Source organism: Chinchilla lanigera, unplaced genomic scaffold (assembly GCF_000276665.1).
Source record: "Chinchilla lanigera isolate Chin_1 unplaced genomic scaffold, ChiLan1.0 scaffold00034, whole genome shotgun sequence".
NCBI classification, from domain to species: Eukaryota; Metazoa; Chordata; class Mammalia; order Rodentia; family Chinchillidae; genus Chinchilla; species Chinchilla lanigera.
The window spans coordinates 18,422,750-18,494,838 of record NW_004955435.1 but is presented as its reverse complement, the minus strand read 5'-3'; the positions used below and the strand labels follow the sequence as shown (position 1 = coordinate 18,494,838).

General features: G+C 41.8%; 1 long non-coding RNA gene across 1 annotated transcript; it reads left to right on the top strand.

Moving 5' to 3' along the window:
- The first annotated feature begins 30,415 nt into the window (after positions 1–30,415).
- On the top strand, positions 30,416–59,689 carry LOC106148995. The gene is made up of 3 exons (XR_001234849.1): positions 30,416–31,014; positions 31,489–31,583; positions 59,596–59,689. It is a non-coding gene; the product is annotated as an uncharacterized LOC106148995 (long non-coding RNA).
- Positions 59,690–72,089: the final 12,400 nt, after the last annotated feature.

Sequence of the window (72,089 nt, the reverse complement as noted above, 5' to 3'; positions counted from 1 at the left end):
TCTCTGGTTGCATTAAATCAATTATCATTAGCACGTCAAATTCAATCTAAAACCACTTCTCTATACAACTTGCCCTCCCCCCAACCCAGGGCTCCCAGAATAAAAGGAATCATGTAATTGTATTTCCCTTCTTTTCTGCTCTTGGAAAATAGACATTCCCCATAGTATTAGAGTGAGTTTGGAGTACCTCCATTGTCCTGATTCTTTCTTTAACTATACTGCAAGAGCTTCATTTGACCCTCACCTACTATCTCAGATTTTTTTTTCTATTTTACACCCTGTGTCTTAGTTACATTTCTCATTGCTGAGACAAAATACCCAATGCCCAAAATTAAGGAAGGAAAGGTTTATTTAGCTCACAGTTTGTGGAGGTTTCAGTCCATAATCAGCTGGTTACAAGGCAGCATGACACATGGAAGAGGGGCAACCATTCATGCAAAAGCAACAAAGGGGAGACCAAGACAAGCTTCTTTCTTTTTCTTATCTTGTATCCAGTCTACCGGGATTAGGGCAGTGCCAAATGAATCAGTGGACTGACCCAGCAATCACCCCTGCTTAATCCCAGCATTGTACTGCAAATCAACTGCACACTCTTGGATTTAACCACTTCTGAAAAAAGCCCTATGACTATATGAGGCTTTGAAGGGACATCTAGACAAAAACCATAACACACTCATAATCTATTAAATTTCGGTATGAAAGAAAGATCAAAAATAGATTGATATCAAGTATGTCAAAAAGATGTCTACACTCCCATGTTCATTGCAGCACTATTTCTAATAGCCTAGAGATAGAATCAACCTAGGTTGTGTTAGTTACTTTTCCGTCGCTGCTGAGACAAAGTACCCAACACCCAAAGTTGAAAGGGGAAAGGTTTATGTAGCTCACAGTTTGTAGAGGTTCCAGTCCGTAGTCAGCTGGCTCCAAGGCAGAGTGGCACATGGCAGAGGGGCATCGCAGAGAACAGTTCATGGTGCCCACAGGGTAACAAAATCACCAATAGGGGAAGAGAAACCTCTTTCTGTGCCTATATTGTATCCAGGCTACCAGGATTAGGGCAGTGCCGATTCAATCAGTGGACTCATTTAGTAATCACCCCCCATAATCCTAGCACCCCTAATCCTAGCATTGCATCAGTCATACTCTCTAGATTCAACCAGCTCAGAAAAAGCTCCACATATGACTTCATGAGGCTTTGAGGGAACATCTAGGCACAAACCATAGTATAGGTGCTCAGATGAATAAAGAAAATACACACAATGAACTACTATTCAGAAATAAAAAATAAAGTTCTGTCTATTGAAACAAAATAGATGGAAATAAACATGTAAAGTGAAATAAACTAAACACAAAAAACACTACATGTGGAAATTCTTACATGTGGAAGCGCAAAAGTTGACCTCAGAGGGGAAGAGGTAGAATAGTGGTCACCAGAGCCTAAGAAGGACTCAGGAGATATGCCAGTTGCCCTGCTCTGATCGATATGCATTGTGTAGATATATTGAAATGTCCTACTGTATCCCATAAATATGTCCAATTACTACTTGTCAATTAAAATTATATGTCTACATAAAACCATATATATATAGAGAGAGAGACAGCGAGAGAAAAAGAAAACCAAAAAATGTACATGTATATCTGCTTCAGGAAAAGAAAAATCATAGGATATTTTTTCAAGAGATGGTGTTCTGTGGGGACCCTAGAGGATGCCATATACTGCAGAAAGCCCAGCACACTGCTGGCCCTTAGAGAAGAAATTGAAAATGCATGTTCAGCAATCTCAGTGCCCAACTTCACCCAATAATAAATGCAGTGTGCCGTCATAATAAATGTCTAGAAGTTAATGGCCACCACTTTGAGCAGTTCTTGTAATTGTAAAGGTCAAAGGTAATTTGTATTAATCTCATGTCTCAATAAATTTAGTATTAAACTATTTGTACAAGTTTTTCTTCCCTAAACTGTGTATACCTTTTTGGCATTATCTATCTATCTTTATCTATCTGTCATCTATCTGTCATCTATCTATCTATTTTCAAGAGAAGATGAGAAAGATGCCCCTAGGGAAAATAAGGATGCATGTTACTGAAGATTTGTGCTGTGATGTTCCTCCTGCCCTACGGGCCCCTGTGATTTGGGAAGGACTGTATTCATCAAGGACCTAAAAAATATAATCAGCAGAACCCAAACCAAAAGTACTCAGCCAAGGAGATTTCACAGAACCCAAACTGACAAATTGTTGTGTACATTTCCAACAAGTCCAAGCTCACAGACTCGCCTGGAAGAGAGGAGAGCGCACCCCTCGAGTCTGTACTGTAGGGAAGATGAATGTGCTTTTCCCAGCTGTAGGCTCCAGGTGAAACCTATTTTCTGCCTTGAGGCACAAGGCTGGTTCGGCTGGCTTCCCACAAATCTGGTTCTGAAGGAAGCGCATAGGCTCGCTGAAAATGCATTTATCCTCTTCTCTCGTTTGATCTTTCTTCCACTTGCCTTTTAGATTAATGCTGGCATTTTGTTTCCATCTGTTTTCCACTCTTGGCGACAAATGTTTAAGTCCAGCTCTGGCCCTCCGCAGGGCAGGGGGCTTCACTGCAGCTTGCTGCTGCACAGCAGGGGGCAGCCAGGAGACCCAGGGAAGATCGGCTGCCTGTCTTATTTCAAATCAACAGACATTGCGTGAGGACCTGCTACATACTGGGCATCATGCCCTCCCTGGAAACTAAGTCATGATGCTGCCTGAAACACAGTACAAGCTCCCGTGTCAGTAGGGAGAAAATAGCAGACCTTACAAGACCTATAAGACCTGAAATGCCCCCTCCCCTACCTCTCTGACTCATCTCCTACAAAGCCACTCTGTACTCGGTCAGGCCTTGGCCTTTGCACAGCCCCACCCCCTCCACCCCACCCAGAAGGCACGTTCTCCAAACTGGCTAGTTCCTTCTTCAGGCCTTTGTTCAAATGTCACCTTCTCAGAAAGGCTCCAACTGACCGTGCAGCTAAAAATCAGTCTTCCCATGTCACTTTCTGTCTTCCTTCCAACCCTGTTTGCTTTTCCTTGTTCTTCACTTCACCTCACCACCTACTCTCTGGGCCCAGCTCCCTAGAAGATGCAGCAGGGATGGGTGCAGTTCCGGAAAGGCAGAAATGAGGAGCACCGAAGTAAGGAAAGGATGGATGCCGAGCCAATGTGAAGGAGTTGTTTCCAAATGACCACAGCTTTGAAACAAGCCAGCAACTTCACTGCACAAGGTATCTTTAAAAAAACATATGAAGCTAAAGCATCTCCAAACAGTCTGCCTGGGGGAGAAAGGAGAAGCAATGAATCCTTCAGTATCAGCCTCGTATAGCTCAAAGTTTGCCCCAGGAATTAGCACATCACACTTGCAGGTGATGAGAATGGGGACTGGCTCACCATGGCTCGCCTCAAGGGCCACAAGAAAGCCCCAGGGCAGAAGGTGGGAGTTGAGAGACCTGAAGCAGCAGCCAGAGGACCCCGGGACACGCCTATGGAGTGCCCACGGGAGCAGCTGGCGGAGGCACTGGCAGCTCCAGGACTACAGAGAAGTGAGCTGCTGCCAGGGGCTGCTCCAGCCATACGAGGTGAGTATGCGGCAGAGGCTCTACATAAAGCAAAACCCAGGCAATCCTCCAATAGGGAGTCTGTCTCCCTCAGCTAGAATAAGTATCTTTGATCTGTTTGTGCTTCCTGGTATGTCTCAAGAGTCTAGAGTAGCACCTGGCGTGTGTAAGTCTTCAGTACACTGCAAGAACAAAAGACTATGATAAGGAAGAAGCAGACCCTGCCTCAAGGAGCATACGTGCCTACAAAGACACAGACCAACAAGCCAATCATCAGAGTACTGAACAGGGAGGCTGTACGAAGGGCAGGCCAGGCGGCCACAGGCGCACATGGCAGAACTGGGAGCAGCTGACCTCTGAGGCCCAGTACTTCCAACTGGTGTGACAAGTTGTACCCAGCTTGGCTTCTCTGAGGAAACAAGAACAGCAGAGCAGAAAATGACAGTCTGGACTCTAAACCCAACTTCAGTCGCTAATTGTTTGTAGGACCTGGTAAGAATTAAGTAATAATAATAATAGTAGCAGCTATTTATGTTACTCCTGTGAGGTCATAGTGTGAGTGATTTCCATTTATTTTCTTGTTCCATTCTCAGGACAATTTGATGAGAGAGCTGTCACGGTCTTTATTTAATAGAAAGCAAAAATGAGGGTAGAAAAGTTCAGCGGACCTACCCAAGTTCTGTTGGCCGAGAAGTAGCAAATTTGGGATTTGAACTCGAAACTGACAGACTCTAAGCTTATAATCACCTCCCTCTAGCACTGTAACTCTGGGTCTTGGTGCTCTGTTTTTTTAAAATGAAAAGATAATATGAGTAGATCTTTAAGCCCCTTTTCCACTATGCTACATCCTAAAACTGTCAAGGTCAAAGAAGTGACCAGCACAAACTTGGAAGAAAATGACTAGAAAGTGTCTGGGACAAAGGCACCTATCGTGTGCTGTGGGCCACCAAGCAGGTTTCCCCTCCAGCACCCTATTTTTTGCCCCCAGGTCATGGACATCTGTCTCTTTTCTGTCCCCAGCCTGCTTGGGGTAGAGGTGCCAATCGAGGAAAGCTAGGTGGGATCCTGAAGATACACAGAGTGTCTCCTGCAATTCTAAGACATGAAGTGTTACGTATGGGAGTCTAACCACTCCCTCCCTCCACAGCCCAGAGATTGGAGGTCAGTAGGACAAGTACGTCAAAGCCTGTGACTCAGCAGCAAGTGTGATTTATGGCCTCCATTGCTGATCTACATCAACACTGTCAAATGGAAATAAAGATTAAGGACAAAATTTCACGTTTTCTAGTAGTCTCACCTTAAACTATAAAAGGAGAGAGGGGAATCAATATTAATAAAATATTTTTAAACCAATACATTCAAAGTATTATCATTTCAACATTTAGTCAGTATAAAAACTTACTGAAAACTTATTTCTCACACTAAGTGTTTGAAATCTGGTGTGTGTTTTACACTTATAGCTCTTCTCAGTTCAATCACATGTTAAGTGCCCAATAGCCACCTGTGGCTTGTGGTTGCCCTGGTAGAATAGCTCAGGTCTAACATCTGCTGGTGCTGATGGAGGGCACACACACGCGCACACACACACACACACACACACACACACACTCCTATCAGAGCAGCACAAATAACAGAAATTTTGTCAAATCCCTGCTGTTTCAGCACCAGCAAATCAAGCAAGTGAAAGTCTCACATCCGGGAATCTGAGCACAGTGCTGGGAAGAGCCTGAGGCCCGGGGACATGGATACTTGAATTCACACACAACGTGCAGACAAAGAAGAGGAAGCCAGTCCTTCACGGGGAAGGAAGACATCTGGATTGCTGCCCTTTGAAGTTCAGGGCACTTTCTAATCTGTAGACTAGAGGGCCAAGGGAAAGAATTGGAGGTCTTTAAGCAATCGCAAGAGGTCAGAGGAGCTTGGTCAGTTACTTGGAAAATGAATTTCATATGAGCTTTGGGAGAGAGAAAATCATTAAAAAATCGTAAAGTTAACAATTTTGCATTTAAACAGTGTCAAACCACAAGATCCGGAAGTCCTAACATATTAATGAAAGCCTCATTTACACAGAAATTAATTACTACTCAAAACAGACCCACAGAAACAAGGGGTAGCAGGGAAGCTGTGTGCTTTTAAAACTGAAAGACTTAGAGACTGCTGGGGGGAGATTGTGGTTTTTCCAGGAATAGGATGGATTTAAATGAATTTTAAAAAAAGAAAGAAAGAAAAGCAAACAATTCCAAGCCTCCTTTGTAAGCGCCAGCGTGCATGCAATGAAGAGTGACTTCTCTGCCACTCCCCCCGCCCCAGCTGAGCTACAGTGTCCGAGCCCAGGCTCCCAGCCCCTCCTCCCCAAGACCTCACCATATGGGCGACACTGCAGAATTACTGGGGGAGTGTTTACTCGCCACATTGGTGAGGTGGAGACCGGAGCCACCTGGAAGGCACATGTAGGAAATGCACTGTAATAATCTTATGTTTATAATTCTGAGAGGATGGCAGAGTCCAGGATGGGACTGATCACGTTCCAAATCTATTTCCTGGAGTCAAATTTAAAAGAGATGTAAGGACAAAATCTGTAATGCTGCGGATACGTCACAACAACGACAAGTTTATTTCTTTTGCTGTTTGTACAGATTTCTAAAGTCTGTTGCATTCTTCTCACACGGACTAATGCATCCGTGGTAGGCTGTACGAAACTCTTGAACTGCTTCCTATAATACATTCTTATGAAGTTTAGAAAATCTGATTCTGCAAGAGTTCATTTGCAGGACAACAAGCCCCTTTTGCTGTAATGACTTTATCATTTTTTACAGTTGTCATTGAGCTCTTAAGCACTGCCATCTGCAAATTTTGTCTATTGTCACTGATGTTAACCAGCCACCCAATCATAAGCCACCTTTTAAATTTCTCTTTGAAACAAACCAAAGCTTACAATGAGTGTGCTCCAATTCCCCGGCACACCCATCTAAGAAGACACTGTGAGACCTGAGGAGTCTCTTCAAGCCTTTTGTCTGAGCTGGCCACTCCCTTCGGGCTACTTTGAGTCACTGGTTCCCATTGTCTCTCTCACTTTAGATGTGAGGTTTTCTAACTTGCTGGGAAGTAGGTTTCTTGAGCTGCCCAGCATAGCATTTACACTGCAGTCACATGATTCAGGCAGAAAAGCTGTGAGGGAATTTGGAAAAGCAGACGAGCTTGAAAACTCACTGCAAAGCTGATGAAATGTCTTTCCTACCACATGCACAGCACTTTACAGTTTACAAAAAGACGCTACACATAATATCTCCTTTAACCTCAATCAGCCAATGGGATGGGGATTTAACCCTCCTATTAGAATAAAGAGGCTGAAACATACTTTACTGAAACATTTCAACTGAGTCACACACACTCGTAATTTATGGTAGAGCCCAGAAATGGACAAGTTCTTCAGACAACACAGCCTGGCCAGTTCTGTCGAAGTATCATCTCCTTGGGCAGCAGCATGTTATTCCAGATGCCAGGGATGGTTGCATTTAACTTTACTTAATCAAAGTAAGAGTAAATAATGCGTGTTTAATTACAAATTAGCAGGCCTGATTCCCTACCCTATTTTCTTTCTCTTTATCAGTGCATGTTTGTAGTATACAGTGTCTCTGTTTTTGTGCCATTGGTGTATGTACGTAAGACATCTTAATTACTTTTTTCATCCCCTCCATCTCTTGATCCCTTTCTCATTTGAAGAAGATCTAGCTCCCTACTCCCTACTATCTATCTTTTATTTTGATCTTTATTTATATTTTGGGTTTCTCATATAAGATAAACCATACAGTATTTAAGCTTGTGTGTCTGACTTATTTCACTTAGCATTGTAGTCTCAGGTGCATCTATTTTCCCATATTTCTCTTTCTTATGCAGAGTAGTACTCCACTGTGTGTGAATACCACATCTTCTTTATTGATTCATCTGTTGATGGACGTATAGGTCACTGCCAAGATTTAGCTATCATGAATTGTGCTGCTATGAACATGGATAGGCAGGTTCACTGTAATATGATGTCTTTAACTCTTTGGGGAAGGTTCCAAGAAGAGGAATACCTGGGTCAAGCGGAACTTTACTTTCGTGAGGAATACTAAGGCTTCATGACTTTTTTTTCCCAGTTGCTACTGTGGATTCTACCCAAAGTCTTCATACTGAGTTATGTCTATCTTTCTTTCTTTCTTTCTTTCTTTCTTTCTTTCTTTCTTTCTTTCTTTCCTTTCTTTCTTTCCTTCTTTCTTTCTTTCTTTCCTTCTTTCTTTCTTTCTCTCTCTCTCTCTCTCTTTCTTTTCTGCTTTCCTTCTCTCTCTCTCTCTTTTAAGACAGGGTCTTTTTAAGTCACCCATGCTGGACTCAAACTTTCAGTCTTCCTACCTCAGCTTCTGAACACTGAGATTCACACTCCTGGCAGCCCTCCTGACACTTCTGGCCTTTCAAAGGCACTCAGGTGAGACAATTTCAATGTATACCCACAGGGAACATAATAAGAGGAATAAAGTAAAATTTCAATCAAATATCCATTGTGTATCTCCAATGGGATAAAAACACAAGAAACAACAATAACAAAAATAAAACTATAACCATGCCTACTATCAACAAGTTTCTATTACTTGGACAGAAAATCTGCAGGTTGCCAAGATTCAGGGATTAACATAGGTAACAGAACAAGAGCCGTCACTATCGCCAAGGACATGAGATACATTCAGGACAAGGGGAAAACTTGGAGGTTGTGTGGGAGGGAGAAACATGAGCATGCTCTGGCTAGTGACTCCTAGACTTCCCTGAAAATAAGTCACTAGCTTTGCCTGCTAAAAATATGGACTCCTGCACTTTGGTCCCAGCCTTCTGACTCAAAATTTCCAGGACAGAGTCCTGGTAAACCCTGTCTTTAACCTGTTTTCCAGGTGAGCCTTCTCCTAGCGAAGGCTGGAAATGGGGGAACATGAGTAAGCACTGGGGACTAAGATGGTTCAGTTGTTGGGGGGGCAGGGGCAAGGAAATGTGGTGAAGGAGATATAGGTCAGTCTAAATTAAGGTCAGTCTAAATTAAGACAAGTACCAAAAGAAGACTTAATTCCAAAATAACATTGGGTATATCAAGAAGTCCGAAGGCTGCAGGACAGATGGAGGAAGGGAAGGCTCCAGAAAAGAGCATTCCGGCTCACTCAGGCTGGAAGAGCATGCGCATGCAGGCACTAGGCAGGGCCCTAACTGGTTGGGGGGGGTATCACCTGCTGGGGCAGGACCCACTCCGACCTGCCGGGCTGTCCTGGGAACCACAGCCAGTCCTGTCTTCTTGTCTTCAACTAGAGTATCAGAGTGACACATGAACATAAAACTTTGCTCAATAACTAAACTCCTTTTTTCTCTTTCATCCAGCTGCTCTGGGAGACTCCAGGAGAAATATGTTCCAAAGGAAGGCTTTAGTGACCATGACAAAGATGGAAAAGTCCTTGGTCCAGGGCAAATCTGGTTGAAAAACCCAATTTCACAAGAACCTCACAGTGAAAAATCATTTCTTGGGTACCTGGGGGTTTTTTTCCAGTTAAAGGACAATATTATATAATAAAGTACTTACATAGTGTTGCATATGCACCCAGCATGGCTCTGTGTGTTTTTACAAGTCTTAACCCATTTAAATCTCACAACCACCAAGTAAGGAAGGTTCTGTTGTTGCCACTACTTTACAAATGAAAAAACTGAGGCACAGAGAGGGCAAATCATCCACTTGATCAGTAATTGACAGAGTGAGATCTGTACCTAGGCTATCTGACTCCAGACCCTGCACTCTCAGGCACTATCTCTCATCACTAAGAGCAACAGTGACCATCAAGGCAAAAAGAACAGGTGTGGATGTACATATGAGGCAGGATCTAGCTCAGTAGGGTGAGAGATTTGTTGGTGAACACTACAACAGCAGACTCTAAGAGGGAAGATGGGTCCGTGCTGCAGTGGGTTAGGACATCTTCATGAAGGAGGTCTGCTCATTCTAATGAAGGAAGCGCAGAGAAGTGAGCGAGATCTGGTATGGATGGCATTTGGAAAAGACAGATTTGGGATGGAAATGCACAGCATCAGCAGGTTCATTCATCTAGCTCTGCGGGTGTTTCCCGAACACCTGCTGGGTGCAGGTCCGTTCAGACCCGGAGATCCCGTGCTGAGTAACAGAGGCCTCCACTTTTGCAGAGCTCACAGTGTGGCTGGGAGATGGGCCGAGAAGAAAGTCAGCAGGTAAGTAAAGTGATTTAAAAAGCAATGTGATGAAGAAAGGAAGGAGCTAAGGGTCACAGTGATGATCCTATTTACCTAGGGTGTAGGAAGGCGGGGTAGGGAAGATGTCAGGGGAAGGGACTGAGTGTGAGGAGACACTGGAACACCGTGTAGCTGGAGTGCACCAGACAGAGAAGGGGCCATGGGGTGTGAAAGCCAAGCAGGGCTCTCTGGAGGGCCCTGGACCACTGGGAGTTTAGACTTTATTCTACACGCAGTGGGTGATGCTGGAGGACTTTAAGCAGGAAAAAGATATAATCCAATTTATGTTTTATGGAAAATCTCTGAAAGAGATTGAAAAGAAGCAGCCTGCAGAGCTGCACTTGGAGAGACGATGTGACTGTCATCCAGGCTGGGGAGGTTTACGGTACAGCCCAAAGCTGGTCGCAGAGGTAGAGAACAGTGAAAGGTTTCAGGGCATATTTTAGAGGTAAAATCAATAGCTGCTCATAACTTTGTCCCCACCACTATCACAGAACAAGTTTCATACATGGCAGTGGCATTTAGACCTCTAAGGACTGATTTTCCAAGCATAAATCCAAAGGAAAAGGGCAAGAAAGGCCACACGCTCCCACAGCCTGCACCAGTGGGAAGGACAGATGGGCACAAAGAGATGTTCTGTCTTCCTGGAAGCAGTGGTCCCTGCAGTGCTCTCCAGATACTCCCAACTCTGCAGGATGACCGTGACAGCCAGATTCTCTTAGGCATTTCTTCATGAACCTGAACGCCAGGCGGTGATCCAAACAAGAACAATGCATGTTCTGTGCACAGCTGAGAATAAACCCCACACAGGATGCTTGCAGACAGACACCCTACGTGACCGAGGATGACCTCTGTGAGAGATTCGTCAGTGAACACTGCAACAGTAGACTGTAAGAGGGAAGGCCAGTCTGTGCTGCGGTGGGTTAGGACATCTCTGAGAAGGAGGTCCACTCACATGAGGGAGGAAACCCAAGGGAGTGAGGAAGACCAGGTGAGGACATGGCCCCTAAGGAAGACAATGCATCTCAAACAGGCCCACAGAGCTGGGGAAAGGACACCGGCCACAGCCACAGCCAGTAAGCACAAGGGAAGAGGATCAGAGGAGGGAAGGCACAAGTTAGGGAAGTCATTGTCTGTGGCCATGGAATCACAGCCAGCAACAGGATCTGCTGGGCCTGTGATTCTTAGCACTCTATGGCCTTTTTAGTACATTTTGTTCTTATAAGTAAAACCAGCAGAATCCTAGTAAATTATTCCACTAGCTTCCTCCTCTTACACCTGTGTTTATTTGTTTGGTACATGATGTATTTGGTACACAATATCCAAGACCAGAACTTCTCAAACTTTAACGTGCACATCAGCCAGTCAGTGTCCAGTTAAAATGTTGATCCAGGTTCTAGAAGTCTAAGGGGCAACCTGAGATTCGCATTTTTCTCTCGTAATGCTGGTGCTGTTGGTCCTTGAACCACGCTGTGGTAGGGAGGCTCTTGCCCAAATGTTTTTTTCATGTGTCCTTCGGCACTCCACTTTGGTTTTAAGGAAAATGAGTTCTTTCACTATTTGAGTAACTGCCACACATAAGGCAATGGGTTAAGCGTGGAGACAGAAGAGAGAGAAAAACAAATTAACAAGATATAATGTCAGCTTTAAGGAATGACAGGAACTCGGCTGTAATCCCAGCACTCTGGGAGGCTGAGGTAGGAGGGTCATAAATTCAAGCCAAGTCTGGGTAACGTGGGTCTCCAGATGACTTAACTTGGGTCACCCTGTGACTTTAGAGACCCTGTGTCAAAATAAAAAATAAAAATAGTTTGGGATATACCTCAGTGCAAAGGCCCTGGGTTCAATCCCCAGTACTGGGAAAAATACAAGACAGTCTGGTTGGAGTGGGAAAGAGATGGACACTAACATAGAGTTCTAAGGCCTACCTCTGCCAGGCCGCTTGCCATACTGGGATGAGATACATTGTCTCTCTTAATTTTCACTACAATATGAAACAAGATCTTGATGTACAGAGAAGGAAAATCAGACTAGGAAAAGTTAGGTGGATTTACAAGTTCACACACTCTCAAAAAAATTTGATTTTGACTTAAATTTGGTTATGCCTTGCTCTAAATTCAAACTCTTTATCAGGCCATTCTGAGGACGTAGCTATACATCTAAATATCCAGATCACTAGCTGCTGTGTACAAACAGCGCGCTGGAGGAGTTCGAGGAGGTGGGGGAGAGGGCTGACTTCGCTGCAGACCCACTGTGGAAGTGTAGAACTCCATCATTTTTACTAAATTTGCCTTGTTTACCAGAAAGCTGCAACAGCGAGGACTTCATGTTGGAGATGCATTTTTCAATGCTGCAGAAGAGACAGGTCTCCTTGCTTGTTCATAAACTCTCCTTTTATGGCCTGCAATTCCTCAGTCCACAAAGCCACTCGCCCAGCCAAGAGACATTGGCATCTCTGGCTCACAGCTCCAGATGCTAGCAGACACTTGGTCTGCAGATGCCCAGAATGAGGGCTGCTTGTCATGGGAGCAGTCTTCTACTACGTGTCCGCCTCAGTCTGCACAGGGAGCAGAGCCCAGCCTGCGAGCCCAGGATGGGAGCAGACTCATCCATTGCCCTGCAGGACACAGCTGAGAGTCTGCACGTGTGGGTACCCACTCACCCCGAGGAGAGAGCGTCTCCGTCGGAGGCCAGCGCTCTCAGTCTTGCCCACACTCTTAGCCACCCAAAAGGCTCCCTCCCCCTCCTGCCAGCTACTGCCTGGTTTGATCACTAACCAGGAGCAGAAGCCCCTGCGGCAGCATGTCTGGGTTTCACAAATGACTCCACTTTCTCTGTCGCTGAGTCATTGTTATTGGGCTCTGGAGGGAAGACCAAAAGCCAGGACAGTGATCCAGTCTCCACCCCCAGGGTCACTCCCTGCGGCACCACACGCGGGGGTCTACCTGAGGCTCAAGGGTGCGTGGGTGGTGGCAAAATGTTCCACTTCACATTTGGAACAGAAAGAACAAGGAGAACCGAGGTAGTCTGTCATTAAGCTCCAAAATACCTGGGGGCAGGCCTTCCCCGCGGCTTCTCAGCAGGCTTTGGTCACACTCAGTGACACACTCCCTGCTTCCTAGTCCCTGCGTAGCACACAGTAAACTGAAACACATGAATGAGGGCGAGGGCCCCCACCCCCCTGCACAGCCAGGGAAGCATTTCCCAATGTTCGAGGCGCTTCATCTCTAGACCTGTCGCCATCCTAAGTCCATCCACTTCTGGGGGCAGAGACTATAAAGGCCACAGATGCAAATTACGGTGTGTAAGTGGGGGCTCCTACATTCACAACCACTCCTGTCCCAGCCACCAGGGGACTTTTCCTCATTCAGTATATATGAGGGGGACCTGAAGGCACAGCATTTCTTTTGCCAAACATGGTGGAGACATTTCTGGGACCAGCACAATTCCACTTCTTTCCACCAGCTACTGACTACGGGGCAGCATTCAGTGTCCAAAGATGACACTTTCATACAAATTGAGCCACTGCCATATTGAAATGAGTTGGGTTTTAGGGGTGATTTGTTTAAAAGCCACACCATAAATCCGCTGTCAGTTTTTCTTTCTTCCAGGTCTGGCAGGCTCACCTTTACACTGAATTAATCGCATCTGAAACTTGACCTCCCAGCCCCAGAGCCTGCTGGAAACAACATGTGTTCAACGACTTCCAGTCACAGCAGTAAGAACTTAAGTTGTTCCACATTTTTAATAAATGAGCCAGGAACGTGTGGGGCGACTCCCATTGACCTGGGTGCTCAACATATTGATCAGATGAAGAGGACGGAGTTGAGTTTGCAACGGCGAGATTTGGGAGAACAGTTACTGAGAGTGGCAGGTCCAAGCCCAGACACCACTGATTCATGCTCTTAAGTGCAACCAGAGCTAGTCTCAGCCCTAAGAAAAGCCCAGAAACATTAATTGCCAATAGCAGCTCATCTGGGTAGGGGCGGGGGTGGGATACATGGAAGCAAAGAAAGGAAGGGGAAAAGGCACGCAGGCCCACCTGCCAGTGAGGGTGTCCAATGCTTTCTGTGACGAGCTGGGTATCTGGGATTCCTTCCAGCTTCTTGCTTCTCTGATTCTAAAAAAAGAAATATGATTGCTTAAAAAAATGTAATTTTGGAGCTCATTGTGACAGGGCCTAGGAGTTCATGCTGTAAGCTGGCCTCGGTGAGAAGCGCCAGGCCCTTTGCTAACCACTGGGGACATGATGATAATGAAAATCAGCTCCTTCTCACAGAGCTGGCCCTCTTTGGTGGGAGACAAACATGAAAGTCGATTTGATTTTTTAACATGATGAATAGCTACCACAGGCCTGTGCTAAGGCTGGAGATGCATTAGGAGCGAGGTGTCTGGGCCCTTTCCTAACATGCTGGCAGTCCAGCAGGGGCAGCGAATACCACAGCAGGAAGTGTGATGGGACCTCGGAGAAGGTGCCACAGAAACTCACAGGAGGACCAGCCAGACTCGGAAGTGCAGGGACACCTCCTCGGGAGAGGGCATGTGCATCTGACCCCAAGCATGAGCAGCAGTTCCTGGGGCTGGGACCAAGGGAACCAGGCACAGAGGGGTGGGCCACAGTGTTTCTGCAAAGGGATCAGGACTGTGACAGCATGGAAGCCAGAGAAGCTGTGGCACACTGGAGAAACTAAGGGGAGGCCAGGAAGTGCAGGTACGAAACACAGGGGGAGGCAGAGAAGAGGCAAAGCTGCCAGCCGGCCGCAGGGCTGCCCGCCTCACATGAGAGGAGTGTGAACAGAGGCGTGAGAAGGCTGCGCCGCGGCGTGTGTCGGAGAACGGAGCAACGGAATTTCCAAATTCTCAAAGGGTGCCTGGAGAAGGCTTTGCAGGAAAAACAAGAATTGAAAACGCCTTAAAGGATAACCAAGTAATGAGAAGACCATCAAGGGAGAGGAAGCAGTATCAGCAAAGGTACTTTGGCACTTTGAAGATCAAGCAAACTCTCTTCCCAAACCCAGGTGGGGTCCAAGATGAACAACGCATGCTACTCCAAATTCTGTAGGGTCAAGGCTCAAGATTATGAAGTCCCATGCTCCAGAGAGTTGGAGGGGACACTTACTTCTGTAGAGTAGGACCGTTCCCTCCAGGCACCCTCCTGCTAAAGACAACCTCTATTTCCCAAATCAGAAGCATAGCCCAACCAATTGGAAACACTTCTGGGGCAACCAGGGAATTATCGCTCCTTGGCGAAGCTCCCGTAAGCAAATACTACCTCATTAGGTATACAGAAATACCACCTGAACAAGGATTCTCAGAAATTATGCCAATTTAATAAGAATCTCTTATGTATCAGATTCCAACCACTGTGCAGTTAATGCCCCAGTAGCATTTTCCCATATAATCCTCCCCATCCTTTTCCCCAGAAAGGGCAAGAAGTCCCATTATTTTGCAGATGAGAAAATTAAAGTTAAAGACCCTGCCCAAAGTTTCAGCACACTGGTAAATAGTAGCTGAGCAAGGTCCAGGACCCTCTCAGCTGTACTGGGCCCCTAGATGTGTAGCCGTGAAGCCATGAGGAAAATAACGCAGGTGCCAGGTTATGTCACAAATGTCTGTACATCCATCATTTCTGGGGTTTACCTGAATTTTACTTTCTCAGGCAATGCCTATTAACTCCCCTCAACTTACTAGAGTCACCTACTCGCTGAGACACCCATGCTGCCTGCAAGATCACTTCACACACCTTGTCATGTCCTCCGACGTTCCCAGGTCATATGTAGGGAAATCAAGGGTTGGAGCTGTTCATTTCCCCAAGATCTCACCACTTCTAAAGTGGTCAAAGAAGGGCTCGCCCAGTTTTTACTTGACTTCAAGATCTAAATTTCTCCGCATGCCACACGTACCATGGTGCGCCCAAAGGGAATCATGCATGATCCTAGTCAGTAACACCTCAGAAGCGGTGACAGAGGGCTAAGGAGCCGTGGTGCAAGGCCCCTCACAATGAGAAAACAGACTTTACAAGGTCACAGACATGGCCATTCTGTCAAACACAGCTTCTTCGGGGGAAAATAAAACACCAAACACTAACAGTTATCTATGCCAAGAGAGGAAAAGAGAACACCTTGAATGAATATAACCCTTGCTCCTCTGTCAGAATTCTACTTAATCTTTCCCCTCTGCAATGTCAGTTTGGTAACTTTTAGGCTGTGGATTTTTTGGAAGACCACATAAATAAAGTAGGGAGGTGGTGCACCCCAGGGGCCTGGGATAGAATAGTAAGATAAGCTACTTGGGAAAGGGAGGCCAGGGTGCTGAGAAGGAGAACCCATGAATGTAATCCTGCATGAATGAAAGTGTCCTTGTATATTATGCCAAACTTGATGAGAAGACTGGATGGGCTGATCTCTGAGACCCCATCCAACCCAGCGGCTGTGATCTGAGGCCCTTCTCTCCCCTAGGGCCGCCGCAGTGGGAGCGACCCATGAAACCAAAGACACAGGATAAATTTCAACCACTTATAATCTTATCCAAGAGGACCCTGCAGTCTGTCACAAGCCCTGGTCACCAGGCTCAGAGGACATGGACATCTCTGTTTTCATTTTTGGCACCCACATATTTTCACCTACACCTTGTCCCTTCTTTCGGCAACCAGCCTGTGCCTGTTGAGCTTACCAGGAAGTGCCCTGAAGATGAGAGTGCTCCCAAGAATGTAGAGAACTTATCTTGGGATTGAGATGAGGTGCACAAGTCACTGAGAGCAGCAGAATCCAGCGTGAATCAGCATTGCCTCTCACAAGCTGTGTGATCTTTGGCATGTGGTTTAACTTCTTTGAGCCTAAGTTTCCTGCCACATAAAGCAATGGTGATGGTAATATGAAATGATGATAAATGACCGAACTCATAGATTCACTATGATCATCAAATTACATGTGAAGCACAATGACTCAAAATGAAGTGACTGTAGTTACCCAGACAATGTCCCAGAGTTAGGTGCTGGGCAAGCTGCAACTATACATAAGAAATTCAGTACAGATACTCAGCGAGCTCTAGTAATAGTCCTCAATTACTACCTGTGTAATAGAAAGAAGAGGGTTCTCTCTCTTCATGTGGTAGGAAATAGTAAATGAGTATAGAGAAGAAAATCCAGCCACTTGGGCCAGATGAGAACCTACCAGTCACCACCCCAAAATATGAGCCCCCTGGGTGAGGCAGGGGAGTCTGAAGAGGCACCTCTGACTGAGTCAACTTCCACTTACAACAGGTGGAAAATAGTTACCACGAGGCAACTGGAGCTCCCAGGGAGCAGGGCCTTTACTCATGCACCGCTGTGTCCCCAGCCCCAGCATGGAGCCAGCACAGTGTGGACACCAATTAAAAACTGTGCTGCATGGATGATTGATTAGAATGGAGAGGCTGATGGAACAGAAATTCCAGTGAAGAAACTCAGTAGGAGGCTGCAAATCAAATATGGCGAGATTCACCTGCAGACCAGGAGTGTCCCAGAGGTTGGGGTAACCTGGAGGACTGAACATAACACGTGCAACAGCCAGACCTCCGAGGGGGTCATTCTGAGTCACCTGTCCTCCAAACCCAGGATGTGTCTGAGGAGGAAGCTGAGGATTCCAGAACTCTGAGTCAGTGGGTTACCTGTGCCACCTCCTCTGAGTCACTGGCCAAGCCTGCGAGCCTGCCTCGGTGTGTGAGGGGCGAGTGTTCCCCATGTTTATATCTGCGCCCACACTCTGCACACACCACCAGCTGCGGTGACTCAGGAGCCCTCACACTTGTTACTCAGTGGTTCTGTCACCGCGCTGCCTGTGAGGACTCACTGCTCACCTGCTCCCCCAGGGGAAGTGTCTTCCCACAGAGAAAAGGTGGCCCGCTTCCTGGGGGGCCAAGGCCAGGAGACTGCTGACTCCCCAGGTCCTGTGAGGCATCAACACCAGCTCACTGAGATGAAGCCTGACAAAGCAGGGCCCGGTGCTCCACCCAGCCCTTCCAGAAACTCTCCCACCTGCAAAATCCTCCCGTCACCTTTCCCCTTGGTGTTACTCTGGTCTATGGCAGTTCTTAGGAGGTAACTGCAGAAAAGGGAGTGGTCTCCTTGGTTCCTGCCATCCGTTATTGGAAAACTCTTGAAGGCCCTAAGGCCTCCCTGGTTCCCCTCCTCTACCCTTCTAAAGGAATTTCTAGTGCATCATTCTTCCTCTCTGAAACCATTCCTTCTATTATTGTCAGATCAACCTTCAAATGATAATTCTTGCTCAAATGTTTCATCTCACAGAAAATTCAGTCCCTGTAAACGACTTCAGTTCCCCAGTAAAATGTCTTATCCTTAGCAACGTCCAGTTTGCTACCAGCCGCACGTAGCCCGTTGGGGGCAAATTTGTAAAGGAAGGGAGGGAAGGAGGAAAGAAAGCAACTCATAACATCAGAAGAGTTCTTTCATTCTTCCTTCAGGTGGTTATTTATGATCTTAAAATGGTCCTCAAAGGCTTGTTTAAAATTATTCCATGACTCAAAGCCTAGTTCCAATAATAATCAGCATCCCCCATAGATTCTATCTAAAGATTTCCAAAGTCCCTCAAATGAGCATTGATTTACGTTGTACCAGGCAAGGCCTTACGCAAACATGATCCTACTATTTAAAACAAAATAATGAGGAAAGTTCCCTAGAATAGGAGGTGTTTGCATGGCCTCAAATATAAGATTTCTTCCTTGGAATCAGTGGATAAATCCTCCCTTAAACGGGGCATATGCATTACTATATCTCATTTAAACTTTACAAACATCATTCAAGGTGTGCAGTGTCTTTATCAACGGGATGATCAAGGTTCTGTGGGGATAAGCGCACATGCCACAGTCCACAGTGGAGCCAGTTTTGGAAGTCAGAGAGCTGACTCCTAAACACATATACCTTTCACTGTAGCTGGCAGGGCAGGGCAAGGGCTCTACCTTTAAGCGGGGGCCTTCACCTGCACATCTAAGTTATGTCACCTGGACAACTGCATGTGAACTTTCTGTCTGAGCCTGAGCAAGCCTCTCCTCACATGAGGAAGAAAGAAGTGTCTAGAAAGAAGTGTCTAGCTTCTTTTCTTTCATGATCTAGTAGAGCTCACAGATTGCCTTTGCTGCAAACTAAACTATTTGACCAATTTTACTGCACACTTATTGTGGGCCAGGATTTCTGCTTCATTTTATGATTAGATTTCCAAAATCAGGTAGACCTGCCCACACAAGAAGAACAAGCTGCAACATTAGAGAATCTGGAAATCTGGGCCTTCGAGGAGAGACGGGGTGAGACAAGGTGGAACGTGCAGACTGTGAGAGTGGTACAAAGGTCTGCAACCATGAGTGCCTGTGAAAGGCGGAGGTTAGTAGGTGTATTAGCCTAGTAATTAGATTTCATTCTCCCTCAGAAACTCAGTAGTTCTTTTTTAAGTTGGAATTTAGGGGTTTTTTTAGTTAATAACTGCCTCAGAGCACAAATGGCCCTCAAACTAACTGTTTTATTCTACACAAACAAGCTCTCACCCTGCTGAGAATTCTTTCCCTGCCACACACGCACACACACACACAAACACACACACACGTAGTCCTGTAAGGAAAAGCAAGTGAGAGAAGTAAAGTAAGAAAAAGAAAGAATAATGAACCTTCTCAGTGAATGCTTTTGTAATAGAAATTAGAATAGCTAGCATTTATTGAGCATCTACAATAGGCCAACCGCTAAGCTAGTGCTTCACAAGTGTTATCTCACACAGTTTTCACAAACTGCTTAGAAGGTGACCATCATCATCACACTTTCATGGGAAAAAACTGAGGTCCACAGTCACACCACTAGCAAGTGGCAAAGCCACTGAGTTCAGGACTTGGGCTCCTAAGCCCCAATTACATCAGCACAGCCTGTGTGTGTGTTAGCCCATCTAATCATCCAGCAGGCTTCTGGGGCAGAAGTCATGAGATTTGAGAGGAGGAGAAAGCAAGTCACCAGCCTAGACAGAAAACTAACAGGCTCAGGCTCTGGCCTCTTTCTTGGCCCCTTTCGTCAGGCACACCTGATCAGGCACAGCCCTGGCAGCCTGCTCTGATAAGGAACTAGCATCCTCAGCTTCCAGGAAGGGCCCAAAGACCAAAGGAGCTGTCCACCAGGTAGCTGTTCCAAAAGCCCTGCCCCAAACGTGAATGGGTTAAGTTGCTTTCAAAGGGCCAGAAACTCAAGAGATCACGTCCCCTCATTCTGTTCCTGGAGGCCCCTAGATGTCCCAGAGAAGCAGAAAAGAGCCACTGAACTGAGCATCTTCTTTCTTTGCACTGAAAATATCCTCCGTTGCAGCCCAGACCCTGTGAAGACTAAAACAAGCATTCTTGACTCAGCGGGCAGAATGCAGAGGGCCGTACAGAGCGCTGCTCGCGGCACTGAGGGTCTGACAGCCAGGAATGCTTTCATAGCCGTGCTTCGCTGCCTGATTCTGTCTGGAATGCGCAGGCTTTGTCCCTTTGATCTTTAATATGGCTGCTTGAAGGGACCAGGATCGCATATTTGCAGCTACTTCTGTCTTCATTCTCTCCCCCAAGTTTCTGGAAACGATTCTAAAACCTTGCATTCAGAACTCTCTCTCTTGCTTCTGTCAACTCACCCACTCCTAAAGAAGTGCCCTGAACTCAAGACCACCACGAGCCCCACCTCCCCGGCAGCAGGCTGGCCTGGCTGCCACGCATGACCTTCCACCTTCCTCACATCTGGGTGAGGGGACACCTGCCCCTCCTTTTCTCAGAGCCGCCTCCACAGAGTTGTGTACCCCAAGCACAAGAACACAGCATGTGGTAAATTGGATGGCGTTTCTTCTGATTGTTTGCTTTTGCTTTTCATCCAGATGTTGGTGTCATGTAGACCCCACCTGGAAGTCCCTCCATCACAGCGAGAGGTTTGTTTTCTATTACAGTTTGGAATAAGTCACAATGACTGGAAAAAGTGAGCAGCTGCCTGGCCTTTTCAAGCAATGCCCTTTCAGCTCTGTGCCCAAGAACAAGATTAGGGGCTCAACCTGCTCAGAGAAATGTAACTGTAGATATGCCACTCTTTTTTAAAGCGCATTTCTTCAGAAAAGGTGAAAGCAAGATCCTACTTTCAAGTCTGCTTTCATGGCCGCAGTAGTGGCTATGAAAATATCAGATCCTGTTTTCTGGAACCCACAAATATTACCTTAATCGGAAAAAGAATATTTTCAGATGCCATCAAGTTAGGGATCTTGAAATGGAAAGAACATCCTGGATTTCCCAGGTTATCACATGTATCCGTATGACAGAGGAATCCATATGATGAGGAACTGACACACATGGAAGAGGAGAAGCCCATGTGTAGACAGAGGCAGAGATTGCAATGATGCAGACCCAAGTCAAAGACTCTGGCAGCCACCGGAAGCTGGAAGAGGCATTGGAAGGATTTACCTCAGAGCCTCTGGATTGAGTCCCTGTTGATGCGTTGGTTTTAGACCTCTTGGTTTCAGAACTGTGAGAGAAAAACTGCTTTTTTAAGCCTCCATGTTTGTAGATATTTGCTGCAGGAGCCACAGGAAACTAAGACACTGCTTATTTCTAGAAGCTTTGCAGATAAATCTACAGACAGGGTAAAGAGAGGCACAGTGGACTTGTAGACTGTAAAATCTTCTGCCCATGGAGGAGTTCACTGGTGATGGATGTTTGCATCTGTTCAGCCGTACTGCAGAGCAGAGGAAGAATGTGCTGCCACTGGTAGCAATAGAAGACCTGGTAAGGTTGATGATCCTAGTGGGGGGCCCACCAATGGCCCCAGGAGTACTTGAGACCTGTTTTGTTCAGCCACTCCTCCTCATTGCGAGTTCCCAAGAGAGATGCAAGCACAAGGCAAAGAGGCGAACGTATCACCATATAACCATCCAGCTGCACAGCTCATGGTGAGCAGGAGTCACACAGCAGCGTGATGTCTTACCATCTTCTGGCAGTCACAGGGAACCAAAGACATGAGCCCCACAGACCTGTGTGTGTTGGCAAATGCACCTTAATGTTGTCCTTAGCATCCTGTTCCCTGGCAAATACGGCTGTGTTTCTAGGATTGTGACTAATTAACAACTCTTCTTGCTTTTCAGAACAAAAACAAGGAAGACAGAATGGAGTGAATCCCATCCCTCTACTACAAATGGAAGCAATTTGGGAGCCAAAACCTTCCCAAGACCATGAACTAAAACCTGTTTTGGACACATGGATGATGAGAGTGAATCACACCTTCTGTCCATTTCCAGCTCCCTGCTGTCACCGCCACCAAGGAAAAGAGAGCTCTCTCTGGTACCTACTTGACACCAGGTACTGTTCCGGGCACAAGCATAGAGGCTGAGCAAAGCAGATCCAGGCTAGATGCTTCCTGACCTTTAGCAGTTTGAAGTCTAAGGAAGTTCAGAGTTCACCCAAAACTTAGGCCCTGCCACCATCCAGAACATGACAGTCACACTTCCCACCCAGTGCTGAAAACCTGAGACCTAGCATTCCTGAAAGAAGCATGCCTTAATGGTTTAAGCAAGAATCAGATAAAGTTCAGAAACAGCATAAAATACGATGAAAACACAAGGCATTTTAAACATTTTAAACCAAGTAGATGTTTTAACCAATATTATAAACCAAAACACAAATCATTCTTATGTTTATAACCAATTAGATTAGAGGATGAGAAAACTGTGCTGCTAAGGTCAGAACCTATGGCCTCACTGACTACATTTGTTGTCATGTCACAGCCTGAACTTAAACCCTAAGCAGCTGAGGCCATCTGCCCTTTGGAGGACAACTCAGTAGCCCTAGCTTCCTTTACAGAGGATGACATGTTCTGTTTGTGTTTCCCTGTCTCTGTTTGCTTGTTTGTTTGACACATGAGGGAAGAAACAGAAACAGAACACTTGGTAAGGTCCAGGGAAACCTAAGTCAGTGAATAAGCAAGCCATATATCTAGAGGAGGAGGAAGAGGAACAAGAAGCAAAGGAGGAGAAGGACACGTCCAATCACCCAAATGTTTGTAAACATGCGAAAGTTTGGCATCAAACTTTTGGCATCATACACTTGAGGCACTCCATGATGGATCTCATAGGAGAGGCTTTCCTCTTTATTTAACAACTGTCTCTAAGAACGAACACTAAAAAGAAATCAAAACAATTATTCCAAAATGTTGAAATTTGGGGATTAAGTCTAATTGTTTCATGCTAGTAAAAATAAGTCAATTTTGACTAATTTCATGGAAAGTGGCCCAGAGCCTTGCTGTCTTGGGTCTGCAGCTACCTGGGTGGCACACGCCCAGAGCTGCATATCTTTGTGCTCCTCCTCCTTCAGTCCCAGCTCATCACCCGCACTCAAGCAGCTTTCCGCTGGCCCATAGCATGTTAGCCAGGACAACTATTGTTCAGGTCAAAATGAGAGGGAAGGTGCACCACAGGCAAAGAACCAATAATAGCAGGAAAGAGAAGAGAAAGTGACAGAGATAAAAACAGAGCAGAATCATCTAATTTAAAGAAGAAAGTAGAAGTAGGCCACATCAGAGGTTTGGTTGAACTGAATGAACTGAAGACAAAGGCCAGTAAACTGTTCATGTCACCATTGGCTTCAACCAGGTTATTTATGTCCTTAAACATGAACTGTCCAAGAATTCACTTTGGTATTTTACTATAATTTACTCATTCCTGCATTCTTAGGCATTCACTCTTAACTATTCAAAGATTATTTATGGACTATGCAGGGCTCTGGGCATAGTTCTAAAGACTTACAAAGTTTACACCAACCTGGAGGTAGAATCTGGTAGAGATCTGAGCCATAGGCGCAAATTTTCATAACATAGGATGAGGGCTGGATGTGTGGCTCAGTGGTAGGACATATGTGTAGCATGTGCAAGGACCTGGGGTTCCAGGCCCATGCCACACACACATGCAAGGAACAAAAAATAGTATGAACCTTGGTTGTTATATTATATACCGTTCTCTTCAATGAAGTTAATGCCTATCATTTTGTTCTGAAACCCTTTATCAAATTTATTGTTTTTGCTTTGTTTTGGTTTTGTCTATGTTGTTGGTATTTTGTTATTGTTCTTTTTTATTATTCTCTTTAAAATAAAAAAATAGTATGAACTTTACATGAAAAGAGTAGAACTTAAGGGGCTGGGGATTTAGCTCAGCGGCAAAGCGCCTGCCTGGCAAGCGCAAGGTCGTGAGTTCGGTTCCCGGTACCAGAGAAAAACAACAACAACAAAAAAAAAAAGAGTAGGACTTGATCAGAGGTATTTTTAAAAATAAAATTTTTATTTTCTGAAAAATTGTGAACAACATAGTTTCCCTATATGTTACACCTAATTCCCCCATTTTTAACATCTTACCTGAGTATGTACATTCTCCATTAATAAACCAGTATCTATTATTATTAAAAAAAAGCCCCTACTTCCTTCATATTTCTTTAGTTTTTACCTCACAGCTTATTTCTGTTCCAGGTTTCCATCCAGATTATACCATGTTGCACTTACTTACATGTTTTCTTAGGTTCCTCTTATGGAGACAGAGGATAATAGCGTGAATTTGCAAAGCAATTCTTTTCTTGCATTTTCTTTTCAATTCTCTGTCCCTAAATGAAATCTTGAGCTGGACCCCAAACTTTCTGAGTATCTCTCAGAAAATGTACCATATTAAAATACAAAACTAATATATACAGTATAGTGTAAGAATTGGCCAAAAGAACCCATAGTGGAGTAGACAGAAGAACTGAGCAAAGTACTTGAGGCCAAAGGAAAGCAGAATACTATGCAGGCCAATAGGCTAGAATCTTAAAGAAGTGATAGAGAGAGGCCCATGGAGAGGAGGACGAGAAAAGGCCTTGCAATCAGGAGTTCACATATAGCCTTCAAGATAACAATTGTGTAGCATGGTGGGAGTGGAAGCCACAGTGGAGTGGATGAAGAAGTGACGAAGGCCACTATGTGAGTGGTAAATATAATGAGAAAAATATATAGACTGGCACATTAATTCAGCAGCATTTAAGAAAAAGGTCAAGTATATGGTAATCAGCTTCTAAAAGGCTCCCAATAGGCCCCTTCTGATACTCTGATACTCAAACTCTTGTTTAATCTCTTTTGCGTGTGGATTGGGCCTTGTGATTCATTTTTAGCAAATAGAATATGGCAAAATTGATAGGTCATTCTGAAATAAGGTTACAAAAGACTGATATCTCTCTTTTCTCTCTGTCTCTCTGTCTCTCTATCTTTGTCTCTCTCTGTCTCTCTCTCTCTCTCTCTGTGTGTGTGTGTGTGTGTGTGTATGTGTGTGTGTGTGTGTGTGTGGCTGTGTCTCTTCCTCTTCCTCTCTCTCTCTCTCTCTCCCCCCTTAGCTTATTCACTCAGATGAAGCAAGTTACCATGGTATGAGCTTCTCTGTGAAGAGGCCCCACATGGCAAGAAGCTGAGGTGGTCTCTGGTCAACCACCAGCAAGGAACAAAGGTCCTCAGACCAACAGCCAGGAGGAAAACAATGCTGCTCAATGCCATGAAAGCCATGTGATTACGGTTGAAAGGGGACCCTTTCCAGGTTCAGCCTTGATGCGAACAGCAACCCCTGACAATGCTTTGCCTGCAGTTTGTGAGAGGCCTTCCAGCAGAGGGCTTAGCTAGGCCATATCCTGACACCTGACCTACAACAAACTGAATATTTGTTATGCAGCAATACCTAGCTAATGCAGGATGGTTATTTTTGATAATGAAGGTCTATAAATGTTTCTAAGCTCAAAAATAATTGTGCTTGGTAATTTTCTTGGAACCTGTAGACACTGTTGCTAAAGGTTTTTATTTAGTCACAAGAATACAGCACTCCCTGGCCAGCGCTTTTCAGGAAAAAACTGAAAGTCTTGCACACTGAGATAGATTAAATGACTCTGATGCTGGGGAAATAAAGGTGGCACTGAGCTAGAGAGAATATCAAGAGATAAATTCAGACATGTGATCTGGGACCAGAACCATGGGGAACTTGGCCTTGAAATACGAGGAAATACAAAAAATGTAGGAGGAAAGAGACATAGAAATTCTGAACTAGAAAAAGGAAAAATTGCAATGTTCTCTGAAAGAAAGACTATGAGACAACCTATAAGACTGAGGTGTTTCAAGGGGGGGATCAGAATGAATAGACTCTTGAGAACGCTTTGGTGATCACTAATAAATTTAAAGTGATAGTGAAGGCATCGAGAAGCCCTGAAGATGACCAATGAGCGCAGTGTGCAGGAAAGTGAAGCATTGCCCCCTCTTCTCCCTCCTCACTCTCTGCACCACTGGGAATGAAGAAGGTTGCAGGACAGACTCCAGGGAAAAGACAAGTTCCTGCTATGGTAAGGAAATAGAAAGAGGACTTTAGGGAAAAGTTAAGGTGAGGAGTCAGTTAAATAGAACAAACTTTTGAATGGATGTAGTGGAAAAGTCCCAAGGAGGGAGAGCAAATGTGTCCTGGATGTGTTAAATTGGGTAGAAAAAAAGGTCAGGACTCCATCACAGAGGCAGCTTTCAATAGCAGGGGGAAGGAGGCCAAAGGCTTAAGATGAGTTCTTGGCTACTGTTAGTTAGAAAACACCAGTTAGGTTCACTGAATTAACCATCCCCCCAATCTAAGTTAAATATTGATCCACCAGCAGCACCAACATTTTCTGCTTCACTAAGAGCACAAGATCTGGCAGCGCAAGGCTACCTCCATGAGTTGGTCCTAGAGTTGCGTTCAGGACTCAGGAAAATGATGGCACATATCCATACCCCAGATGTTTCCAGCCCTGCATTTTCCCTTAAAAGTTTTCCATTCATTTTGTACAACAATTTGCCTTATGTCTAAATTAGCACACAGGAAAGATCCCTGGACTAAGTTAGGAAGCCTGGGTCCTGGTCCCAACTGCACCCCTGGGACCATATGTAACCTCAGAACAACCTCCGTGGCACCATTTGTAAATCAAGGGGGCTGACCCCGATGTTCCCTTGAGTCCCTTTGGCACCAACATTCCAACAGCCTGAAAATGCAAAACATTAAACCGGGTCTGTGGATCATAGGGCTTAGTTTTTGGGAACGCAGTTTTCAAAAAGGAAAGCATTCCAGCCCTTATCTGTAACCTTCTGGAGACTTCCTACCCATTGATAGAATTCCCTTTGGGAAATGTTTTGAAATAGTGGACATTACCATGGAATGAAATTCTGGGAATTAATCTGCAGGAAAGACTGAAAATTTTGAATGTTTTTTTCCCCCAAACGTATGAGAAATCTTTATTCAACTGGACATGGGCATATTTCTGAAGCATCCTGTTTGCATTCTCAAAGTGGGGTTTGGTAGGAAAAAGAGCTTAGGCCAGATATCTTGCCACTTACTCACAAAGTTGTTAGGGAAGATGCACTGACAACTAGTGAGTCATGTCTAGGTCATTTCATGTCTAAGTTTTAAATTATCTCCAAGTGTTGCCACACCCACACATCCACGTACACCTCACCACCAGCGCCAGGAGATGGATTGTGAAAGAATGCCAGTCACGTCCACGAAGTGAAAGTGGGGCTTTCTCCTAACCTCCAGCATCCCTGAGGAATACTCTCTCACACCGCTGCTTGCTTCTCTGATGGTAACTCCTGAGGTCATTTGGTCCCGTCTTAGACTTTGTAAACTTGGGATAACCCAACAAAAATGTCTCAATCCATATCCCAAATTTCACATGAAAGAAGGGAATGAAAAACAGGCATGGAAACTTCCTTTAATTTCAAATGCAAGAATTTTGATTACCCTAGCCAGCCACTTGGAGACTTTGAATATCATTACTTTTTTATCATACTGTTACTAGTAAAAATAAGAATACTCTTTACAGTGGTACACTGTATAGTCCAAATCTTTTATTTTTTCGATCAGTCAACAAAGATATCTTGGACACTGTGCTAGGTGCTGAGAGGGAACTCAGTATCTACACTATGAATTAACTATACTGCAATGAAATAAATTCTATAATAGTGACATGTTAAAAGTAGGATGTAATTAATTCTGCCTGCAGGTAGGGAAGTTGAGAAAGGTGAGTGTTAAATGATGAGTAAGGGTTTGAGGATAAGTAAGAGTTATCCAGGTGTTGAAAGAAATTTGGAAGTCATTTTAGCCAAAAGGAATCGGGTGGGCAATTGTGGGATAAGTTCCTTGTGGACAGGCACCATGGGAACTTAAAGTAGGACACTGGTAATAGGGATCCCCAAGCAGGACATATTAAAAAATATTTTTGAAGCAGATTCTAAAGATTTTGGTCTGATGAAAAATGAAAAGGTCCATAGTTTTGGTATAAGATGACTCAAAAGGCCTTTCTGACTTTCAAGTGCAGGCAGATGAGCACAGTGAGAGAGAGAAATGTAATGAGTTCAGTTAGGAACATATCAAGTTAAAAGGCTGTGAACTAGAGTCTTGAAGCCCAAGAGGAAGCTGTAAATATGTGTCAGCAGCTCATGAGAGTTTGTTGGCTGATTTTTACTAATGACCATTCATAGACACAAGTGAATCAAGTTGTTCAAGATCCAGTGTTTTGAAAATGTGTTGAAAACTTCATTTCCAAAGAAAAAAGGTAAATCCCCAAATAAATACAAACTGTCTTCCAAGTTTTCTCTTTCGTCTCTCCTGAAACAAAAGTAAAAGTGGGAGGAGGAGTCAAAGATATCCCTCTGCCCTTTGATTCTGAAGATGTCATAGTGGATTTCTCAGCTCTTCAGAATCCCAGTGGAATGATCCCCAAAAGCAGTATTAGCTGTCTGAGCACTAGTTAGCTGACTTACTGCAGAGCATAAAAGCAATGAATATTTTGACAGAAAATCACAGCAATTATTTCTGGGCAGATAATCTGCCTGATGATTTCTTCCACACACTGCCACTAAGAGTTCCCTGGCAGGACAGACTTTATTGGAGGCCTTGAACGTGAAGCATGATGCCAGCTTGACACCATATGATACCTGAAAAGTGCACTGAATAAAGAGTTAAAGGACCTGCTTATAGGGTTTTAATCCCTTCTCCACCACTAATGGTCCATGTGACCCGGGGCAAGTCACCTCAGCCTTCTGAATCGCAGTCTGTTCCATAAAACCAATCTATATTCTCTTCTCTTTCTCCCTCTCTTCATTTCTCTCCCTCCCTCTTTCTTCCCCTAACCCTGTGTGTATGTTTGTGTATGTGTGTGTGTGTGTGTGTGTTTTATTTCCTTCATTGACCCTTTCCCAGGTCTCAAGAGCTTTTTAGGTCTGATTCCCATTAACTCAGGGACTCAAGTTGGAGCCAGATGATCAGCATGCTGAAAGAAATAGTGAAGGCAGGCACTTCTTTATTTCCATCTCTTTGTGGACTGGATAGTCCATCATATAAATACCTAAAAATGTATACCTTTTTGTGTTGGTTACTTTTCTCTTGTTGCTCAAACAAAATACCCAAAGCCTAAAGTTAAGGAAGGAAAGGTTTATTTAGCTCACAGTTTGTAGAGGTTTCCATCCATAATTGGGTTGTCCAAGGCAGGGTGTGGCACATGGCAGAGAGGCAGCAGTTTGTGGTGGTGGAAGATAGCAAAAGCAATGACAGAGAGGTGTGTGTGTGTGTGAGAGAGAGAGAGAGAGAGAGAGAGAGAGAGAGAGAGAGAGAGAGAGAGAGAGAGAGAGAGAGACTGTTCTTTCTGTCTCTCATTCTGTATGCAGGCTATCCGCCCTAGGGCAGGTGTAGCACTCACACCCTTAATCCCAGCATTAGACCATGAATCAATCACAAACTCTAGAAGCCCACCCTATGACTGCATAAGGTTTTTGGGGGACAACTAGACACAAACCTTGACACTTCTACTATGTGTATACATAGTATTGGTGCCTGGGAATGGAAAGTAGAATTGGAATTAGTCACTGAGTGAGAAAAACAGAATGGCCAAAAGAACTTTAAGGAGAATATCAAAGAAAGCCTGAGTTGCCTGAATTTGCTGCTAGTAAAAGTCAGACTTGGAGATGGTTGCTTATAAGGACTAAAGGAAAGTGAAGAAAACCTTGTTGGAAATTTAAAGAGAGGAAATCACTGTTATGCAGAAAATTTAGCAATATTTCCTCCTGTAGCCAAGTGAAAGAAAATGCACCTACTGTACCAAGCAATTCAAATAAGATTTCCAGGCAGAGTCTTGAAGGTGTCACCTGGCTTCTTGTTGCTTCTTATATCTAAGTGAGAGGAGGGAGACAAACTAAGAAAAGCATTGTTAAGCCAAAAGACAGTGCTTGGCTGGCTTTGAAGCTTCTGAGACTTTCAGATGGAAAGCAACACTAAAATTAAGAAATTGCTCCTAAGCAAAGATCAAACTCAAGTACCCTCAGGAAACAATGTTTTAAAGGTGAAGTCACAGGTGTAACTATAAAATCCTTTTACAAGACCTCAGAAAATTTAAAAAGTGGCTCTTCAGAGTATGTTCAGTCTGGCAAAAGGCTCTCCACAGAATTTAAAGGTTTGCCTTACAGCACTGAGATATAAGATAATCAGGGTTCTAGAATGCTTAGGGGCATTGTCCCTCAGCCAAGGATCTCAGCAGAAGCCCTACATAGGGAGAATTTATCTCAAAGAGATTTGTACAAGTGGATTTTTCTGATGAAGCAAACCTTTAAGAAATTCATGGAAGGACCACAAAGATTTTAGAGAATGATCTCACCAGAGTACTGTCAACATGGATCTGCAATGGCAAAAACAGGATAAATGAACAAGAGGCTTTGAATTCTCAAACTTTTACAAGCAGAAACAGAGTGAGGAAATCACTCAACTGCAAAAACATGATGCTATTCATTAAAAAAAAAATGACTCAGATAATGGACCAAAAGTCTATAAAACAAAACCAAGAGCTATAAACTCATTTGCAGGCAGAAGTAAGACTGGGTCCTAACAAGAAACTTACATTTGATGAATTTCAGAATTACTATGAGCCATTTATGTGTGCCTTTGTTTCTTCATTTTCTCAAAAAAGTATCTACATTGATTATCATCTGCCTATACCACCATTGTACATTGGGTATGCAGGGGATAGATAATTTGTTCCCTTACTTCTTTGGTCTATAAGTTGAAAGGACCATACTGAAAAAGCTGAGCTTAAGGAGCTATGCCTGAGGACCTGGATTTGATTTCGAAGGTGGGATTCTGAACTCTGAGCTAATGTTATTTTCTGTGTGTGTGTGTGTGTGTCTCTGTGTGTGCGTAGTATTTGGTTTTTGAATTTTGAAACAGGGTCTCACTATATAGTTGAGGCTGGCCTTGAACTCATGACAATCCCCCTGCCTCAGCCTCCCCAGTGCTTGGGTTACTGGTGTGCACCACCATGACTGTCTGGACTGATGCTGCAATGGGATGAAAGTGTGTAAGCACATTTCAAGTGCATTTTGCATGGGTGGGAAACATCCATGATTGAAAGTTAGAGAACAGACTATAGCAGCCACATTCAAGATGTTCCAGACTGATTCCCACTTCCTGGCACTCACATCCCTATGTAGTCCTCTGTCATCCTGTATCAAGACTTCACTGTGTGACCCTCTACTGTATGACAGATGAGACAGTGCATCATGCTGACTTCAAGTTACGTTATATCTGCTATCTCTTTCTTTCTCAGATCATCCACTCAAGGAAAATTTAGCTGCGGTGTCACGTATAGTCTTACAGATAGACACACATGATAAGGAATGGAAGCCTTCTGCCAATAGCCAGGTGGGTGATATTGAAAAAACCTTCTCCAGCCTCAATGAATTTGTGAATTACTACAACTTTGGTCAAAAGTTCACTGAAATTCCTGACTGAGCTAGAATCAACCAGCTAGATCCTTCCTGGATCTCTGACCCTCAGAAGCTGTCAGATTATAAATATTTGTTTTTTGAGCCTGCTAAATTTGGAGTTAATTTGTTACATAGCTAGAGATAACAGATTAATAACCAAGGTATATTTAAAGATCTGCTGTATGTTTCTATTGTAGTAAAACAGTTGGAAACAAAAATTTAAAATACAATTTACAGCAGCATAAAATATAGCATTCTCAGAACAATGTTGACAATATATGTGGGAGTTCCACATGAAAAAATATTATACATAATTGTAAAAATAAAATAACAAACTTCTAAATAAATGAGATAAATAATAAATGAGATATAAAATGTTCATAGTTTGAAAGACTATGAACATTTTGCCAATTTTTCTAAAACTGACTTTATATTCAACAGGATCTCCAACAAATCCTCAAGTTTTTTCATAGAGATTTTTAAGCTGATTCTAAAATCTACATGGAAATACTATTAGTCAAAACAATTTTGAAAAAGAACAAACTTGTAGAACTTTCTCTACCTAATTTCAAGGTTTATTATAAAACTACTATGATCAAGACACTGTGATATTAGCATGAAGATAAACAAATAGTTTAATAGGATAAAAAGTCCAAAAACACACCACATATTATATAATCAACTAATGCTTTACCAAGATATCAAAACTAAAGGGTAAAAAAAAATTTTTTTTAACAAATAATACTGAAAGAACAGCTTACCACGTCTGGAAAAGAAAAAAAATCTCAGCCAGTACAATAAAGTTAATTATAGATGGATCATATATATCAATGTAAAAGATAAAACCATAAAGCTTGTAGGAGACAACATAGAAGGAAATTTTGCAATCATTGAGTATGTCATGGTTTTGTAGGCTTCAGAAAGCAGCAAATACAAAGACAAAAAATACTAGTTATTTTTAGCAAAATTTAAAATTTCTACTAATCAAAAGGCACTATAAAAATAAAAATCAAGACAAAGTGGAATAAAATATTCACAGTGTCTGGCAAAGGACATATTAAAAATATATTTTCAATACACTTACAACTCAATAACAAAAAGATGAACAACTTATTTTAGGATAAAGAACTTGAACATGTACCTGATGATAGTATATAAATAACCAGTAAGCACATGAAAAGATGCCTGACATCATTAGTCATCAGAGGAATAAAATTAAAACCATAAGATACTACTACACTCACTGAAATGGCTAAAATTAAAAAGAATGACAATACTATCAACACTGGTAAGGATGTATAACAAATGGAAATTCCAACATTTTGGTGGGAATGTCAAATTGTATTTTCTCTTTGAAACTAAATCTGATACTTTGTTGTAATGATACACCTACCTTATGACTCAGTCATTCTATTTGTAGGTATTTCCACCAAGAGAAAATAAACTCTATAGCCACACAAAGATTTGTACAAGAATTTCAAAGAAGCTCTGTTCATAACAGCCAAAATTAGAAACTACACTCTCACCAAAAAGGAAATAGACAAATGTGGTATATCCATATAAATAAGTATGATTCAGTAATATAAAAGGGACAACTACTGGTACACCCAACTGTATGGGTAGACTTCAGAACATGTGCTGAGTTAAAGAAGCCAGACACCACAAGAGAGTTCATACTGTGTAGTTCCATAGGTAAAACTAATCTCTAGGGAGAAATCACAAAAGTGGTTTCCATTGAGGGGGCTGGAAAAGAGAAAAACGGTTTTTTCAGGGGTGACACAATGTTTGATACCTCAAGTTATATGGCTATATAACATGGTCAAAATCCATTAAATGTGTACACCACATCTATACATTTGCTTGTTTAGAAATTGAAGCCCAACTGGGCCAGAGATATAGCTCAGAGGCACAAGCGCCACTTAGCAAGCACAAGGTCCTGAGTTCAATTCCTGGTACCAAAGAAAAGAGAAAGAAATTAAACCCCAACTTGTAAAACCATTAAAAACAGCAAATACCTATATATCATTCTAATGAAAAATATCAAAGACTTTTACAAGAAAAATATCAGTCATAATCAAAATAAATAAATTCTTCCTAAATAAACAGAAGAATATTCTGTGCTCATGGCTTGGAAAACACATATAAAGTTATCAATTCCTTGTAACTGACTCCATGCACCACTAGCATCCCTGTGAGAGCCAGGCTGAACCCCAGACATCTTCAGGAACCCCCATGAGCTGCCCCTGCTCCTCCCTCAACAGTGGGCAAGGCAGGCGGAGAACCGGACACATTTTGGGGCCTCAGCGGCCATTCCAAACACCACCTACACCCCTGTGGGAGCCAAGCTAAACCCTGGACAGAGTCAGTGGCCTTGGGGACTCTGCCCTAACCCCTCCCCTACCTGGGTGGGAAGTAGGCTGGGTCCTGGGCAACATCTGAAGCCTCACTGACTACAACCTGCACCCCCACCCTTGTAGAAGCTGGGCTGAATCCCAGACAGCTTCAGGAACTCCAGTGAGCCTCCTCTGCCCCTCCCCCACCAGCCTGGGACCCAAATGAATGCAAGAAAGTTTTGGGAGCATCTGCAACCCCACCTTGCTCCCACACACCACTACAGGAGCCACGCAGAACACTGGGGACCTTCGGATCCTCACCTTACCACTCCACACCATCATGGGAGTGAGGCTGAACTCCAGGGAATCACAAGATCTTCAAAAATGACAAAACAAAGGAGTAAAATGCAATCTCAGAACTCTAACCCACCCAGAACAAGTCCAGGAGACATCAACGCAGAAGAGCTTGGAAGTCATATACCTGAAATTTCTGAAAAGATAGCAACTGAAGTAAAGAAACAACTCTATCAGACCACAGAACACATCAGATCAAAAATAATGTCTCAGGTAAAAAAAAAAAAAAAAGAAAAAGAAATGACAATAATAATGAAAGAATTGTTCAGCACATCCAAAGAAGACATTGATAAGAAAGCATAAAAATCTCATGGAAATCTTGAGTGATCAATATAGAAAAGAACTAGAAAGCATGAAACAGACTCAAAAAGAGGGGCTGGGGATTTAGCTCAGCTGCACAGTGCCTGCCCAGCAAGCACAAGGTCGTGAGTTTGGTTGCCATTACCGGAAAAAAAAAAAAAAAACCCTTCAGACTTAAAAAGATATCCAGAAATTTTAAAATTCCATCAAAAGTTGGCAAAACAGCTGCAATGAAGCTGAAGATAGACTTTCAGACCTTGAAGACAGCATTGCCACTAACAAACATAAAAGGAAAGAGCTCTTAAAAATAAAAAAGAACCAAGAAATAACAATTCAACAACTGCATGATGAAGTAATGAAAAACAATGTAAGATTAATAGGTGTCAACAAAAGAGAATGTGTCAACACAAATGACACAAAACAACTATTTGCAGAAATAATAGCAGAAAATTTCCCAGGCATGGAAAAAGAATCAGACATACAGTTAAGTGAAGCATATAGAACTCAAATTAGCCATAACCAAAATATCTACACCCAGACATATAGTGATCAAGATCCCAGAAATTCAACAAAAGATCAGAATATTAAAAGCTATTAGAGAAAAGAAACAAACCACATATAAAGGAAAGCCTATCAGAATCATGGCAGATTTCTCAACACAAACCATCAAAAAGAGCTTAGAGAAAAGTATTTCAGGTCTTGAAGGAAAACAACTTCCAACCCAGATTAATGTACCCTGCAAAACTATCCTTCAAATTTAATGGAAAAATAAAATACTTAAAAGATAAGGAACAACTGAAGAACTTCATCAGCACCAAGCCAATTCTACAAAGAGTACTAAAAGATATTCTAGAAAGAGCTGAAAAAGACCACAACCTTAAGAACAACAATGGAAAGGAACCACTAATCACAGCAAGCAATTAAAAAGAGAGAAAAAGGAAGATCCAACAGCAGGAAAATAACATGACAAAGATAAGCTAATACATAGCAGCTATAACTATCACTGTAAACGGTCTCAATTCACCGATCAAATGAAGCAGACTGGCAGAGTGGATCAATAAACAAAATCCAACTATATGCTGTACACAATAAACACATTTAACTCAAAAGGAAATTCATAGACCGAAAATTAAAGGATGGAAAACAATACTCCATGCAGCAGGAACCCAGAAAAAAGCAGGTGTACCTATTCTGTTGGCAGACAATGTGAACTTCAAACCAAGAACAACAAAAAGAAATAAAGAAGATCACTAAATACTTGTGAGGGAAAAACTTCAAGAGGAAGAGATAATAATCATGAACATCTATTCACTAAATACAGGAGTACCCAACTATATAAGACAAATTTTAACAGACATGAAAAATGAAATAAGCAGCAACACAATCATAACAGGAGACTTTAACACACCATTGTCACAGACATAGATCAACTAGACAAAAAGTCAGCAAAGAAATAGCAGAACTTAAGCAAACTTGTGAACAAGTGCACTTAGTAGAACTTTACAGACTGTTCCATCCATCTTCTCAGCTGCACATAGGATGTTCTCTAAAATTGACCATATGCTAGTACATAGAACTTGCTTAAGTAAATACAAGGAATTTAAATTATGTCATGCATACTGTCAGACCATAGTGCAATGCAATTGGAAATTAATGACAAAAGATATCACAAAAACTCCATAAACACATGGAAATTAAATAATACCCTCCTGAGCAACCAATGGGTCACAGATGAAATCAAAGAAGAAATTAAGCAATATCTACAATCAAACAAAAATGTAGATACAACTTAAAGGAACCTGTGGAACTCAATGAAAGCAGTCCTTAGAGGGAAATTTATAGCAATGAATTTCCACCTCTTAGAGCAGTGAATTCCTACCGCTTACAATGATAGTTATAACTGCTATGTATTGATGTCTTCGTCATGTTATTTTCCTGCTGTTGGATCCTCCTCTTTCTCTCTTTTTAATTACTTGCTCTGCTTGGTGGTTCCTTTCTATTGTTGTTCTTAAAACAATAGGAAAACAGAATGAGCACAAATAAACAATCTTATGCTACACTTCAAGCTTCCAGAAAAAGAAAAGCAAGTCAAATCCAAAACCCAAAGAAGACAGGAAATTATAAAGCTCAGGGTAGAAATTAACAGAATGGAGACTAAAAAAACAATACAAAGAACTAATGAATCAAAAAGTTGACTCTCTGAAAAGATAAATAAAATAGATAAACCCCTAGCCAACCTTATTTAAAAAAAGACAAGAAAAAAACTGAAATACATATAATATGAAATGAAAGTGGTGAAATTACTACATATCCTGTAGAAATTCAGAAGATCATCAATACCTACTTTGAAAATCTTTACTCTCATAGAATAGAAAACAGATGAAATGGACAGATTTCTAGATACATATGAACTAGCAAAGCTGAATGAAAAAGATATAAAAATCCTGAATAACTCAATATCAGCCAGCAAAATTGAAAACGTAATTAAAAAAAAAAAAAAAAACTGGTCAATGAAGAAAAGCCCAGGTCCTGATGGATTCACAGCTGAATTCTACAAGAAACTGAGAGAAGATTTAACACCAATTCTTCTCAAACTCTTTAATGAAATTCAAAGGGAAGGAATTCTCCCCAACTCATTATTGGAGGCAAGTATTATCCTGATACCAAAACCAGGGTAAGACCCAACCAAAAAAGAGAACTACAGGCCAATCTCCCTAATGAATATAGATGCAAAAATTCTCAATAAAATACTAGCAAACAGAATGCAACAAATCATCAAGAAGACTATACACCATGACTAAGTGGGATTCAACCCAGGAATGCAGGGATGGTTCAATATACACAAATCAGTTAATGTAATACACCATATCAATAGAGCCAATGACAAAAAAATCACATGATCATCTCCATTGATGCAGAAAAATCCTTTGATAAAGTCCAACACTCATTTATGATAAAAACCCTATAGAAAATAGGAATAGATGGCCTTTACCTCAATCTGATCAAAGCCATCTATGACAAACTAACAGCTAACATCATACTAAATGGTCAAAAATTGAAAGCTTTCACTTTAAAATCAGGAACAAGACAAGGATGTCCACTGTCACCACTCTTACTCAACATAGTTCTGGAAATATTAGCTAGAGCAATTAGACAAGAGAGAGAAAGAAAAGTAATGAGGATAGGAAAGGAAGAAGTGAAATTATCATTATTTGCAGATGACACGATACTCTACATAGAAGACCCCAAAAACTCCACCAGAAGGCTTATAGATTTAATAATCAAATTCAGTAGCATAACTGAATATAAAGTCAACACTCAAAAATCAATAGCACACCTGTACACAAATAAGAAACTCACTGAGAGAGAAATTAGGAAAGCACACCTTTCACAATAGCATCTAAAAAATTGAAATACTTAGGAATCAACCTAACAGAGGAAGTAAAAGATCTATACAGTGAAAATTATAGTACTCTGAAAAAAGTTATTGAAGAGGATTTCAGAAAATGGAAAGATATTCCTTGCTTGTAGATAGGAAGAACAAACATTGTGAAAATGACCATACTCCCAAAATTGTTGTACAGATTCAATACAATCCCAATTAAAATACCATTAGTATACCTCACAGATCTAGAAAAGAATTCCTAAAATTCATCTGGAACAAGAAGAGGCCTAGCAAAAGCAATCCTGGGCAATAAAAGAAAGACAGGAGGTATCACAATTTCTGACTTGAAATTATACTGCAAAGCTACTGTGATAAAATCAGCATGGTACTGGCATAAAGCCAGACCTGAGGATCAGTGGAACAGATTAGAAGATGCAGACACAACTACAAACACACTCAGTCACCTTATCTTTGACAAAGGGGCCAAATATGTTCAATGGAAGAAAGATAGCCTCTTTAATAAATGGTGCTGGAAAAATTGGCTTTCCACAAGCCAAAGACTAAAACTAGACCCATGTCTATTACCACACACTAAACTAAACTCAAAATGAATCAAAGATCTAGACATTAAAACAGAAACACTAAATCTATTGGAAGAGAAAGTAGGTAAAAATCTTGAAGACAAAAGGGTAGGCAGAAAGTTCATCAACAAAAACCAAACTGCACTAGAAATACTGCAAAGAATCGATAACTGGGATCTCATTTTATTGAAAAGTTTTTGCACATCAAAAGAAATCACTAACAGAGTGAAAAGAAAACCCATGAACTGGGAAAAAAACTTTAGCCAACTGCCCCTCAGACAAGGGACTTCTATCTAGAACATATAAAGAATTAAAAAACATCAACCCCTACAAATTCAAAGACCCAATCCAAATATGGGCATCTGAGATGAATACACACTTCTCACATGAAGAAATACTAATGGCGAATAAATACATGAAAAAATGTTCAACATCATTAGTCATTTGAGAAATTCAAACAACATTGAGATTCCACATCACTACAGAAAGAATGGCTATCATCAAGATATCAACCAATAACAAGTGCTGAAGAGGCTGTGGGAGAAAAGGAGCCCTATCGCACCATTGGTGGGAGTGTAGATGGGTGAAATTGCTGCGGAAATCAGTTGGAGATTCCTCACAAGACTAGGATTAGTAGTCCCACTTAATCACAGTGTATTTTTTAATCAATGAGTGTTTTCCCAGAATTCTGTTGGCTTTTGTGTTTCATATACATTTTATAATTACTTTATTAAGTGATTATTTTTCAATAATTATATTGATGTTGGTATGTTGCTTTAATCACTGGGTATTTTTCCAAAAGAATTAAAAACCTCATACCACAGTGATATATGTGCACCCAGTTTATAGCAGCACAATTTGTTATAGTTAAATCTTGGACACAACCTGGATGCCCATCCACTGAGGAATGGATAAAAAAGATGTGGTATTTTTATACAATGGAGTATTACTCAGCTATAAAAAAGATGAACTTGGGGCTTTTGTAGGTAAGTGAATGCAGCTAGAGACCATACTCATAAGTGAACTATGTCGGACCCACATGTGTAAACATCATATTGTCTCCCTGGTGTAGGAACCTGAAAGAGTAAGTAAAACCCAAAACATACAATAGATGATATGAAAGGGAAAGAAATTGCTCAAAGAAAGGATGAGGGAGAGAAGAAAGGAAGAAAGAAGACAAAAAAAATTATATATATATATATGTGTGTGTGTATATATATATATATATATACATACATACACATATGGTTGTATATATACAACCATGAAGGATAGCTGGGATAATTGTACTGCTGATGTCTGATGGTTTATTGAAAGGAACAGTTAATACTTAAATTTTTTTATATTTTTGACAAATTTTGCATGCTTATATCTGGTAATCTGAGCAACTGATTTGAAGACAACAATATGCAATGGAACAACCATTGGTGAGTTCCTACCATGTTGTCTAGTGAAACTCTGTATTGTCTCTAATATTTTATTTAATAATTATTTTTTATTCTCTTTAATGATTCGAACAATCTTCCATTCTTACATCTGGTAATCTGAGCAACATAGTTGAAGATAACAATATGTAATATAACAATCACTGTTAATTCCTATCATTTTGTTTTGAAACCCTGTATCATTTTTAATGTCCTTGCTTTGTTTTGTTTATGTCTGTGACGTTGGTATGTTGCTATTATTCTTTTTGTTGTTTTTTTTTACTATTCTCTTTAAAATTACAAAAAAGAATTTCTTGTAATTGACATGAATTCAGCACAGTTCCAATTAAAATCTTAGTAGCTTCTTTTATTTTAAAGAGAATTTTTAAAATTTAAATGAAAAAAGATACAGAATTCCAAAACAAGATGATAGAAAGTTAACAATGGCTGTTCTATTGCAAATTGTTATCCTCAAAGTAGTTGTTCAGATTACCAGATATAGGCATGCAAAACTGATCAAAAAATTAAGGATTAACTGTTCTTTTCAATAAACAAATAGAAATTAGTAGTACAATTATCTTAGCTATCTTGTATGTATATTTTCCCTTCTTTCTTTCTTTAGTCCTTTCCCTATTGTTATTTTAGTAGTTTTTTGGTAAAACTTAATAAAGTAATTATAAAATGTATATGGAAACACAGAAGCCAAGCATAGAAAATACACTTGACAAAGCAAAAGAGACTTTTTTCCAAAAATCAAACATTAACATTTTGGATGTTTTTGTGTTGTTTTGTCAGGTTTTTTTTTTTTAATTTTTAAAATAAAAAAATTAAAAAGCAATAAAAATTTAAAGAGAAGTGTTTGTGCAAGGACAAACAGAGCAACGGAATACAGTAGCACTTCGTTTGTGATACAGTGATAAAAAATTTGTTGAAAGTTGGTATTACAGAAAGGTGGAAAAACTATATTTTTAATAGTTTATGCAAAGTTGATTGCATATCCATATGGAAAAAGAAAAATTTAACTCTTCTATTGGGTTAATAACATCCCCTACTTATTGCAGGCTGATTAGGTCTGCAATCTTCTAAATAAGTGTACAGCAAAGGCTACATAAAAGAGGCAAAAGGAATGATTTCAGGGCTCTAGGAAAATCAAAGCCCTCTCACAGAATTTGAGATTCTCTCCTGGCTTAAGACCTTCTCTGGGTGGCCCATATTTGTTTGGTTATCAGAAGAAGGGAAGGGAATACTCAAGAAGGGTGGAACCACTCAAGAACTTCTCCAAGTAAGGTATTAAATTGATCCTTAACAAGGATTAAATTAATCCACCCAGAAGTGAGATGCCTGAGGCTTTATCTAGTTGAGATCAGATCCTGGTGTCCTTGGCTGTGATCTTGTCTTATCCTTTGAGGCTTTCTGGTTTCATCCTCCATTACAGGTGTTAGTAGGGATTAATGACTTTCGCAGGTTCACTTACTGTGAGTCCCTCACTCACTTCCAGACAAGCGGCCCGGGCTTTAGACAGATTCACAAGTAAACATAAAAAAGCCAATTGGTTCATTTAAGTCCTGCTTGGGGCTGCTTTATAGTGCTCTCCATCACTCTTCTCTCATAGAATATACAAAAGTCAATTCCAAGAAACATATAACTTTACATTTAAAAGGGAAATTAGGGATTCTACATTATTATAAGGATATGCTAGTACACATTAATATAAGGATATTTTTACATTATACATTATACATTAATATAAGGATATTTTCATGACTATGAGGAAGTATATATTTTTTAAACTGGAGGCAAAACTGCATCAGTCATAACACAAACACAGTATAACAGTAACAATATCTTCAAAATCTACAACTTCTGTTCACCAACACACATAATAGAATACAAAGGAAAGGAAGGAATAAGTGGCAATATATGTAAGTGACAAAAGGTTTACATTAGTTATATCAAAAATACCTAAAATTAGTAATAAGAGGGGATGGGGATTTAGCTCAGTGGCAAAAAGCGCTTGCCTGGCAAGCGCAAGGTCGTGAGTTCGGTTCCTGGTACAGGAGAAAAACCAAAAACCAAAAACCACCCCCCCCAAAAAAAAAAAAAAAAAAAGTAATAAGAAGCCAGGTAGAAAATTTGAACAGGCATTTTATAAAATTTGAACATGTATCCCCACATACACAGTCACCTGTGGGAACCTAAGACTCAATGTAATAAATTAAGAGGAGGAGGAGGAGGATTAAGTCATCAGCCTTCAGCTCTCATAAATGGGACTAAGTATTCTCATAGAATGTCTCCAGGGAACTAACTAGGTCCTTTTGCCTTTCTGTTTCTTCTTCCACAAGAAGACATAATGTTCATCCACTCAGGAGGGCACAGAAATAGGCACCATCTTGGAAGCAGAGAGGGAGCCTTCGCCAGATGCCAAATCTACTAGTGCTTTGATCTTGGACTCACCTTACTTCTGCAACTGTAAAAGATTGTGTCTATTATTTACAAATTACCACAATCTAAGGTATTTTTGTGAAAGTAGCAGGGTCAGATTAAGACACTAAAGATCATTTGCAAATAACCAATAAGTAGGAAAAGTTATTCAAACTCATTAGTGATCAAGGAAATACAAAATAAAGTCACGACATAGCTAATTCCACATTCCCACCAGCGTGGCTAAAATTTAAAATGAATTAGCATTGGTGAACATTTGGAACAATGAAATTTTCCATATATTGTGGTGGTTGCATAAATTAGTATGATCACTTTGGAAAATAGCTTGATATTAAGTACTAAAGATGAAAATACTTATATCTTACAATCTAGGGGTGTACCCAACAGAAATGCATGCATGTAAACACCAAGAGACATGATCAAGAATGTTTATAGTGACTATATTTGTAACATCTAAGTATGAAAATAACCCAAATATTGATCAATAAAAAATTGTATAAGTAAATTACAGTATACATGTACTAGAATACTATACAGCAAGAAAAATATATAAACTACACTTAACATGAATGATTGAGAAAAACCAAGCATAAAAGAAAATTAGTATATGATTCTAGTTAAAGTTAAAAAGCAGGCAAAACTAAGTGGTAGAATTTTACTTCAACTGTAGTCAAATATTGGTTGACTTTGAAGAAGTTTCTATTTTGGAGATAGAGAAGGGGCTTGAGCAAGGTATCTGGGGCTGTGACTGCTCTCTTTCCTCCCCTGGATGGAGGTTACCAAGATATTTTCTTTTTATAATTGACTGAACACATTCTTGTGATAATTTCTTTCTGTGTGTATAATACTTCTTAATGAAAATCAAAAATCACAATTAATAAATCAGTGCCTAGCATGTCATAACACTCAGAAAAAAGTTCCCATTATTACGCTGTTGGTACCCCTCTCACCTTGAGCGCACAGAACAGATGTTATTCCCCCAAAAGGCCTTCCAAGAAAAATTGCAGGCTGTCACAGCAAATGCTGACCTACTTCTCCCTTTCCTTTGAGGGCCAAGGTCATAGGTAAGGGAAGGAACTCCAAAGCAGAGACTGTCATTGCATCATCAGACCCAGATACAGAAGGACTCCTGTGCCCATTCTCACCTTCTTAAGAGTCGGACACTATGTGTCATTGAAGAGTCTGGGCTCTGCTACATATGAAAGAACCTTTGGAGATGCCGCATGCCTCACCTACAAAATGAAAATAATTATACTACCTCACAGGAGTCAATGAGGAAACTAGATGAGATGATCTGTGAAAGAGCCCAGCCCAGTACAGTTTCCTAATTTTAACCTTTAGCTCTTCTGTCCCGCTTCAGTGTTCTCCAAGAAAGCTCAGTCACCTAAAATGGTTGCCTAACACCAGAATTCTCCTGGAAAGTGGGAGTTTCAAACAGTCTGCTTCTTTCTTAGACTAAATTCCTGACTTTTGGCTTAGAAACTCCAGTTCCCTCTAAGTCAAAGATGTGTATTCCTAGAAGACCTGCCCCTCTGGTACCTGTCTAGCCACATCTTCCTCTTGCTGAGGATTTCCACAAAGATCCATTCCTTTCCCTTACCCTTCTGGGACCCATGAAGATAGTGTGCTGCTCTCCTGAAGGTTGCATGCTTGTGCACCTGTGCCCATATCTTGACTGCAAATACATAATTTTTCAAGACTGTGTATAAATCAGAAAAATGTGTGAACCACTAGTAGAAACAAAATTGGTGTGTTGCTTCCATGCTGTGTGAACTATATCCTCCCACATGCGAAGGATATGGAAGAGCAGTTGACATTTAGTACGCCACTGGCCTGTCCTTCCACGTTGACAGTCAAATCTATACTTACTGGTTCTGTCTGAAATCAGTATCAATGAATGGACTCCACAGTGTCCCCAACCACTAACTTCATTTCTTCTTTCCTTCCTCACAGAATGTTGTTTTCAATTTTTTCTCATCATTTACAATACTCTTTGCCACATAGTCCACGACCCTCACTTCTGTCCCTTAGGCAGCACATACCGACACCCTCCAAATATGCACCTCTTAGACTTCGGCAGCCTGATGCATCTCTGAAAAACAGCTTCTCCTCCACTTTTGCCCTCATTCCTCTTCCCCGCCTGGATGCTGCATGCAGCTCTTGATCAGGCAGTGGCGACTCCTTCCAGCACCTCTCCCTTTCTGTGCTTTGCTGCAACACCAAAACAGAGGCAGCTTTACCAGGTCCCTAATTTGGTATTATCAATTTTGTACTTTTTTCTTTAAAAGCACTCCCCAAACTGCATAAGCATCAGGTTCTTAATACTATATTACCTCCATTTAACAGTTAAACTGAAGAGTTTATGCACACTAAGAAAATATGCATAATGTAATGGGATCAACTGCTACTGAGCTTTGCCTCTTTTCAAAGCTCATAAACTATATGCTGGCCTCTTTGTTTACTGTTAGCAAGAGCCTCCACAATCCTCAGTGTTTCTGTGAGGATTATTGCTATGTAAAAGAGTGCTAAAGATGTTCAGGTACATGATCCATCATCACCTCTGCCCCTTGTAACAGGAACTGACCCAACCTTCTCCTTGCCAGTCACTTGGCACACAGCAGTCAGGTTGTGCCCTGTCCTGTGTGGAGCAGTGTAGGCCTCTTCACCTCTCTGAGCAGTACCACCAGATTTAGCAGAAACATAGTGACAGGAGGAGAGAGTGAACTGGGATGTTCCAATCATCCAAGAAAATGGAGCTTTTTATGGAAAGAAACTTAGAAAGCCCACTCCATTGGTGGTTCCATTTTCCTAAAGTCAAAGAACCATCTGTCTGTCAGTCTGCCCAAGTCCCTCGCCTACCCACTAAGCACAGCTATCACTCTCAGACAGGCTGAGTACCACTGGAACAAGAATCCTCAGCAGGCTGGTAGCCATCACCGTGGCTGTCCCAAACCCTTAACAATTGACACTTTGGGGGGAATTTCACCTTTGGGACAGCTAATAGAGGCCTCCACCTGACCACACTGTCAACTGATGTGACCTATTTAATGGATAACTTAGCATGACCAGTAAAGTTGAAGATGGACATTCCCTGTGAGCCAGTTCCCCACTTCCAGGTGTTCCCCTCAATGGTGCTCTTGACAGTTCACAGGAGGCAAGATGTTTAATGCAACATTATCTATAATAGTGAAAAGGAAAAGGGAAGCAGGAAAGGAGGAAAGGAACCTGGAATAACCTAGATATCTAACAATATAGGCATGGGTAACTGAATTATGGAGGAGTCATGCAATGAATGAACTAGATCTAGATCATTAGCATGGATAAAGCTAAAAAAACTATAGCTTAGTGAAAAGAAAATCAAGTTATAAAAGTTGTACATACTAGGATATCATTTATATACATTTAAGCACATAAGATAGTGCATATTGTATATGAACATGTAATAAAATTCTGGTGACACTTTTAACAGTAAGAAAGTAGATTTTAATGCATTTTTGCATTATATAGTCTAAATATAAAGTACAAGACAGGTTGTCAGGCTGGGTTAAAAAACAAAATACAACTACATGCTTCTTTGTAAATATCAACAAGATGAATCTCTGATTCACATGAAATGTGAAGGAAATAGCATGGTCAAAGCAATGCTGAAAAATAAGAACAAAGTTGGAAGTCTCATGCTGCCCAATTTCACAACTCATCCCAAAGCTACAAGACAAGATGGTGTTGGGGGAAGGCCAAAACACAGAGCAGTGCAACCAAAGAGCCCATAAATAGACTCAGAAATATAATCAATGCCTCTTTGATAAAGTTGCAAAGTTGAATCAATGTAGAAAGAAACATCTTTGATAAGGAATGTCTAAACAATTACACATTCATACACAAAAAGCTAATGTAGAAAACTAGCTCATACATTACATAAAATTAATTCAAAATAAATCATAGATCTAAATGTAACACCTAAAACTGTGAAACTACCATAAGAAAACTGGAAAAAGATTTGCATGATGTTGGATTTAACAAAGAATGACATCAAGAAGTATGGTCCATAAAGTAAAAACTTTGAATTTATCAAAAAATTCTGTCCTTGTTTGAGACAGGGTCTCACTCCATAGTTCAGGCTGACTTTGAACTCATTATGTAGCCCAGGTTGGCCTCGAACATGGGATGATCCTTCTACCTTAGGGATGAACCACAATACCAAGTTTAAAATTTTAAAACAGCTGCTCCTCAAAGGATACTCTCAAGAGAATGAAGAAGATGAGCCAGAGACTTGAAAAATATTAAAAATCATACATTTATAAAGGTCTTGTATACTGTATAGACCATATAAAAAAATTTAAGTAATAAAAAGCTCAACCCAATTTTTAAAAATTGGCAAAAGACCAATGTAACAGGTCACCAATGAACACACAGACCACTTGTTTCTACTGCATACCATAATGAGTAGGAAAGATAATAACTGTACAATAGAGAAACCTTGTAGAGCAACCTATATCAAGAGATTAAGGTCAACATCATCAGTTAAAAGTTATGTCAACTTCAAGTACCTTCTGGCATGATGTGGTATGAAGCATAATTCATCTTTCACTTCCTTAGGTTAATTCCAAAATATTTAAGTTTTCTTGATGCTATTGTGAATGGTATTTGTTTCCTAACTTCTTTCTCAGTGTGTTCATTATTAGTGTACTGGAAAGCCACTGATTTTTTGTGTTGATTTTTGTATACTGTTAAATCACTAATTTTTAATTTTGTATACTGTTAAATCACTAAATTTTTAATTCTAAGAGTCTTCTGTTAAATTTTGGGGGTCTTTTATAAGATAAACATGTCACCTACAAATAATGATAATTTTAATTCTTTTTTCCTATACATAGCCTGTGTATTTCTTTTTCTTGCCTAATTGTTCTTGCTAATGTTTTAAGGACTATGTTGAACAGGAGTGATGATAGTACTGATGGTGGATTGTCTTGTTCCTCATTTTAGAGGGAGAGCTTTCAATTTTTCCCCATTTAATAAGATGTTGGCAGCAAGTTTGTCATAAATAGCTTTTATTAGATTGAGATAAGGTTTTTCTATAACTATTTTCTGCAGTGTTATTAATCACAGAAAGATGCTGGATTTTGTCAAAGGCTTTTTGGGCATCTATTGAGATGATCGTGTGAGTTTTGTCCTTGCTTCTCTTTATGTGATGTATCACATTTATTTATTTGAGTGTGTTAAACCATCCTTGCATCCTGGAATGAAGTCTACATGCTCATGATGTATGATCTTTTTGGTGGTGTATTGTATTCTGTTTGCCAGTTTCTTATTGAGGATTTTTACAACTATATTCATTAAGGAGATTGATCTATAGTTTTCTTTTCTGGTTGATTCCTTGTATGGTTTTCAAGTCAGGGTAATTCTATCTTCCAGGAATGGATTTGAGAGTGTTGCTTCCCTTTCAGTTTCATTAAAGAGCTTGAAGAGTATTGGTGTTTGAACTTCTCTGCAATTTTTGTAGAATTCAGCTGTCAATCTATCCAGACATGGGCTTTTCTTAGTTGGTAAATTTTTATTACTGCTTCAATTTCATCACCTGCTATTGGATTATTCAGTGTTTTTAAATCTTAGCTCAGTTTTAGTAATCCATACGTATCTAGGAATCTGTCCATATCTTCTGAATTCTCCAATTAATTGACATACAGGTTTGCAAATTAGTTAATAGTCTTTTTTAAACTTAAGGCTTTTATAGGTAAATGGATGCAACTGGAGACCATACTCATAAGTAAAATATATAAGACCCACATGTGTAAACATCATATTGTGTCTATAGTGTAAGAACCTGAAAGAGTAAATAAAACTCAAAAGGTACAATAGATATTATGAAAGGAAAAGAAACTGTTCAAATGGAAGGAACAACTGGGATGAGGGAAAGGAGGAAAGAAAGAAAGAAAGATCTATTTTTATATATATATATATATATATATATATATATATACACACACAAGAATAGCTGGGATAATTGTACTGCTGATGTCTATTGGTTTATTGAAAAGGAATGGTTAATGCTTAAATTTTTTGACCAATTTTGCATGCTTATATCTGATAATCTGAACAACCAATTTGAAGACAACAATATGCAATATAACAACCATTGGTGAATTCCTACCATCTTGTGTAGTGAAGCTCTGTATCATTTCTAATTTTTTTTATTTTTTATTCTCTTTAATTGTTTGATCAATCTTGCATTCTTACATCTGGTAATCTGAACAACTTCATTGAAGATAACAATATGTAATATAACAGCCATGGTTAATTTCCTATCATCTTGTTTTGAAATTCTGCATCATTTTCATTGTTTTTGGGTTGTCTTGGTTTTGTCTTTGTTGCTGTTATTTTATTATTTTTTTCTTTAAAATAAAAAAAGTTAAGAATTTAAAATTAGTTAATAATCTTTTTTATTTGGCAGTGTGTGTTGTGATTTCACCTTTTTCATTTCTAATTGCATTGATGTGGGTCTTTTCCCTCCTTTTTTGTTATATTGGCTAAGTTTTGTCTATTCTGTTTATTCTTTCAAAAACAAATTCTTTGATTCATTCATTCTTTGTTAACGTTTTTGTCTCAACTGTATTGACTTCTGCTCTGATCTATGTAATTTCCTTCCTTGTACTAGCTCTGGGTTTGTGTTGTTCTTGTTTTTCTGGGATGGTGAGGTTCATCAAGAGCGTATTTATTTGGACTTACTCTGTTTTTCTGATGTGGCCATTCACAGCTAAAACTCCAATTCTGGTACTGTTTTCACTGTGTGACAAGTTCTGGTATGCTGTACCGGCATTATTGTTTAGTTCCAGAAACTGTCTTTTCTCTTCCTTGATTTATTCTGTAACTCATGGTTTATTTAGGAATGTGTTGTTTAGTTTCCATGTACTTCCATACATTCTGGGTTTTCTTTTGTCATTTATTTCTTGTTTCATTGTGCTATTATCTGATAATATGCATGGTACAATTTCAGTTCTTTTACCTATACGTAACCTTGCTTTATTGCCTAGTATATGATTTATTTTAGACAAAGCTCTTTGTGCTGCTGAGAAGACTGTACATTCTGTTGTTGAGCAGAATACTCTATAGATGTCTATGAAGTCCATTTCTTCCAAGGCTTTGTTCAACTCTGATATTTTTCTTGACTTTTTGTCTAGTTGATATTTCTGTGTTAGTAGTGTATTGAAACCCCCAATATAACTATGTTCACATTTATCTGTTTTTAGGTCCCATATTATTTGTTTTATAAAGTTGGGTGCACCATTGTTCAGTGCATATACTATATGCTAATAATTGCTTCTCTTTCTGTTGGGTTTTCCCTTAACCAATAATATAAACACCTTCTTTACCTCTTTTGATCGGTTCTGACTTGAAGTCCACTCTGTCCAAATGCAGGAGAACTATGCCTACTTTTTTTTTCAGGTCCCCATTGTATGGAATGTTGTTTTTCATCCTTTGATTTTTAGCCTATAAGTTTATTGGGGGGTAAATGTGTTTCTTTTATACAGAAATACCATTTGATTTTGTTTCCTGATCCACTTTTCCAGTCTGTGTCCCTTGATTGTGGAGCTAAAACCATTCACATTGAGAGTTTTTATATATAGGTATTGACTTACACCTGTTATTGCTTTATTTGCCTGTTGCTGATTCTCTATCTTTTGTTCTCCTTAACTGCTCACTCTATCTGGTGTATTCATTCTATTAGACCTTTTGTCATTCTTAGCTTCATTATCTCTAGGATATCCTTCATAATCTTTTGGAATGTTGGTTTGGTGTGGTGGTCATGAGTTTTTAGGTTGTCTTTCTCATGAAAATATCTCATTTCTCCATCAATTTTAAGAGATAGTTTTGCAGTATATATCAGCCTGGGTTGGAAGTTGTTTTATTTTATAGCTTGAAATATTTCACTCCAAGCTCTCCTGGCCTTCAAGGTATTTGTTAAGAAGTCTGCCATAATTCTAATGGGTTTACCTTTATAAGATACCAACTACTTTTCTCTAATCACATTTAAGATCCTAGTCTTGTCTGGTGTGGTCGCACAGGCCTATAATCCCAGCACCTGGGAGGCTGAGACAGGAGGATAACTGTGAGTTTGAGACCAGCCTAGGCTACGTAATGAGTTCAAGGGATCCCAGCCTGAACTGCATAGCAAAACTCTATCTCTCCCTGCCCCACCAAAAAAAAGATTCAGTTCTTGTGTTGAACTTCTAGGATTTTGCCTGTGCCTATAATATGTAGTGGAGAGCTTCTTTTCTATTCTGACTATGGTTGCTTGGGGTTCTATATGCCTCACTTATTTGTATGTTAAGCTATTTTCCTTTACTTGTCAAGTGTTCTGCTATTATTTCAGGATATAGGATTTTTATGCCATTTGTGCTGTCTTCTGATTTTTTCATTAGTTTCAATTAATCTTAGATTAGTTTCTTTTGCATCATCTATCAAGTGGTGAATCCATTGCTCATGTTGTCTTGTTGTTTTTAAAATATCTGTTATTAATTCATAACCAACAACAGCAAGCACTGGTTGTATTTCTGACACTCTGTCTTTGCAATGCTTACTTTTGCTGCCCATACTTTTGGTAAAATTTTTAACATCCTGAATTTCTATTTAGAGCCTTTTTATGGACTCCAATTCTTTTCTATGCTGGTCATTTGTGTTTTAAACCATTTTGTTTAGCTCTGCTAGCTTTTTATTAGTGTCTTCTGTAGATTCACAGAACTTTTTTATTTGGCCCAAACTCTGTTTATTTATATCTTCTGTGAGCTTGCCAAATACCTTATTGATCAGTTTTGTTATCACTCTAATATTCTTTTGAATAATTCACACATGTGACTTCTGGTTTTCTCACCTTTTATGCCCCGTGGATCAGCTATGGAGGAGTTGGGAGGTTTTTGAGGCATTCTGTTGGCTTGTCTCCTAGTGTGTCTGCTTTTTGTTTGTTTTACTTGTTTGTTTGCTTGCTTCTTTGTTTACTTGTGTTAAGGCTTGTGGGTTAATTGTGGTGGAAAGCTTTGTTTCTAGTGTGGAGACCTCTTTAGTTAAGTACTGTCCTCTGGGCATAGCTGACTATTGGCCTTTGCTTCTGTCTCAGAATACAACCACCTCTGTTTAATTGAGATGGAAGATTATAGTGTATTTGGCTCAGTACTTGGTTCTGCAAGAATGGGCTATGGTATTATTAATGACCCCAGTGCAATCCAGATATTGGCATCCCAAGAAAACCAGTTAATAGCAATAGCTATGTCACCCTGGCTATAGTAATAAAATCAGCAACCATTATAGCATCAAGTATGAACTGAATATTGATAAACCCTAAGGATTAATAATGTACCACCCTTAATCATAGAAAACAGATCAATAGGGGCTGGGGATTTAGCTCAGTGGCAAAAGCGCCTGCCTGGCAAGCGCAAGGTCGTGAGTTCGGTTCCCGGTACCGGAGAAAAAACAAAAAAAAAAAAAAGAAAACAGATCAATAGTTATAGTATGAACACTAAGACAAGCCAATTATTTACCTACTATTGACCTACTGCAAATATTTACTAAATGGAAAAACTTTACCTCTACTCACAATAGAACAGTACTTAAGAGCAATAGCATAAAGTTAACTAGCTATCTAGAGATTCAAAATCCTTAGTAGTTATAGTAGCAAAGGTAGAGAGAGTGGGAAACCAGAGAATGAAAAAAGTAGAATTTGAAAATTTAATCAATAGGATATGAGGAGTAGAGAAAAGTGAGATAAAGAATCCTATTAAGGAATAAGAGGAAGTTAATATTGTTAGAGAATAGTCACAAGAAATAATGAACAAGAAAAAGGAGAAAAAACATAAACAGAGAAAAATATAGGAAATAAAACAAAGAAAAGAAAGAAGATAGCAAAGTTGAAAAGAACATACTAAAGGAGGGAGGAAAACAAGAGAAAAGAAACCCCAACCCTCCCCCAAAACAACAAATGAAGGAAAGATTAAAAAATAATAGAAAAATTTAAAATGATTGAGTCAAAGAAAAAATTTCTGTTTTTTAATGAGTGGTTTCTTTCCCAGATCTACAATGTTGGAATCCAGCCAATCACGATTATTTTCTGCCAGGCTTTGGGGCCTATGGGTGACTTTTGTTGTGATGTCCTTGCACCAGAGGCCCTCTGTCTTTTCACCCCAAACTGTGGTTAGCGTCCAACCAAAGGTGTATCCTTGCTCCTGTCGAGAGATGGGAAATAAGATCAGCCCTCTCACCTCTGTTGCAGCAGAGGTTCAAGCGGATTGTTGGACCTAACGACAGTTGTGGGGTCTGGATGCTCCCTTTTCTTTCTGAGCATTATCCTTGTCCAGACTGATTGAAAAGTCTTTACCTCTGCTGCCCTGTGCCAAGGAGAAGTAAAATATAGGGCTGGCCTGGAGCTGGTGGATGGTTCCACCTTTGTGTGCGGATGGGGGTGGGAGGGGGGCATTATGCATCTGGGCCTGCTTGGCTACAACACACTTTAGAAAACTGTTACCTCTGAAAATGGAGGGTTATTATTATTCTTTTGAAATATTTTCTAATAAAAAATAGGAATGAATAACTCTCTTAAAACCTTCTCTAGGACTCAATATAATGCCTTTGGAGAATTCTACTCTTTGGGCCAACCACAAAGAGGCCTCCTCATACTCTGCCTTCTAACAACTTTATAAACTAATACAACCAGGGCTGGGGATATAGCTCAGTGGCACAGCACCTGCCTAGCAAGAGTGAAGTCATGAGTTTGATCCTCGGTACCACAAAAAAAAAAAAAAAAAATGATGCAACCAATTTGAAGGATAACTTAGCACAACCAGTAAACTTGAAGGTACACATTCCCTGTGAGCCAGCAGTGGAAACAAATTTCAAATTTATCTTCACAAAGGATAAATTATCTAATTCTGCCAGATTTCCCTCCTCTTTTGAGACACAAATGGAAATTTAAGATGAACAGAAGTTGGCAGGGAGGTCACCAATGCTCTTCCAGGCATTTCCTGACTCAGCAGCCTCCCTGACCTCAGTAGAACCCCTCTGTCTGGCTCTATCCCTGTGAGGACAACAGGTTCCTTGCTCTCTGGCTTCTGACTGGGATTTGTAGATGAGAAGCAGAGACAGAGATAACAGAACAGGAAGAGAGAAAGGACAGGGTATTTCTTGCAGGGCTTCCTCCTTCCCTGCCTGAGGGTTGGAAGTGGCTGCATTTCTCTATTGAATGCCACATCTCCTAAGTGCAGGCCTCTCTTGGCTCTTCCTATGATTCCCATGAAGTGGCAGCAATTCCCCTTTCCTCTTCAGGCCTTCAGTGTGCAATGGTTCCCTGCTGTTGCTAGCCCCACTGCTTCAACAGCGCTTGCTAGTTTCCCTGCATTTCAAACACACCTTTATGGATAGTGCTCACATCAAACTCTGCTTAATATTCCCCCACTTGAGTGTGCCATCTATTTCCTACTGGGACCCTGACTTCATGGAACACAAGGAAAGTACATAGAGTACCATGAGAATTCAACAGATCTAAGAAACCTACAGAGATAAAGCCCATACTTGAATAAATCCTGAAAAGATGATAGAAGTATGTGGGTTGGTCAAAGGGATATGATAAGGGTAGAAAGGATGACAACATTGGTACAACTGAGGGGACAACCTCAACTAAGACTTGCATTCAGCTGACTATGTGAAATTTGCCAATACTAGACCATTCTGACCTAGTAAAAAGCCATTCCATGGTTCAACCTAATAATAGGATTTAGACCATGAGGACCTAAGTGGGGAGAAGGTCTCACAGGAGCAGAAGTAATCAAAGTGACCTCATCCCTACAGGATAGATATCAGGAAGAACAAAGATAACTTTATCTAAAGTACAGGACAATCCATTTTACAAAGAGAGATGGAAATGTTTTTCTTCTTTCCACATTTTATTTCTATTTAGATAGAGTCAACATCCTCTTTCAGTTCCCTTTTAACTGATTCTGCAAGCTAGTTTCTACAAAAAAAGAGAAATGCACACAATTTTCCACATACTGAGTCATAACTTTTAGGCCTAGACAGGTCCTTAGCGTTCTACCCTTCCATTTCAGAGATTAAACACAGAATGAGACAAAGAGGTTAAGAGTCTTGCTCACTCTCACACAACAGTGTGATATGCCAGTTGGATGTCCCGATCATGGGAAACCTCCAGAAGGAATGAGTTTGGGAAGACACCAATGACACATTTCCATGGAGGGAGGTGAAATTCAAGTCTGATAGAGGTGAACTCGGATAGAGGTGAAGGAGAAGGAAAGTTGAATAGACAGAGAGGATGTAGAGAGCAAATTAGCTTGGCTGGAAAAGCAACGAATGCACACAATGAAGGATTTCCACTTATTAATCTTGTCTTGGAACCAAAATTAATCTTTTCCTAGACTTGTTAGGCTAACCAAATTTATTATCCTTGATGACAATAAGTCTTCCCAGGTTTAGGAAGAATTCTTAAACATACGATTTATTTTCCTGGGATGATTCCCAGACCCTTAATGCTACTCCTCAAAACTAATATTTTGGCATTTAATAAATCAGAGACATTAGGCCATGTACCAACATTAGCAATTTTGAAAAAATTCTCTAAATAATATTTAAAGTTGAAGTTGTTTTGATCTCATAATTTCTCTTATGACATGAGTTAATAAACGCTCTGGAACAAGATGGCCAAAAGCCTGTATTCAGGGTGAGAACAGTCTCCCTGCATCCCATCATTGGAGGAGCTTAACTATCCACACCCTAGGCTGTATCTGATGGGCTAACATGGTGTGGTGCCTTAGCCTTTTGAAACACTGCTAAGAGCATTATGAGTAAGGACTGTAGTGGAACTTTGGGATTTGAGAGTGAAGAGTGAGCTGCACTCTCACAAGAGCATAAAGTGGTGGCTAAGTACTGCTCCAGGTCGGGAACTTTATAGACACACCTACCTTGGTGGCTAGGCACAGCCATCACCATCATTCGCAAGGATGGTGATGCATATTATCCCTGAAGAAGCATTGAAACCATGCATCTGTCAAGTGAATACAAATTGGTCTGTCTATGGTGGTGTTTACTATCTCAAAACTCCAAATTCCACGAAAGTTATTAAACTGTTAATTTTCAAAGCTAAACCACTAATCATCACACCAACCTAAGCCCTTGGGCAGAGCTGGCAAATGGCCAAAAGTCAGTAAAATGATTAATCTAATTGTCCCCCAAGAGGAACCTCAGCAATGATCTAGTTCTTAATTCTTACTCTGCAAATGAGATAGACGCTCAGGCTTAAAGGTGGTGGATAACTTGCCTATGGTCCCTAGCCAGCGTGTATAGGATTACATTGGAATGCAAGGTTATTATTGACTAGCAATGACTTCTGCACCCTCCTTCAGCAAATAGGTCACTATCTCCTATGCCTAGAATATCTTCCTCCATCTTCTGTTATACAAATCTTTCTCACCTTTGTTCAGTTAGTTCTGCTTTACAACTTTGTTTTTAAGAGAATATGCATCTTAAATGTAGTTCAATATCGTCTAATACGGGACACATTTATTGAGTGCTAGACCTTGCATACACATTAGGTGGTGGAGGCTAAATCTTGCACACATATTAAGCATTCAGTGAATATTTACTGAAATAGACTATATATGGGTAGCTATTTTAGCATCAGACATGGGGGAAAAAGGAATGTGGGCAGTGGGGGATACAGCCATGGTGGTACACTAGTTATGATATAGTTTGGTCCCCAAAGAGGGCTGTAGTGGTGGTGATGGGAATGAAAATTAGAGGAAGAATGTCAAATGCATTTCAGAATAAAACTGGGTGTTTGGGAGAGGAAAAGGGGAGGAATGATAAGAATACTCTATTTTGCACTTTTTGACTATGAAGTACCAACTGGACACGCACTTGGAGAAGCCTGATACATGGTGAAATGCACAGCTGAGGCTCAGGTAAAAGGTTGAGGACTGAAGTCCATGGGGAGGAGATGACTTAGCTGTGGAGGGAGCACTTATCTTTCTAGAGGTTAGCACGCCTCTCCACTAAGACTCGCCTGCTGCCTTGGAATATGAGAACTAGACTAAAGATTAGCAGAGATAGTGAAAACAGAAAAAAAATGAACAGGATCAAAACCAGCGTCCCACACAGCGGGAGGCACTTACTCTCCTGCTCAGTCCGTTTTTGCTGTCCGTCCCTCCAAATGCCCTTCTCCTCCAGGAAGCCTTTCTGTTTTGACGAGATGAGAAATTCAGGCTCACCTGCCTCTTGTCCTAGATTTCGGCATACCTGTGCTTCTATCGGTGGCACACACAAGACTTAAGGATGATAAGTCTCTCTCAATAGTCATGCTAATTACATCATCCATCTGAATATCACCTTTTCATTATTTGTCCATTTTCCCACTCTTGCTTCCGATCCCAACAGCCTTCCCCTCCAGGCTCCATGAAGCCTATTGACAATACCCGGACAATCTCCACAAAGCTGGCTTTTATACAACCAAACTGTACAAAAAACACTTCATGTCACAGAGGAGAAACCTGCTTAAAACAGACTTTGGCTTTGTTAATATTCTGCATATGTTATAAGTACTCTTTAAATATGGCAAACATCTCTGTTTGATAAACCTCTAACTCAATTTCATTTTTAAATATTTGCACAATTTTCCACTAAAACATGCAATAACCATTGGTAGCAATGATGATTAAAATAGAAACAAGGAAACTGAATAAAGACAGCAGCCCACCAAGGCCACCCAAGTGGAGAAGCCAAACCACAAAGGAGCAGTAAACCCCTGGGACGAGGTCCTCAGGGAAAACCTTCAATTCCTCTTTTCCAAAGCAAACTTGCAGTCACTGTCAGTTTATCTTATCATCAGAGGGATGCCCAGCCAAACACTAGATAGCAAGAGCTTTGTTTTTATGTGTACATTACCCGAACAGCACCACAGCGTACCGCAATCAATGATCAGAATTTGAAACTCATCATATGTCGTCCTCTGTATTTCCCAAACCTGCACAACCTCCCCAAAGTCCACATCCCATTACCGACAACAGAATAATGAGGGCCTCCTAGGGATGAACTTAAAATCCAAAATTCTCATGGCTTATAATTTGAGCAGGTCTGAGTACTTAGCGTTTCCTATTGGATCCATCAACCCTTTCCTATCACAGACTGAAATGAACAATTTAAGCCATCTCAACCATTCCTTGACTTAGAGCACATGAAGATAAGGAGAATTCCCTGCAGAGCTCTCCCCACCACAGCAGCTAAAACTAGTGTCTCATCTTCTAAGGCAGCCCCTCCAGGAAAAGCCCACGCCAGACCCCCCCACACCCAGTAAAGGGAACTTTGCTGACAAATGTTTCTCATCTGAACCCAATCAGTTTATAGGGTCTTATATAAAGTTACGAATGTATTCCATATGCTCTCCATCTCTGGAATTCTGAGGCCTCCACCCAAACCAAAATCATATTATTATTTTTGTTGTTGTTGAACATTTGTTCTTTTTCACAAGTGCAAAGTGTAACACAATAATTTCATTAGAGTCTTATCATCTGGAGCCATCCTTGCACAATGCAGAGACTTCAAAAAAAGTGATTAGGAGAGATACATTGTCATTATTATAGTTTTGATATCATTCTCTCACCCAACTTAATCACTCATCTGTACCTTCCAAAGAGAGGGAGACATTTTGTTCACAGTGCTGACTTTTTGCATAACAATAGCCACATAGGAAAAGTAGAAAGAGCCCTGATCCTTCTAAACACTGGAAATCAGTGGTGCTCATACCTTCCAAGCCCAGATAAGAAATGATGCCAAGAGGAGCTGGGGATTTAGCTCAGCGGCAAAAGTGCCTGCCTGGCAAGCGCAAGGTCGTGAGTTCAGTTCCCGGTACCGGAGAAAAACCAAAAAAAAAAAAAAAAAAGAAAGAAATGATGCCAAGAAAAGTCACTAACACGCACTTGTCTTCTCTGTGGGAGAAGGTTTGCAAGTTATAAAAAATGATGGTCTGTGAGTCTCTGCCTGTCAGAGAACTTTCCAAGAAGGAGATAATTCACTAGCTGATTCTTGGGACTGCAGTGGCCCACTCGGGGCTTTATCTTCCATAATTTCTAAAATTCTAGGAAAATAACACCTTTCCACCTCCATCCCTACTCCAGAAACCTCAGCCCAAGTTCATAGGCCCATCAGTGTACTTGAACATTTCAGATAATTTTGATAGTAACCTAAATAGAAAAGATATGGAAGATTAATTATCCTGCTATAAAATAATATGCAACCTCTTTCAAAGCTCACAAGAAAAACCCACACTTTGGGACAGCTCCCTGATGCACACCTGTTTTCACCATTGATTCTCCATATGGCTCAGAATCAATGATTCTGCAGAGACACAACTGCCTGGGGAGCACACTGCTTAAATCAAATGTTAGCAACTTTTCCAGTGAACTAAAACCTCTAAACATAGACTTTTTTCAACTGCAGACTTCATAAGTTTAGTGACTCTTACCATTTGTCTGTTAGCCAGAACTAGCATGAGACAAAATGAAACAAAACAAAACAAAACAAAATGAATACAAACTATTAAAGAGAAAACTCAGAAACTGTCTTTCAACAGCTTCGGTTTTCATGGCCCAGGCTGCTTGTGTTTGCTGCTTCATAATGCAATGTAGAATGCAAGCATTTGTTTGCCGGGGGAAATTGCTCCTTACTTATTTGAGGAAATTCAATAGATCATATTTTATGGCATTCTGGAAAACTCTCATGACTTTTAAGCCCCCTTCCTGGACAGACATAATAAAAGTGAACAAGATCTTGAGCTCGGTCTGGGTCCCACCTCTTGGCAAGTTCTTCAACTAACCCTGACTTCTCCAAACCTCTTTCCACATCTGTAAAATGGAAATAATAGTATATCTTCCAAGAAGACTATTCTGGGGATGGATGTGATAGGGGATGTAGTACGCCCAGTATAACCAAGGCTCTCAGTAAGTGCTAGTGGTTGTTGTCAAGAGGACTAAATGCAGGCACATTTTTAATCTGCCTTTGTCCAATTCCTTACACTTCCTTACACAAGTGCAACTGCTTTCCCTCTCCACAACCCCAGTGAATATCTGCTGCTATTCCTCCACAGCTGCTGGGTCCTTGGGCTTCCCTGAGCTCCAGATAGCTGCCTGTGTCCCTACCTAACAGCACTTGGCTTCAGTGTCCTGTGTAAGCTCCTGCCATGAGCCTCCCCATCTCAGGAGCCATCAACAGCTCCCAGAAAGCTAAGGCTCCAGCAAAAGTGAAGCCAAAGAGCAAAGAAGGCATCTGCACATCTTCAAGCAAAGGGTATCTCCTCTCCCCAGACCAAAGCCTGCTGCTCCCCACAGAAGACCCGAGCAACTCTGCCCCAGGCCTTCCATCCAGGCCCAGGGTCACCCTCCCACAGCTTTGTCTGAATCAGGCCCAAGAGTTTCAGTCAAATGCAGAAAAGTGCAAACAGCCCTCTTTAACACAAAGAAAAGCAATCTCCATCCAGAAAGAGCCAGCCCTGGGAGAGGCAGAGCTGGGTGCTTCCTCACAAGGTGTTAATCAGCTGGCAGCCGAGCCGCATGGGAAAGGTTGTTCTGGAAGAGAGAAGAGAAGTTGGCTGTTATGGTCTCCAGCCCCCTCCCCAAAATGGCTCCAATTCTGGCCTCCTTAAGGTGAATCTAATTGTTCAAACAAGATTAAACAAGGATGGAATTTGACAGAAGGAAGAAAAAAAAAAAATTTAAGCAAGGGTATTTTTCTTCCCAAAGATCCTAAACAAATCTAAACTGTAGGGACAGCTTTAACTTGGTAATTAAAAAATAAAATGTTCCAGGTTAAAAGTGTCCAATGGAAAGTGTCCAGCAGCAATTAATTTCCTAGGGTCAACATCATACAAAAGAACAATGAACCCAGAGCCACCACGTTTAATATGCTTTAGAGGAAAAAAGGTCACAGGAAACTTTCCAGTCTTAATGCTTTTCTACTTAGAAAACCACCATCAATCCTAGATATAACATAAGAAAATAATGTAGTCAGAGCCCAAACAGCTTCATAATAGATCCACCTAGAGAGACTCAGGGTCCAACTTTCAATTCATACATTTACCAATTTAGTCATTCATCAAATATTTGGTTGACACCCCCCCCCTCACTCCGCACCAGGTATAAAGCTAAGCACTTGAGCTACAACCAGGAGGCCAACAGAAAAGACTCCTTCACTCAAGGAGTCCATAGACTCCTGGAGCACAAGGCTCTAAATCTGCTACATTGGATGCTACATAAACAGGGAGGAAACATGATCCATTCTGCACAGAAAAGTCACTGAACCAAGGAGCTACTTTAAGTGAGAGGTGACATATTCCCTGGTCTCTAATGGAGAAGGACCTCTTCAGCAAAACAGTAGAACCAGGAGCTTTTCAAGTGAGACATAGGCGTCCCTAGGCATGCCACGTGCTGAGGACCTACTGGGGAAGAAAGATTGTTGTGCCCAGCTTGCTGAAATGTCACTGATTGTCTTGCAGAGGCCTGACTTTGTCCTGTGGCTCTCAGAGCATCCCCAAAGGCACACAGACACTGTAAAGAGAATGCTGGATCAAGAGTCAGGAAACCCAGGGAGATGCCAATCCTTAGCCACAAGACCTTGGGCAAGAGACATCCCCCTCGGGGCCCCAGCTTTCTCCTCTGCCAAAAGAGAGAATATTCAGGGGATGATATTTTACTCTACAAGAGGTAAATGAAGCAATAAAGAGTAGAGGCTTGGTTTAGAAACAGATTAAGGCAATCTCTACTTGGAAAGGCTCCTCACATCCCTGGGCCTTGCAGTTCACTTATCTAGACCACACACATCAGGACACATGCGCTCACACGTGTACACACTCGCTCACACTCCTCCAATGCATTCGCTCACCAAAGGGTGCTAAGATTTAAGGGCCGCACATAGCCACAGTCTCTGTGGGATAAAGGTAAAGCTCCCTAGCACAGAAGAAAAAGTCCTCATAACTGCAGTCTCATGTCACACAGCTTTGTTAGAGAGACCTTCCGGCTCCATCCGTCCCTCCCCAGCCCCAGTTCCTCTGATAGCTGCTTAGCCTCACAAACTTGCTCCTTGGCCCACACGCTGCCTCTGCCGGTGATGCCTTTTGCTGCTCTTACTCACTCGGTAAGATCCTACTCACTCTTGAAACTTGCTCAAGACTGGTCACCTCAGCAAAGCTTTCCCAAGGCTGTGATCGCGCCCTCCTGCTCGTACTTCTATCCTTGAGGGTCATTGGCTTTCCTTGTCCTATTTGCTACTGATGATGAATTCCTCAAATCACTGTGTGGCTGCAGTCCTTGAGTCCCCGCCACCTAGATTGTACCTGGACATACCATACCCTTAGCAGGTGTTTGTTGAACTAAATACTTTCATTTTTACTTAACTGTCCTGATTGTATGCACAAAATTACAGGATGAATCCTGGATGGTTTGGGGAGGAAATCAGGGTTTCCCAGGGCTAAATTACCCGGCAAAAAACTGTCCAGTATAGGTTGAGGACCCATCAACTTCTCTGTATTTTCAACTTTTTAACAACTCCACATCAGTCTGTGGAAGGAGCAAGAAACCAGGTAGACCATGCAAAGTTGTCCAGCCATTTGTCATTTTGATTAAGTCACAGAATTCCAGGATTAGGAGGCATCCTAGAAGCCCCTGAAACCTTCCATCTCTACGTCTCTGATGGATGTTCATTCAAACTCAGTGGATCGAAATACATCATATTCTTGACTGGTTGTTAGATAATTCTCCCCCATTTAATCCCTATAGTTCACCCGGAATTGCTTTTATGCCAGTCTCAATAAAGTCCCATTCAAATAACAGTCTAACTACCAAGAATAGGTAAAAGTTCTATTCAAAATTGTCCTGGAATTTTTCAAAGATTATTAAGAGGCAAAAAATAATAAACCATAGACAACTTATAATCTTTTTCCCCTATATTTCCCTTTTGATCAGTGCAGAGGCTCCAAAGCTCTTCTTTTTTTGAGGAAAAGAAGATTCTTTCATTCCATTCCATTCTTCCATTCCCAACCAAGCCAGCAAAGCCTCCCTCCGCAGTGCTCTATCCTAACCTGCCCTCTTACTGCAGATAGTCTTAATCTCTCTAGCTTTTTTTATTCTCAAGACAGGGTTTTGCTCTGCAGTTCAGGTTGGCCTTGACATTACTATGTAGCCCAGGCTGGCCTCAAACTCATAGTAATCTTCCTGCCTCAGCCTCCCAAGTACTAGGATTACAGGTGTGCACCACCATGCTCAGTCTCTCTAGCTTTTTCATTTTCTGTCATTTCCTCTTGTACCCTACTCTCCCAACTCTTCTCTATAAAAGAAGTCCCAGAAGCTTCTTTGGTATTGGGAACACATAATTCATTTACTCGTGGTATACGGCATGTTGGTGGAAATGGAAGTATCCACATGACAGGAAGCCATCAGGATTTACCTAAGTCTTTTCTTCTCCAATCTACAGAACACCCACCCCGCCCCACACCTGGTTTCAACTGACCCTCCAATAGCACAGTGCCCAGAGCCTCTGGTCCCCTCCTTTCATTCTACCCATGCATAATTTCCACTGTCCTTTAAAAAAGAGATGCACAAGAATTAAATGTGGTTTCACAACACTAAGCAAGTGGAGCTGCAGCGAGAAAGAAACTTTGGCATGAAACTGAAGAAAGCATAACCATTATAGCATTTAAATAAAAAAATAATACTACAGCACTGTTCAAAACTGGATCCTAGAAAGTAAGGAAAGGTCTGAATTTACCATAGTTGAAAGTTGTTTTCATCATGGGATCCATAAAATGAGAGAAGAGTAAGGAGGGAAAGAGAAGCTACCTCTGAAGAGAATGACAGGAGCCAGGATGGCGCTGGCCAGAGCATCAGTGCCTCTGAAGGTCACGCTCAGGCTCTGAGTGACCACAGGAACGGGCTCAGAAAATGTCGCGGCTAGCTGCTTCCTGTGAAGCGCACAGCCAGAGTGCCCTCTAGTGGGGGGAACAAGCCCTTCAGGTGGGTCAGTCGGCATTGATTTAAATCTTTCTTTACCTTCCTCAGGGTCATTCATTCAACAGACAATGGTTGAGTTCCCAGCACGTGCTAAACACCGTGATGAGCTCTGGGGAGACATGAGAAGAAGACATGATCACTGTGGGGGGTGTGTGTGTGTGTGTGTGTGTGTGTGTGTGTGTGTGTGTGTGTACAAAGGTGGTGCCCAGGAAGGTCTTCCCAACAAAGGTGACCCTCACACTTAGGGCATGTTTGCCAGATAGGGATGGGGTGGGCATGCCAGGCAGAATAGCACAAATGAGATCCTCTGCCCCATCAGGCAGAGAAAGCAGGTGAAGGTCATGGTCAAGAAGGAAGCTGGAGAGAGGTAGAGGGTGGGATCATGAAGAGTTTGGCCTTCCTTTTTAAAATAGGAAGCCAAAAAGGCATAAGTCCATTTTACAGATTTCTAAAAGGATCACCCTGGTAAAGGAAACAGAAGTTCAACTGCAGCAAAACAGAACCGGTAACACACAGAAAACAAGAGCTTTCAATGAGGGTCAGGATGAAGGAATAGAAAGGAGGAAGAGAAGTGAAGGAGAGCAGGTCAACAGGGCTTGGTTACAGGCTGGGGGACTCAGGCTGCACCAGCTGGCTTGATGCTTATGTCATTCATCAGACTAGGAATAACTGAGAAGGAGCAGAAGAGGAAAAAGAGTGGGGATGCAATTGTGAGCATATAGAATTGAATGTGCCTGCGAGACAACCAAGAGGAAATGCTGCGAGGTAATTGGTAATTGACTGTTTAGTCTAACGCTCTGGGAGATGACTGGGGGCTGGCAGGGATCTATGGCACTGGAAAGGAAACGCTCTCTCAAGGTAGTAGTCAAATGATGAGAGAAAAGGGCCAAGGACAGAGTGTTAAGGAAAGTTCATGTTTAGGAGAGAGTGACAGAAATGCAACCCTCCGTGGAGATAAGAAGAAAGATTGGCAGGTAAAGGAACCAGAAAAGAGCTAAAGCCAGGAAAGAGAGATTCAAGAAGGGTATGACTGACCTCTTCAAAGTGAGACCAAGACAAACCAAATCTTGCACTGAGTTAGAGTAAATGGAGAGGGGAGGGGGGAAGGGAAGTAAAAAGAATTAAAATGTGCTGTGTACATGTACCAGCTCCCCTTGAGGAATGTTACCACTATGTACAGCAACCGTGTACTAATAGAAGTAATTTTTTAAAAAGAGTAAATGTCAAGGTGACGTAGAGAAGGTCATCTGGCAGACACTGGCTTTGTGGTTTCTTCTATTTGAATTCTTAAATATCAGTCGTTTCTGTCTATAATTCACCATAATTGGCTACTCAGGTAACCAATTTCTTAGGGTTTAATCATCCCTCACAGGACTACAATGACTATAATAAAGATTCAATAAAATCATTTATCTACAGCACATGGACCATTGTCCGGCACATCCCAGGCACTGGAAGCTGCCTCTCCTGAGATGATAATGGAATTAGGAGAGTAAACCTAGCAGACAAGACAGACCCATGCTAGATTAGCTGGCATCTAGGCTGCCCAGACCATGGCTGCCTTCACTGAGCCAGGTAATCAAGAGGACCCTCGGTTAGTAAATGATCTCTATGAAGAGGGCATAGTGTTCTAGTGGCTTGTGTGTTCCCTGGGGCTCAGAAATCAGATACAGATATATAGATATTAGTCATTCCAGTGATTCATCACAGTACTGAAAGATGAGAATTATCATTATTCCCTATTTACAGATGAGTACATTGGACTTGTAAAAGTTACGTACTGTGCTAGGCGGCACACATACTTTGTCAATAAACGAGGTCTCTTTTTAAACTCTGTCATCTCAGTCTGTTGCTTTTGAAGACTGAGATCAGAAAGGAACATATAATACTCTGGCTTCTCTTCAGATCATATAAATTTTTGGCCTTTTACAGAAAGGAACATATATGCACACAAACCCATCAACTGTACTGACCAGCAGCTACTCTGAGCCAAAGTCCAGTTTGTTCTGAGCTCCAACGCTAGCTCAGGCTCTCATGCTTCCTAAAATGTTCTCTCTGCTCAGTGCCTCCATTTCTCCATTCCAAAAATGGGAGAACCGTGTCCTGTGAGGAAATAGTTCCAAGAATCAACAAGTAGGTTCATATCAAACTTAAAAGCTTCTGCACAGCAAAAGAAACAACCAAATGAAAAGACAACCTACTGAATGAGAAAAATTTTCCCAGCAATTCCTCAGACCAAGGACTAATATCTAGAATATATAAAGAACTCAAAAAATTGGGACATCCCCAATATAAAAGACTCAGTCAAAAAAATAAGCAAGAGAAATAAAAAGACACTTCACTTTACAGAATAAGTATCAATGGTCAATAAGTACATGAAGAACTGCTTACATTACTGGTCACTACAGAAATGCAAATTAAAACAACACTGAGATTCCACCTTACCTCAGAAACAATAGTCATTATCAAGAACTCAGACAATAAATTGCGGGAGAGGCTGGTGTGTGTGGAATAGGGAGGAAATCTACACTATTTTTGGGAATGTAATCTGGTACAACTACTACAGAAATTAGTAGGGTGATTCCTCAAAAAAACCTGAAGCTAGAAATTCTATTTGACCCAGCTATTCCACTTCTAGGTATCTCCCAGAAAAAGGTAAAGACATCCTAGTACAATAATACATGCATGCCCATGTTTACAGCAGCACAATTCATAATGCTAAATCTTGGAAGGCAGCTATATGTCCATCAACAAATTAAAGGAGAAAATGTGGTATTTACACACAATGGAGGATTATTCTGCCATAAAGAAAGATAAATCATTTGTAGGAAAATGGGTATGGTTTAAAACCATAATATTAAGTGAAATAAATCAGACACGTGAATTTAAATATCACATGGTTTCTCTTATATGAGAAACTCAGAGTAAAAAATAAAGAGCAAAATAAAAGATAGTTAATAGGAAGCAGAGAGACAGATCTTTCGCAAAAGGGAAGGGGATCAAGAGATGGAGGGAAAGGAGGAGTAGAGAATGAAAAACAATAAATTAGGATGTGCTATGTACATGTACCAACTTCCCATAGGAAATGTAAGCATTTGAACTATATAGATGTACTAATAAACTGAAATAAAACTTTTAAATAAAAATAAATTAGAAAATTAAAAAATGATCCTGTGCCTCTCTCTTCCCTCTAGGGAGTGGTCCTGATGAGCTCATGTCTGAGGTTCTGGGAACCATTGAAGTAGGTGAGGCCAGCAAGCGGTGTTGGCCTGTTTGGCTTGGGCAGACGGAGTTCAGTCCTTCCTGCTCACTTTGAGGCGATGTCAACATTCAGAGGCCCAGGACCAATGATCTGATGCCTAATGATGACATTACTCACTTGTGAGGACGAGAACTAAGGTCACCTTGGGTTTGTGACAGTCACACAACAAGCAGCAAGTAAATAAAAGGTCAATCGAATGATAAACCTTCAAACAAAAAGATGCCATCCAATTTTAAACTAAATTATTGTATAAATATTGGGCCCTGGTTTCTTTACCGGGTCCTCACCCTTTAACCTTTCCTCTGATTTTAGTTTACCCTTAATTCCAAGTTCTAAATCCACCCAGGGCAGCTGGGAACATCTCTGTTGGATACAATGTCAAGATCTTGACATCTGAAGATTTTCAATCTAATATCCCCTTTATTACCTGCGTTAGGTCCCAGTCCCTCCTTTCTCCTCTCCTGCTCCCACTGTCTGTGCTTTGTTTTCCTCCTCCCTTGTCATCTACACACACACACACACACACACACACACACACACACACACTCAGAGTCACAGTTTAGGTCTAAAATGGTCCCCAAAGCCTGAGGTGCTGGGTGGGAAGGTGGCCGGATTATGATGACGTGACAGCTAACTTGCTGTTAGGAGGAAGGGTCTGCTCAGAAAAGCAGGTCACTGTGGCTGTGCGCGGGTTATACCTCCCTTCTGGACTCCTCCCTTGACTCTCTGCTTTCCAGCTGCCATGACATGAGTAGCTTTTCCTCTGCCATGCCTCTCTGCATGCTTTTCCTGCCTTGGAGTCCACAGACCATCTACTGAAATCTCTACAAATCATGAGCCAAAATAAACCTCTCTTCCTTTATGTTGTGGGTGTCAGAATTGTGTCTCAACAACTAGAAAGTGACTAATACGCATGCGTGCAGGCACGCACGCACGCACGCACGCACGCACACACGCACACACACACCCCTATCCATTCTATGCTGTCAAGAGACCTGACACACCCTGAAGGCATCTCACCACCTGAGCCTTCAGCAGAGAGAGACACTCAGGTGCCTGGAATGTTCTGTGACCACCTCTTCCCAGAGCCCACCTCAACTCCAATTCTACCTGTTCCTGAAAGCTCACTTCCTCTGGAAGGTCTTCTTAGATGAATTAGATAAGAACAGTTTCCCATGCCCTATCCTGCCTCAATCTGTGTCTTTAGGCTGTTCCTGCAAGCTACTTTCTCACCTCAATCATTCACTCATCACTTGTTCTAACCCCCAAAATGCGTTTAACTCCTACTCGTGACTCGCATTTACTGTCTTCTGATGAGGGTATCTCCGGGAAGACTTCCCATGGTTGTGTGTGCCCCATGCTCCCCTGTCAGCCACACAGAAGAGCTGGGGCCCCTGACAGGACCAGACAGGAGGAGTGAATGAAGGATGTGTGAACGCGAAGACAGTGATGACACATGCAGTAAGTATTTACAGAGCTCCTCCTCTTTGCTCTGCCGTGCTCTTACCTTGTTGGGGTTCGGGCAACCTGAAAGACAGGCCCTGCAGAAGGAAAGTAATGTCACTTCCTCCCCTTGCAGTACAGTTCAGCTTACAAAACTTTCTCAGACATTGGCCTTTGATCTCTCTCACTAGAAGATAGGCCAATCGTTGCTGATCATCTGGTGTCACTGTTCCCACTTTTTGAATGAAGCAATATAGGCTTGGAGATGTCTGCGGCTTGCTGAAGTTCACACAGTACAGGGTACCAGAGTGGGGGACCCTTGATGGCAGACCCAGGGTCCGGGGAAGCAAGGCACTCCCAGCTCAGACCTCTATGGGCAGTAACCAAAACTGCAGGCGGCAGGTGCCAAAGGGACAAGTTTAGATAACACACAGTAAAGGTATCCCAAGAATTATGGCAAAGAAGCATCAGCCACATCAGAGTCTCCGGGGAGACAGAAAGTAAACGCTGCCCAGAAATAGCCTTTGGGACAGCACAGAGTTGCCACCTCCGGGCCGAGGTCTTCTGCTCTCACATACCGTTAGTATTCTTCAATTAATCATGTTCTGGGCACTGGGGTTCGGAAACAATTGGACTGTAAAATGACATGGACATCCTGAAAGAAACTGAAATTAGCACTTTGTACTCCCATGACCCGTGAGTTCTTCCAAGTGGACTCTCCAGGAAGGGGAAGCTGTGCTTTCCTGGCTGGTCCCTCCCTGTCCCCTCACTCAGCACCCAGCATATCAGAGTCTGCCACCTGCCCCACAGTCACAAGACTTCTGTGTTAGCCACGCTTGCGAATACTTGTGCACTGAGATATGTGCATGCCTGTGCTAGGCTCGTTCCATTACCCTCACTCCCAGGCCACCCAGAGGGCAGCTGGCTAGCATGCATTCTGTTTGTTTGAGACGGAAGCTAAGCAACACATCCTCTTGTCATGGAGTTTCTTGAATGATTTATGGACCCAAGAACCCAGAAAAAGACAAGCAGCCTGGCACTGCGGATAGGGACAGCACACAGAGATTGCCCCAGATCTGCAGCAGCCATGGGCTCTGGGTAGTGAAAGTCTACAGATCTCCCACTCGGTATGCCACCCTTTCCAAGGTGTGACTTCCTCCAGGGCCTTTCCTTCCTGTCTCACCTGTGGCTCACCCTCCAATTCCCGATGCTGTAGCTTCTCCCCACCTTGAATGCCTGCTTATAAGTTGCTTGCGCCTTCCTACACTAGCTTGTGTTTGCCCATGCAGGGCACCCTCTCTCCCATGTCATGACTTCCCAGCTTCCTCTCCGGCTGACATCCCCGCCTCTCAGCATTTTCTGGGTCAGAAATGTTAGAAGGGAATCTGACCCTGCCAGACTCATCTCTTCAAACAAGCCACATCACCCCAGGGGCGCCTGCAGACTAAGTGCACTTGGGTCAGATGCTCCATCCAATTAGATGACAGCCTTGTGCAAAAAAAGAAAGACTTGGACTGTTTTCCAGAGCCAGGAGCTGTGAGTGGAAGTTAAGTAGACTGAACAATGCCAACCTCTCCTCACACGCACTCAGCTTCCCCTCCCACAGATAAACCTGGCCTGGCCCTTCTACTTCACACAGGAATCTGAAATCCCCTCTCAACTGAAACCCTGCTTCCCACCCTGAGCCAGAATGGAAATCCTATTGTTGCCACATACTTTTCCACTTTCTATCTTTGCATTATCCTCTGGTGCATCCATTTGTCTCTTGCCGCTGTCTAGTTGCCTCATCAACTAAACTGTAAAATCCTCAGGGCCAGAAAGGACCTCATCTTCCCTGTGACAAAGTACGGAGTCTAACATACCATGCGGCCCAGAAGTATGAATGAAAGAACACGTTGATTAGCTTAGGGAGGATAAAAACTGACGGGCAGGCCATAACTGGTGTGTAAAACCAAGTGTGTAAAAGAAGTAAGACTGGATCCCAGGCCTGTCACCTTCAGAAGCTGGTACCTGTCCACTAGAGGCCACAGGGTTCAAAATGACCCTGTAGACACCTGGGCAAATGCCACACGCTTGTGCTGGCCAAGAACCCCCTGCCCTGTGCCTCTCCAGGGCATCCCTTTGTAGGTGACAAAGTCCTCCACCATCTCGGACATCCAAGCCTGAAAACTCCAAGGAGAAAGCTTTCTTGTCCTCTATATTACACTATTTATAGCCTGTGTGGAATTAGCCATTGAATTTGGTTACAGGAACTCAAGCCAAGCCCAGAATAAAAGGGGTTCAGGAGCACATTAGGAACAGAATGTCTCGTCAGGAGCTGGGAGGAGATGGAGGAGACTGTCCTAGAAAGCTTGTTGCTGCAGCCAGCTGCAAGTCCTTGGACAGTCTCCCATCACTGCAGCCATTCAGCTGAGTCCTTCTGACCTCCTAGAGTACTGCAAAAGTCACAGGCAACTGTATGTGTACGGTAGAGGTCTTCATCTTCATTATCACCATCATAAGGCACCCAACTGTGCCTTGTGCAGCTCAGAATGTCTCAGGGCTGCCGCTTCAGACCTGCCACACCCAGACCTCCACGTCAGAAACAGAGTGGGGAGAAACGAAGACAAGCCACAAATACTCCTGTGGTGTACAGATCATGTCTCAAACAAAGCTAAGTGGTGATTTATTCTAAAAATAGGGTGTTTCCAGTGTGGATCCCATACCCAGGGCCACAGCCGACTTGCAGCAAAGAGAAGGCGCTGACGCCAAGGGCCACCTTAGTTCCAGGTGCTCCGTGGGTGTCGTTTCACCCATTCCTCTCAGAAGCCCTGAGAACTATTACTGTCTTCCTTTTTGCCGAGAAGGAAACCAAGTGTGTAAAAGAAGTAAGACTGGATCCCAGGCCTGTCACCCTCAGAAGCTGGTACCTGTCCACTAGAGGCCACAGGGATTCTCCAGGCCACCCTCACATGGTCAGTGGGATTCCAGCTGGGTGCCTCCAGCAACACCAGATCGCCATCTGCTCGGCAGCACAGACATGCCTGGATGCATGGGACCTGCAGAAAGGCTGCAGTTACTATCCCTGAGAGCCACATTTCCCCCAGACAAGTGAGGCTGCTGCCATTGCTCGGGGCACACAAGGGTGCCTGGGGAAATCTTAGGGACCTAACCCAACCTTGACAATTGCATTCAAATGCCAGGGAGAGTGTCGTAATTTACAGGAGCCTATGTATTAAAGAACTACAGCACTCATCCTATAAATGTTTAAATAAAGAAGTACAAGGGAAAGGACGAATGACCCTGGGCTCTGAGACCTAAGAGCCCCACGACAGCAAGGGAGGCTGGCACACTGCAAATTGCTGCCTTTTCAGGGCCTCCGCATGGGACAGCCACCCACATCATAAGCTGGGCGTCGGGGCCTTCTCAAAGATCCTAGAGCCAAAGCCCTCCTTGGAGTCAAGCATCCTGGGTTGGAAGGAAGGCCTAGAGGTGAAGAAGGCGCAGAGTTAGGAGTCCAAGAGGATGCTGGAAGATACCAAGAAAGGAACTTGTCAGGAGCAGCAGAGGGAAAGCCATCAGCACCTCGAACCAGCTGAGAACTCTGATCCAAATATGGCCCTCTGCGTTGTGTGTTCCTGACGGTCATAATCCACAAAGTCATGTTTGTGGAGTTGGCTTGCTTTTGCTCGATAAACCAGCATCTCATGCTTTTCATATACATGGAAAATAATGAAAATAGCTCTAATAGTAGCAGTGACTTTTCCTGACCCGAGCTTCCCCTAAGGAGCAGATGTCTAGAACCTGCTGCAGAGTGACTCTGTAAGAAACAAGTTGGGGCTCACTGAGGACCCCAAGGGTAGGGCAGCCCTCCTCTTCAAGAACGTTGCAGGCCCA